General features: G+C 32.1%; 1 protein-coding gene and 2 long non-coding RNA genes across 3 annotated transcripts; 1 reads left to right on the forward strand and 2 right to left on the reverse strand.

Moving 5' to 3' along the window:
- Window positions 1-6,635: 6,635 nt before the first annotated feature.
- On the reverse strand, window positions 6,636-11,495 carry LOC143053933 (uncharacterized). Its single transcript, XR_012971509.1, has 3 exons — window positions 11,293-11,495; window positions 9,254-9,424; window positions 6,636-6,826 (listed from the first exon to the last, which is right to left on the reverse strand). It is a non-coding gene; the product is annotated as an uncharacterized LOC143053933 (long non-coding RNA).
- A 15,801-nt stretch (window positions 11,496-27,296) lies between these two features.
- On the reverse strand, window positions 27,297-35,329 carry LOC143053953 (uncharacterized). Its single transcript, XM_076226773.1, has 3 exons — window positions 35,115-35,329; window positions 33,822-34,008; window positions 27,297-32,517 (listed from the first exon to the last, which is right to left on the reverse strand). The coding sequence occupies exons 1-3, from the start codon at window positions 35,313-35,315 to the stop codon at window positions 27,866-27,868; spliced, it is 5,040 nt and encodes a 1,679-aa protein (XP_076082888.1). The 5' UTR covers window positions 35,316-35,329; the 3' UTR covers window positions 27,297-27,865.
- A 14,482-nt stretch (window positions 35,330-49,811) lies between these two features.
- On the forward strand, window positions 49,812-54,753 carry LOC143054660 (uncharacterized). The gene is made up of 3 exons (XR_012971771.1): window positions 49,812-49,869; window positions 53,014-53,093; window positions 54,363-54,753. It is a non-coding gene; the product is annotated as an uncharacterized LOC143054660 (long non-coding RNA).
- Window positions 54,754-72,089: the final 17,336 nt, after the last annotated feature.

Raw genomic sequence — 72,089 nt, forward strand, 5'->3', positions numbered from 1 at the left:
TTAAAGCAGTTAGAATGAATCTGACACAGTAAAAATGACAAACTTGTCTTTCTAGTAAAGAAATATATGACACCACATTTTGACTGAAGGCATGCCTCTGAAATGTCAATGAAAATTAAAAATGAAAATATAAATAATTAAGTTTTGACTATATATATCTCAAAAAATCTAGTAGTAAAAAAATAAAATTTACCAGCAGGTTAAGGTCTATATATGTTTATATATAAGGGAGCTACCATTTGATTTGTATGGGGGGGGGGGGGGGGGTGTAGGATGAAATTTGAAAAAATAGGCAGGACAGGAGTTTTGAGTAAAAAAAAAGGCAGGACAACAATTTAGGTAAAAAAAAGTCAGGATAAGCTAAAAAAAAAAAAAGGCAGGACCGATTAAAGTGAAAAATAAAAAGGCAGGACAGAGATTACAGCTAAAAAAAAATGCAGGACAAAATTTTTCATCCTAGCCCCCCCCATAAAAATCAAATGGTAGCTCCCTAACTCCTACAGAATATTCAGAAAATCGGACACTCATTTTTTAATTTCATTGTTTTTTTCAGTTTTTCGGCTCTCATTTGAAAACTATAACATATTTAAGAGAAAATTCTTAGACAAAAATAATGACTAGAAATATAAAATCAGTAAAGGTGTCAACAGGCAGAAATCTCCAAATCACCCATCAAGTTATAGGAGTAATTACTTTGAAATGAATATTGTTTACCCTGTTTTTATATAAATAAAAAGGATATGTGAAATGATTGCCAATGGGAATGCTCTCCACAACAGACAAAATAACACAGAAATTTTCAACTATAGATCACCGTAAGTCTACCAACAATGAATACAACTCATACCGTATAGTCATCTACAGAAGTCCCCAAAATGACAAACGTGAAACGATGCAAACAAGAAAACTAACGGTGTGAATCATGTACAAAAAATGAACGATAAACATATATGTTATACAGCAACAAACGACAAACCACTAGTTACAGGCTCCTGACATGGATCAGGCTCATACAAAAGATGGCGGGATCAAACATGTGACTGGGTGCCTAATACTACCCTAACATTGGACAATGTTTAATAGCACAACCTATTAAAAATGTCATTTGAAAGGGCTAAACTCATTAGATCGATACCTTTTTGCGTTTGATTTAGAAACTATATTTGATAGAGAGAATTTTTAACAAATATTAATGAAAAAAAATATACGTCAATTTGGACAAATCGTCAATTCAAACCTTTATGTGAGATTGTTCTTTAAAGACAAATTATACAATATGATTTATTTTATGCAAAAATTATAATAGATCTAGAGAACACGTCAAAGTAAAAGTGTTGAACAAAATAAGATGTAGAAATAAGTCAATTTGACCTAAATAGTCAGTTTAACGATAATTAAGGGTTTTTTACCTTTGAAAAATAGTTGTTGGTCATTCTAAAACTGTTCTGCAGAAATGTTTATATTACAATGTTTTCATTAGTTTTGTCAAATTTGATTATTATGAAAACATGAAAATGAAGAAGATGTGGTATTAGTGCCAATGAGATAACTCTCCATTACAGTCACAATTTGTTAAAGAAAATCATTATAGGCCATCATATGGTCTTCAACACTGAGCCTTGGCTCACACTGTCTTTCCGATATATCTGTACTCGGTTTGGTTCAAAATGAACATTGAAATGTTGACAAACCTTAAGAAGAAAGTAAATATGAAAATAACATATTATAACAACATAAGCTGGGGTTAATGCGGTCTTACCGTACGTGTAATAGTGTTCTTTTATTTATCTATGTAAATTATAAACATTACTATTTAGTTTGGTGGGTTTTTATTTGGTAATATCCATCATACATCCCATCACTGTGTGTTAATTCTGGTGCAATAAGTTTTTATATTCTCGTCTTTTGCTTGCTCATATGCTTTGTCTATTTGCTTTTGTTTTTCCTTGTTGACATTTTCATTGATTTTTATAATGACTAAGATTATAACACGATGTTGACTGCTTACAAATATTTTTGACATTTTTACCTATCACATCTGTTTAATGTGTTCACACATTGTTTCAATATAATGCAACTGTATGCGACTGTCATACAAGTGAACGGTTTATCTAACTATTACAAAATGTTTAGTCCACTATTTTCTACATACGAAATACATATTGGGCACAACTTTTTGGGACTTTTGGTCCTCGGCGCTCTTCAACTTTTTAAGTGTTTTGGCTTTCGAACTTTTTTCATCTGAGCGTCACTAGTTTTTCACTAGTCTTGTGTGGGCGAAACGCACGTCTGACGTAATATATTTTAAGCCTGGTACCTTTTGTAAGATATTATTTGTGTGTTTCTCTGTCCCATATGTTCTCCTATTTATTTGTATTGTTGTCCTATCATGTAATGTTGTCATTGTAACATTTCCATAAAAGCGGGAGGTTTGGCATGCCCACTAAATCAGGTTCAACCCACAATTGTTTTTTCTTAAAATGTCCTGTTCCAAGTCAGGAAAATGGCCATTGTTACATTATAGTTCGTTTTTATGTGTGTTTCATTTTAATGTTGTGTTTCTATTGTGTTGTTGTTCTCCTCTTATATTTGATGTGTTTTCCTCAGTTTTAGTTTGTAACCCGGATTTGGTTTTTTTTCGCAATCGATTTATGAGTTTTGAACAGCGGTATACTACTAATGCCTTTTTTTCATTTTTCAACGTCAGGAATATGACAGTTGTTATCTATTAGTATGGTGTTAGCTTTTGTTGTGCCATTGAGGTGTCAGATCACCAATTAAAAAGCCCTATCTGTTCAATCAATTTTGCAATTTTCACAGCTTTCTTAATATTTTACCTTAAGTTCATCGAAACCAGGTATATCCTGAATTGTACATATATCACCTTTCTACGGAGGGAGTGATTGGTGGTCTGACAACTTGATTATGGATTTCCGTTTCGAATGTTCCTCGGGTGTCGGCATTTGTGTTATTTTAGTATTTACAAAGGACCATATCAAACTCTTAACTACCGTCTTTTGGTGTGCATAACGTGCACATTTACACCCTGGGTCATGTTTCTTGTAAGAGGGGTGCGCTTTATACATGACTACAATTATGGACCACAAAGAAGGTGCGCACTATACACAAATGCGCGCTATAATACCAAAAGACGGTATAATTATTGCAAAGGACAGAGACAATGTGATAAATTTTATTCATTTGACAATATAAAACATGAATTGTAAACACTAATAGAACATCTATAATTTTATAGTTCTTTTAATACAAGTGACTTAAACTAAGTTCATCAATATCATATATATAAAGTATGTAATAATAAGGAAATGAATTGTTCAACAAAATCTACGAAATAAACGTGTCTTGGATGGCAGTAAAAGTTCTTTGTGGACAATCAGCCGTTATCCACTATGAATAAGAAGCAACATTAGTGTCAAGTCTCATCCAAAGATTTAGAAGATTCAAATGAAGGTTAAAATGTAAAAAGAAATCGCATTGGCACCAAGGCAGCGAGGTCGTTCGATTCGACATTGGCATGATTAAAGCTTTAACAAAATCTACAATATTGTTTTTATTTGAATAAAGTTTTATTTTAGTTTTTGATAAATCAAACATAACTAAATATAAATTGATATATATGGACACAAATGCATACTCATAATCTTACATTCTGACAATTTTGATTTTAACATTTTGGCAATGCAACAGTTTGTGCGTATCCCGTTTTTCTTTGTACTAAATCTGTTGGGTGTGCACTAGTTAATACTTAAGTCTAGGAGCATAATTCATTTATTAGTAAGAATTGATTTTGATAATCTTTCAAAAACTAGTAATTCTTTTTATTTTCTTATCATAATTTTGATTTATCAAAATCATAATCATAATTCATAAACCATTAAAACTTATACGGCAACTCTTTAAATTGTCCCAAGCGACATACTATTGGGTTCAACTTTATGATTATGAGTTGAAAGCAAACGACGTAAAATTTCACGATAGTGTATGATTTCAGTTGACTATAGGTAAACACTCTACGGAAATACGTATTAATCCTCGTCAAAAACAAAATGCTTTCTGAATGTGTAAAAATATCGTCGTTGACGTACAAAAACGTATGTTTATAATGTTTTAATATAGCTTAAGTGATTTAGCTTATTGAAAGTTGAGGAGCATAAATCTCCATGACTTCTTGAAAACTACATTTGAGTCCTGATCTTATAAAGAAATGATTAAAGTTCATTGATCGATTTTCTGCAGATTTCCATCCACTTTAACTCTGTTAAAACCTAAGCAACATCAAAATAACGAGAAACAATTTTTAAAATGCAATGTTAGACATCAATTTACATATTCCTATCAAATATTAATTTAACATACAGATACGCCTTTTTTCCCGATTCAGATTTGTTTAAAAAGATACCCGAATGTTAATTCTTTCATTTTATAATGTTGTAAACTAAATTATGTTGTGTTTTTATGTACGGCAAATTTACGATCTTACATGTTATCTTTTGAATAACCGCCATTTCCTTGCAAAATATGGGTCTAATAACAAGTACTCGTTTGCCAGTTTTCATTAATATAAAAAAAAGATGTGGTATGGATGCCAATGAGACAACTGTCCACAAGAAACCAAATTAAAAAAAAAATAACAACTATAGGTCATCGTACGGCCTTCACCAGTGAGCAAAGCCAATACCGCATAGTCTGCTATAAAAGGCCCCGAAATGACAATGTAAAACAATTCAAACGAGAAAACTAATACAGGTTTTAGATAAATATATATGATATACATTGCAACACCGGCACATATGACAAACTTCGTAAAAAGCTAAAATATAATAAAAATCATTACAAATGAACCTTAGAACCTATAGTTTTAACGATACACGTGACTAAATATATCTACACTAACGATAATATATTGTCAATATTTAACACACACAAAAAACAACACAACAGTTGTATTTCACAAGCGCTTCAAAATGTAACTTTAGTATATGCCTTTGGATAAATATTGAAACAATTTTCACACACTAGATAAACCTGACAACGCTTAGGCAAAAACGAGAAATGACACACAAAAAACAGCCTACAAAACACGAAATAGAAAACCTTAACGGAAATCTGATGTGATGTGCAGCGGAAGAGTAAGCAGACCTTGCTTCACATGTGACACCTGTCATATTGCTCATATCAGTACCTCAGTGCATTTGTATATAATAGTACTGTGGGGACGACAATTGGAACAAATCCATTTTTATCTAAGAAACGGTCAACATACTCCATTACATTTCGATAAATTCAGGCATCGAGAAACATATTACGTAGAAGTATAGACAACACAATGACATAAGGACACATGAAATGTATTATATCAACAATACATCATGCTGGGGAACAATTAAACCAGGATTCTCAAAATTACCGAGATGAATTTAACCGTAAGGACAACAGCTGTTTTTTCACTGATGAATAAAGGCAATTGTAGTATACCGCTGTTCAAAACTCAAAAGTCGATGGAGAGAAAACATATCTTGGATACAAACTAAAACTGAAGGAACATCAACTATAAGAGGAAACAAACAGAACAACAGAAACACTGAAGTGCATCCAAAACAAACGCCAATGCAACATACATAAAAACAAACTTTTGATAACAACTGACATATTCCTGACTTGCTATATAACATTTTAAGAAAAGGAATGGTGGGTTGAACCTTGTTTTCTGGATAGCCAAACCTCCAAACTATATGACAATGGTATTAAATATTGCTAAATACTTATCAATATCAATCGACAATCGTAGCATGAATCAGAGTGATCAATTATGAAAATTAAAAAATTGAAAAAATTGAAAACGACACGTTTTAGGATTTCAATGCGTCCGAAGCGCTTTTCTGGATTTACCTTCATCAGAAACGCTGAAAGTCATACATTTAAAATCCGAGGATGTATAAGTACCGAAACCGTTGCAGAGCTTTATGACAAAAATACCTAAAATTGATAGCCAAATTCATCTAAAATCAACTTTGCCTGAGGGAGTTAAAACCTTAGTTTCCTAATAATTTCAAAATTTTTAAACGGACAATTTTAGAAAAGTTTGTTAAATCATGTCAGTACCGAAGTACTTACTACTGAGCTGACACTAACACTCCTGTATCAATCGATTGATATATCACAATGGTGAGGAGTTTATTGACGCCTGATAAAAGGTATGAGACATTAAATCAAAATTCATGAATACCTTTAATCTGTACTCCGTTATGTGTCCGAAGGAAAACCTTGGAGTTATTAGGGACGACATTAAAAGTTCAAGTAAGGATAACAAAAAAATCAAATAGTTTTTTCACTGACCCCTTACAACTAGGATAGAAGAAAGAAAATGCAAGACAATTACCGATTGATAAATAAAAAAATTGACAGATGCTTGGTATATGATTATCATTTGAAAACATCAGGTTGACCGAGGGGTGTCAGGATTGATCAAATGAAAGACCGACCGGAGGGAGGTCTTTCTTTGAACAATCCTGACACCCTGAGGTGTGTTCTACGACAAGAAAAACCTTAAAATATGCATTATTTAATTACATTTCACAAATAAATGTTCTCTTCCCGTAACAGTACACATCGTATAAGTCTAATTCCCCTTTAGACATAACAGCCCCACAATTTGCTACTTTATTAGGATGATTGGAATCAATGTTGTTAGGTTGGCCTGGCTGGAAATTAAAATAACCAGATATTTTTGTTTTGGTGACCCATTTCCATTCTCCTTCCTTTGTCTCGTCGGATGCTCCAACGTAAAGTGAGCGTAAATCGTGATCTAAAATAAAAGAAATGTTTTTATCCCATTCAACATAAATTCTTAGTATATACTGTTAAGCTATGAATGGTCTCTTTTAACAAGGAGTCAATAAAACAACTGCTTTTGCTTAATTTCAGCAAAAGCACAATACTATAGTTTTGAACTGAAATCCAATCGCATGCGACCGAAATTCTTAATCGCGTTCACACATTCCTTAGAAATGCGTTTTCGTAAATGTGAATTAGTTGATTCAAATCAAATGGTATTAAATTGCGGTATGGAAACTTTTAAATTAAAATTCAAATTAGAGTATAATTAATCGACAATATATATAATTAATAATGCGAATTAAAAGTAAACATCGTTCGGACCGTAAAGCGAAATTGACACGCATGGCAATTCGTATTAAAATGTACAATGAGGCGTATAACGTTTCAAATGCGAATTAAACTAATTCAAATTTGTTAATGCGAATCGAATTCGAATTATGTATAAACGCAGAATGAAGCTTGCGATATTTTATATCATGGAAGAATATATTTGACTTATAATTCAACATAAAAAAGATAACAGGAATAAGCATGAATCAGAAAACAACGGAGTTAAACACGTTTACCGAAATAGACAATGTGTTGTCCTTTAATTTGGTCTATCATTGCTGGATCACATTACTAGATTTTGAGACTTATTTGGTAAATTACCTAAGATGAAAGTTCCGTCAACATTTAAAATCACTATGGTGTTATTCAGGGCTCAATTTAGAACAGAAAGGATATTAGGTGAATTTGCATAAATCAGCAATTCCATAAAAAGAAGGAAGATAACAATGGCTAAATCAAAATTTGTATGTATAAAAGGACAGACAGCATTAAAACTGTGCGATGTGGTAACATAGTCGGATACTGTGGCTTCATTATTATCCTTCGGGTGCCATTTTTCGTGGATTTTTTGTGAACAGGTAAACCACAAAAATTGGTACCCACGAAAATAAATGAATCCACAGTAAAAGCTATATGTACAACGTAGTGAACGTACCTCTGGAACCCATTGACAATCTTTGCATAAATAATAGTCTCAAATCATTAATATAAAATATAAAGATTTTAAACGGACCATTATGTGTAAAAACATATTCATACAAGTTTGGTGTTCAGAATTTATAATTTATGAAATTCAATGTAGATAACAAAAGAATGTTTCAATGCCACAGAACTTAAACTTTGCACCATTTAACTCTCGAGAAAAAAACACTGGTATCCCTGACGAAAACACATACAGACATAAAATTATAATTACATGTCAGTGCTATTAAACATTTCCTCACTAAATGACTTTATGGGAAAATTATATGGTGAAAATTACAACTAGAGGCTCCAAAGAACCTGTGTCGCTCACCTGTATTTACTGTGGTTTTGTTAATCATTTGTAAAAGGGTCAAAATCATAATCAATAGTTATAGATATCTTGATAAAGACCAAGGCCAAGTTTGGTTTAATTTGGCCCAGGAGTTAAGTTAGAGGCACAAGATTTTTGAACAAAAAATCTCAAAAAATGCAGAAAATGCCTTTTATGGACAATAACTCTTATAAGATGTCAATTGACGATTTTGGTCATGGTGACATTTTTTGTAAATCTTACTTTGCTGAATTTTATTGCTATTAACAGTTTATCTAAAAGTATTTTCAAAATAACAAAAAACAGCAAAATTTTCTTCAAATTACCAAAATCAGAACAGCAGCCCCAAAACGGGTTATCTGATTTATAAGATTATTTAATGGGTAGGTAGTTTGAGACCTGATGAACATTTTTATGTAAAATCAGATTTGCTCTTAATTCTTTAGTTGCGGACGCCACCACGAGTTGGTTGACCGTTATGGAATAACCGTTTCAAAAATGATATCGGATATGTACCTTACATCGTAATTACAATCCCCTTCCCTTTCATGAATGTGACCTACCGAATTAGACCATTTACCGGATTTGTAATAACATGAGCAACACGACGGATGCCAAATGTTGATCAGGATCTGCTTACCCTTCCAGAGCACCTGCGATCACCCCTAGTTTTTGGTGGGGTTCGTGTTGCTTATTCTTTACTTTTTTATGTTGTGTCATGTCTATTTTTTGTCTGTTTGTCTTTTTCATTTTTAGCCATGGCGTTGTCAGTTAAAAATTTTGGTCGTGTTGACCTATTATTAGATCCTACTTTGCTGAACATTATTGCTGATTACAGTTTATCCATAATAGTATTCAAGATAATAACCCAAAAGAAGAACATTTCATTTTATCCCATACCAGTTTTCTCTGAATGCTTTTGTTTCAGAGATAAACCCAACATTTGCATTTCACACTTATGTTCTATTTTCAACCATTTTAGCCATGTTGGTTGATAGGCGCGGTATCGGACACATTAAATCAATGATATAAGCAATTATCCGAACTTACAGTAGGTATTTAAGAACTCTTTGGTTTCGTTGACCTTTAGTTCAGAATCTAGGACGAGCAAGTGGCTATTCTTGTTTTCACAATATGTTCTTGCTTCAAACCAATCCAAATCAATAGCACTAAACAGCATGCATAGTCCGTTATAATAAACAAAGTCCCAACCATTACATTCTGTTAAACAAAATATTACATACTCATCAGTACATTACATCCATTGTCATTCCTTTGTATTAAAGGCTTGCCAATAAGTCTATGTAAACAAAGGCAACAGTAGTATACCGCTATTCGAAACTCATAAATTGACTGAGAAAATAAATCCGTGTTACAAATTAAAACTGAGAAAAACGCATCAAATATAAGAGGAGAACAACGAAACAACAGAAACACAACATTAAAATGTAAAGTTTTGTAAATAAATTAAAACTGTCATGACATGTTTTTGCTATGATGTTATGTGTATAATAGAGATAGATAAAGTTTATGTTTATCATGTTACTATTCCAAACTCATCAAAGAGACCAGGCTTATAGTTTTGTACGCAACACGCGCGTTTATTCTCAATACAAATTTACATTGGCACACAAATCAATTAGGAGGTCAAATCAATAAGGAAATTGAATAATATTGAAAACAAAATTGCAATAGATTTATGCCAAATCCGGATAAGTTCATATATGTCTGGTAGTAGAAACCCTTACAAATTCGACAACCTCAAGGATTCATAAACAGTAGAATTGTAAACAACAGTTGCATTCGTCCAAATCACTTGTTTTAGGTTTATATTTAGCAAGAACGACCAAAGCTGAAATATTAGAAGTTGACGAATATATAAGACTCAAAACAATTGAAGAGCAATATTTAACTAATAACTAGATTCTGATGGTATCTCTGAGGTCATCAAGGTTGTTAAAAGAAATCATGTTAGAACAATTAACAAATGAAAAATTTATTATATTACATGCCAAAGGCAACCCCATTTTATGAAGAAGAAAAAATAAACAAACTATCGGTTGTAACATGTGTAACATGTCTGTGGATAAAAATAAAGCCAGTGTCATTTTGATCAGGTGAATAAAGAAATAAATTGATGCAAATGGATCAATTTGTATGGATGTCGTTCCCTTTAGTCTATATCTAAGTTCGGTGGATAAATGTAAACTGGCATTCAACATGTTCATTTTTTCTGCTTAATTTTACGTATATAAAAGACAAAGACAAAGCCTTTGTTCATCTTGTTATAAAAAAACTCATCAAAGATATCTGGCTTATAATTTTATACGCGTCATGCGCGTTTCCTCTCAATAAGAGTTCTCATTGGCGCACGAATCAATTAGAAGGTCAATTTAATTAGGAAAGCCAGTGTTATTATGATATAAATTGATGCAAATGGATAAAATAGAAGGAGAGATCTTGTTTTTTTTTCACTACATTATAGGCAAAAGAATAAAATGATAAAAGATAGTAACCAGCACACGTGATTCTGTCACTGATTTCAAATGTAAACTGAGTTATGGACACATTTTCGATTATCTAATTTTATCCATTTTGCAAAAAAGTGACAATGAGGATGTACACTTACAGGGATTTTGTTTAGAAATTGACAAAGACGTTGAAGCAGACATGTTCTTCACTTGACGTATAAGGTTCACCAAATAGAGGATTGTTAATATGTATCATATATTTCCTAAGAATATCGGATGGAGGTCCTAAGACAGTACATAAAGAGGTTTTGAGAACAAATTAAAATTCTTAACATCTAATGTAGAAGAAAGAGGATTCCAATGTTAACGAAATAAGCTTTCTTCGTTCAAAATAGCAGGGTGTTTTTTTTTCATACTCATTGAAATGAAAGAAAAGAATAGAAATCATTATTAATTTGAAGCGTCCGAGTGGAAATTTCACTGTAAACATGTTTGGGATTTTTTCTTTACCAATTTTAAAATACCTATGACATGAAGATAGTTGTAATCATTGGTCGGTTCAAAATCCATGAAAAAAAACTGAAACGATTTGCCGGTTTTTATTCAAAAGATACATACCGTCTTGTGGTTGTTTGATAAATGTCCGTACAGTTGAAATCAGTTTTGAGTTTGGTGTTAACGTGGATAATCCGAAACATGTGTTTTCGTAAATGAAAACAGCTCTACATTTAGGGTTTCCTGTACATATTATCGAACATTCCATCAATGAGGATAATGGCTGTATGAAAAGATAGAATTGTGTGCTCGATGGGTTCCATTGTTTTGAGGGAAACACAGTTCCTTAAATATCCACTGAGTATAACCTAAAAATAATATTAGCATTAATAATGTTCGATTTGCAATTGGAATTGATTAAAATAAGAAAAATAGGAAGATATGGACCACACAGAAAATCATGTGCTTCAGGTAACATCTCCATCTAAATCAGGGTGTGAAAGTAGAGTTGTTTTATGTTACCGACGCCATAAAAATTAGGGTCGACAGGGATAAACTATGGTCGGTCGGTTTACAGCAAATACGGATTTTGTGACCTCAATGTTATATCAACAAATACATGCAAAAAACATTGCTAGGTCAAAAGATCAGGACATTGTCTTCAGTAAAAAAAAATCATCATAGATACCAGGATTGAAATTTTATATTTGCTTTAGACACGCGTTTCGTCTACAAAAGACTCATCAATGACGCTCGATTCAAAAAATGTATAAAAGTCAAATGAAGTACGAAGTTCAAGAGCATTGAGGACCAAAAATTCAAAAAGTTTTGCAAAATACGGCTAAGGTAATCTATTCCTGAGGTAGAAAAGCCTGAGTATTTCAAAAACTTAAAGTTTTGTTTACAGTTAATTATAATTATGAACATTAAGAGACAAGTGTTGACACAATGCGTCAATCATCATATCCTTTTAATTCTAAAAGTATAATGATAACAAGAATGTGTCCTCAGTACACGAATGCCCAACTCGCACTATCATTTTCCATGTTCAGTGGACCGTGAAATTGGGGTAAAAACTCTAATTTGGCATTAAAATTAGAAAGATCATATCATAGGGGACATGTGTACTAAGTTTGAAGTCGATTGGACTTAAACTTCATCAAAAACTACCTTGACCAAAAACTTTAACCTAAAGCGGGACAGACGGACGGACGGACGGACGCACAGACCAGAAAACATAATGCCCCTCCACTATCGTAGGTGGGGCATAAAAATATGCCAACTCCATGAATTAAACGATATGACATAAGACACTGAACTTCTCCTTTTCTTTTAATTAGTTTACGAACGATACAAAAGAGAACATATAATCAAAACATTTCATAAACTAGTAACCAGTAACAAATAACTAACAACATCAAACCGTACGAAAGAAGGCATTTAAAAAAATAATTCGGTCAGACTATCGTTACACATTAACAACATGAATAATTTGATATTTTCTTAAAATATTCAATTGACAAAATATTTTATATTTTTTTTTCTTACGGCTAAGACAATATATTTTATTCATAACCGAAAACGAATCCCTCAGCACAGAAAACGACACAGTAGGTCCCTATCGAAGTCATGATCACTTTGCGGTCAATTCTTTTTAAACGAACATGAATATAAAAAAAACATAATAGCTCAATTTTTTATTTTATTTGCTTGATTTATAGAACAAGCATGGTGTGTTTTATAAGTTCTTCAAGAGAAAGTTAAATGTAACGACTATAATTCGTCGTTTCATAACCCAAAGGACTATGGGTAATTTCATAGTTCGTACTCCAAAGCGAAATCTTAACTGTTTATAGAAAGTTTTTATCAAAACAGTAAAAACACAAAAGCACTGAACTCTGAGGAAAATTCAAAAAGGAAAGTCCAAAATCAAAAGGCAAAATCAAAAGTCCAAACACATCAAACAAATGGATAACAACTGTCATATTCCTGACTTGGTACAGGAATTTTCTAATGTAGAAAATGGTGGATTGAACCTGGTTTTATAGCTAGCTTAACCTACTCACTTGTATGACAGTCGCATCAAATTCCATTACAACGATGCGTGAACAAAACAAACATACTCAAAGAGTAAAATGTCAAAAATAGGGGCACAGCAGTCAACATTGTGTTATCATCTTAATCACTATAAAAACAACAAATGTAACGAAGAAGCACAAAAAGGCATACATCAAATTTAACATCCTGATTTTGCTTATCTTATACGATTTTATTTATCTATGTAAAGTCTACCCGTAAGGGATGGAAGGTTTTCATTGCGCGTTTGAAATTCGCACAGGTAGACATAAAATAATTTTGTCGTTCAAAGTATGACGGCATGCATAAATGAGAGTCAGTAAAGTAGATATAACAAAAAACAGACTTAACCAGTCAGGGGCGTTACTTAAACAAGTTATTTTTTTTAATTACTTATGTAAGTAATTTTTTATTTTAAATACAATAAAATTACTTAATAGAGTTATTTTAATTTTCAATAGAAACATAGACTAAATGTAGTTTTCATGATTTTAAACTACATTTTATATCATAAAATAAAGAATTTATCAAATTTGAGAGGAGTATAGAGATGAAGGGTTACTTTGAAAATAATAACAAAAATATTACTTGAATAAGTTATTTTAAACATTTTTGAAAAAAATAGCAATTACACTTATCTAAGGCACATATGTAATTGATTTAGGTTACAAATTATAAATAACTTCAGGTCGTAATTAATTCACAAGTATCTATCTATTTATATCAGTCTACCTTCAAGATTTTAGAGGAAAATGATAATTTAATAGTCCCAAGAGACCAATCTTTGACCCAGAAGCGTCGATATGAAAGATAAGTGCGTCGGAAAGTTAATTAGTGTTTCTGAAGAATTAGTTTTTATATATCAAGGGAAAAATAACCAGATAACTGTGAAAATTATTTAAAGCTAGTAAAATCTGTATTCTTGGACACCTATAAAAATAATATTCAGAAAAATAACTTATATAAGTTATATTTAAATAAGCCTCGTTTTCAACATTACTTGTATAGGTAATTTTAATTGTTACTTGTTTAAGTAATGCCCCTGACTGTTAACAGTAAAAGTAATAATAATAAATAAAATAATTGTGTGGTTCAAAGTATGACGGGATACATAAGTACAGAGTCACGTCAAATGTATATCATAAAAAACAGACTTAACAGAAAAAGTAATATTAATGAATAAAATAGTTTTGTCATTCAAAGTATGACAAGATCCATAAGTAAAAGTAATATTAATAAATGAAATAATTTTGTCGTTCAAAGTATGATGTTATACATAAGCACATAGTCACGTCAAATGAATATCTAAAAAAACTGACTTAACAGTAAAAGTACTATTAATAAAGACAAATAAAAGAATACTATAACACGTTATTAAGATGATAACCGACGTCAGTACGCAAAATCTATACTTCAAGACCATCTTATATTATTTGTGAAGTTGATACGGAATATTTATCAACAAGTTCTTGGTACCTTCCGATGAACTTTTTTAGAAAAAGGACGAGACGTTCTTTGACATACCACTGGTTCATCAACTTTCTGCGCAGACACTGGTGACGTTTTACAAAGTCTGAATAGGAGCTGCAAGCTTTTGAATACCGAATAAGTTGGAAAATGTATATTCCATATGCAGGTGAAATTGGTATATTACTACTAAGGTGGGGGAAATCGATAATTTCAAAATTAAAATCGTCTCGTTTGTCATAGATTCTGGTACTGAGATGACTGTGTATGTCAAATTCGAGGTATAAGTCTAAAAATGAGGCGGCAGAAGCCGTGTCTGTTGTCTCTTTAACTTCTAGTTCTGATGGGTATATTAATGGAACCCAATCATAAAAGTTCGGATTGTTAATGGAAAGAACATCATCAATATATCTGAAAGTGAAATTAAATAACCTGGCTTTTTTTATCTTCTTGTTTTTGACAAGTGTCTGAAGGAACTCCGATTCATATGAAAATAAGAAGAGGTCGGCAAGGAGAGGCGCACAGTTCGTTCCCATAGGAATGCCGACAATTTGTTGAAAAAGTCTACCTCCAAATTCAACAAATATGTTGTCAATAAGAAACTCCAGCATACTGATCACTTGTTCCTCTGTGTAGTATGTTTTACCCTTTTGTTCCTTATTAACAAAATATGCCTTATGGTATCCCGAAGTGATAAATGTATAGCGTATGCTACCATTTTTATGATGAAAAGCATTGTGGATTATTTCTGTTAGACGGTTTTTCAATTTCACATGGGGAATGGTTGTTTACAAGGTTGAAAAATCAAAAGTTTTGATAGAACAAATCTCAGAAAACTTCTTCTCGTTTAGCCCATGCTCTGGCGTACTCCTCAATGGAACCCATAATTATTTTGAAGTTATGGTTCCAATTGATGTGTTGCGGTTCTCTAAACTTAGGACCACGAGAAATCACCTTTCGAAGATTTTCATGTTGAATAATGTTTAGATCCCCAGTAATAACATGGCCAGAGGGGCTGTAATTGTAAGGCGAGTGGTAACAGTCACATGTCAGAGTATTGTTTAGGTATTGTTCTAAATCAAGGTCCTGTAATGCTTGTTTATAGTTAAATATTTTGGGTGCAATGGTTTTGGTGTAACTGTAGGATACAATAGGAACAGACTGATTTTGAAAATAAATAGGAATTTTAGATGTTACCTCCTTGTGATGTAGAACGTTGCTGTTGTTGATTGCATCAATTCCTCTATTGGTAAAGTAAACAGGAAGGAATTTCCTCTTTTCCTCATGTAAAGGTTCCGATCTTACTGGTTTAAAGAGACGGAAAAGAGCTACATCACAAATTATACTGACAAGTCTGTATATTGGAGAAAATGTATTGGTGCCTCGTTTGTCAAGTGCATAATCTCTCATTTTAGAAAATTAACAGGCAGTGACAAAAGAATAGTTCTAATGTAATGTAACCCTAACGGATGATGTAGATGAGAAAGAAGGTCATTAAAGCTTCCAGAGGCCGATCTAGATTTTTTTACATTGGGCAGATGGTAACGTTTTTGTCCATGACTACGTTGGTTTCGTAAGGTAGTATTAAATAAACTCATTACATTAACATCACTGCAGGCTGGACTTGACAAATTTCCTACTCCTTTGACATTTACATTGCAACCATATGGCATTGCAGTACCTAGTTCCCTTATCCAGAAATTTTCTCTATCTTTTCGGAAAGGAGTACTAAGTACAGGGCTTATTTCTCGATGATGCGTACTTTCGTAGATAACGAAGGATCATGGTCCGGTTGATTAAAATGGTTATAAAGAACCCTGAATTGCGGATCAAATTACACCGTTTTGGTGCACCCTTTTGAAAATCTAATTAGTTATCAAAGATACCAGGATTATAATCTAGTACGCCAGATGCACTTTTCGTCTACATAAGACTCATCAGTCACGCTCATATCACAATATTTACAAAGCCAAACAAGTACAAAGTTGAATAGCATATAGGATCCAAAATTTCCAAAAGGTGTGCCAAATACGGCTAAGGTAATCCATGCTGGGGATAAGAAAATCCTAAGTTTTTCGAATAATTCAAAGTTTTGTAAAACAAGAGGCTCTCAAGAGCCTGAATCGCTCACCTGAATTTTTTTGGTTTAATCTCATATCAATGATTATTTTGGCTTTTCAATTTATTTAAATGTTCTTTGAATCGTCCTATTTTCTTCAAAAGCAAAAAAAAAATCATTTTCTCCTATGTTCTATTTTAGCCATAGGAGCTATGTTTCTTGACATACAAGGAAATGAAATATAAAATTTATACTAGATACTCTGAAACTCTAAAACTCATTCAGCCTCAGTTTGGCTGAAATTGATACAGCAGTTTCAAAGGAGAAGATTTTTTAAAGTAAGTCAACATGATGAACAAATTGTGAAAAAAGTCTTTAAAGGGCAATAACTCCTTAAGAGGTCAATTTACAATTTTGGTCAAATTGACTTATTTGTAGATCTTACTTTGCTTAACATTTTTGCTATTAACAGTTTATCTGTATCTATAATAATATTCAAGATAATGACCAAAAACTGCAAAATTTCCTTAAAATTACCAATTAAGTGGCAGCAACCCAACAATGGTTTGTTTGATTCATCTGAAAATTTCAGGGCTGATAGATCTTGACCTAATGAACATTTTTACTCCATGCCAGATTTGCTCTAAATGCTTTCGTTTTTGAAATATAAGCCAAAAACTGCATTTGACCCCTATGTTCTATTTTAAGTAACGGCGGCCATGTTTTTTGACGGATCAAAAATCGAAGCACACACTTTATGCAGGATAATCTAAGGAACAATCATGCTAAGTTTCATCCAAATCCATTCAGCAGTTTCAGAGGAGAAGATTTTTTAAAGTTAGCAAATATGATGAACAAATTGTGAAAAATTGTCATTAAAGGACAATAACCCCTTAAGGGGTCAATTGACAATTTTGGTCATATTAACTTATTTGTAGATCTTACTTTGCTGATCATTTTTGCTGTGTACAGTTTATCTTTATCTATAATAATATTCAAGATAATGACCAAAAACTGCAAAATTTCCTTAAAATTACCAATTAAGTGGCAGCAACCCAACAATGGTTTGTTTGATTCATCTGAAAATTTCAGGGCTGATAGATCTTGACCTAATGAACATTTTTACCCCATGTCAGATTTGCTCTAAATGCTTTCGTTTTTGAGATATAAGCCAAAAACTGCATTTGACCCCTATGTTCTATTTTAAGTAATGGCGGCCATGTTTTTTGACCGATCAAAAATCGAAGCACACACTTTGTGCAGGATACTCTAAGGAACAATCATGCTAAGTTTCATTCAAATCCATTCAGTAGTTTCAGAGGAGAAGATGTTTGAAAAATTGTTAACGACGACGACGACGACGTCGACGACGACGACGGACGCCAAGTGATGAGAAAAGCTCACATGGCCTTTTAGGCCAGGTGAGCTAAAAATTTATAAAAATGACCACATTATTGATATTCATGTCAACATCGAAATGTTGACTACTAGGCTGTTGATACCCTCGGGGACGAAACGTCCACCAGAAGTGGTATCGACCCAGTGGTGTGAATAGTTATCAAAGGTACTAAGATTATAATTTAGGACGCCAGACGCGCGTTTCGTCTACAATCAGTGACGCTCATATCAAAATATTTATAAAGCCAAACAAGTACAAAATTGAAGAGCATTGAGGATCCTTTTTTTACAACGATGCGTGAACGAAACAGACATAATCGGTAAAATAGTCAAAATATGGTTACAGCATACACGACTGTGTTACAATCTCAAGACAAACAAACATATACAATAAACACAAAAAGCATCTATTAAATTAAAAAACAGATTCCTTGTTTTGCGTGTTGGGCGTCAGAAGTACAAACGTCACAAAAAGAAATTTTGTCGTTCAATGTCTATAGAAAACAATTATAATTTCACATGGAGATTGTGGTATCCAGGGTTATAAAATCAAAAGTTATGTTAGAATTATTTACAGAAACAGACCGAGATTAAAAATTATCCAGCAGTTCTTTAGAATTTTTAAGAATCCATATATGGTTAATACTACTACTCGAATGAAATAATTTTGTCGTTTGTCTTTCAAAGTATTATCAAATTTATGATAAACAATAACATATTGACATATTTTAGAACAATAACATAATGCCGGGATCTTTAAAAGTACAGAGTCACGTTATAAGAAACAATTAAGGAAACACAAAAAGTCGCATATACAAAACACACATTTATGAATTATCATGTTTACTAGTACTTGTTTTCATATGCGAGACAATTGTGGAAAATGAATCATTACATATCGAACCACTTGTAACACTTTTAAAATATTGACAATATAACCTGTACCTGAATCAAAACCTTTCCGGCGCACAAGTAATTAATGAGATTGAAAATATTCTCACTGTTCCGACGTAATTGTTATACTCTGATTTTCATGTTGAAAGTTCATCTTAACTTTTCTGATGCAATTGCTAACTATGTGTTTTAAGTTTTGAAATGAATTATCACCTTTCTGGGGCAATTGTCATCACTGTGATTTAATATTGTTATATATGCTCACCTTACTGTAGCCCTTGATAAGTGTATCACTAATTTGCAATTTGTACCATGTGTATGTGTATGCATTTAATCATTGAACATATTTTGTCCAAAATAAGTACACCTTTGAAAACATTCGTTATAAATAAAACTTTATAACTTCATCATTTCAATAACCACTGGACGTGAAGCAACCAACAATCAGTCAATAAATTCTGATGAAATGTGAATCAACATCAAGAATTGGTCGATCGTTATCAGGTCCTTATCCCACAACTGCCTTTAGATATAAATCTCTCGGTGTTTAACTGTCTTATACCAATTGGTCGTATAACTAAGTTTGACTAGAGTGCAATACTAAGGAGTAGTTGCGTGCTAAAATGTAAGTACTGTGTGTCAATACATATATTAATACATTAATAAATGTATTTACATTTTAAATATTTATGTAATTAATATTTCCTAAGCGACGAATAATGGATGTCAATAGAGACAAACACGCTTATAATCTATATTCTTTCCTCGATTTTATCAAGGATTTACAATAAAAGTATATGCAGTGGTACATGCAGACAACAAACAGGTCGGCAATTATTAACATATACAAAACAAAATTCAACAACAACCAGCCCAGTATCTTTAACAACCAGCCGAGAATTTTAAACAACCAGCTCAGTGTCTCCAATAACAACAAGCCCATTGTCTTCAATAACTAAACAACCTGCCCAATGTCTTTAACAACAATCAGCAGTGTCTTCAATAACAACATACACAGAAGCTTCATCAACAAACCTGCCAAGTGCCTTCAATAACAACATACACAGAAGCTTCATCAACAAACCTGCCAAGTGTCTTCAATAACAACCTATCCAAAGTTTTCAACATCAAAATGCCCAGTGTCTTGAATAACTACCAGCCAAGTGTTTTTTATAACAACCTACCCACTGTTTTCAAGATCAACATGCCCAGTGTATTGAATAACTACCAGCCAAGTGCTGTGATAACAACTTGACCAGTGGCTTCAACAACAAGCAACCAAGTCACTGCAAGTGTCTTCAACATTTACCAACCCAATGTCCTCAACACCAAGCCTATTGTCTTCAACATCTATCAACCCAATGTCCATAACACCAAGCTCAGTGTCTTTAACATCTACCAACCCAATGTCCTCGACATCAAGCCAAGTGTCTTCAACATCTACCAACCCAATGTCCTCAACACCAAGCCCAGTGTCTTCAACAACAACTACGCAATAGTCTGTAACAACTAAAAGTCCAGTATCTTCAATAACAACCTGGCTAATGGCATCAATAACAACATGCCGAGTGGCTTAAATAACTGTAACTATAAGCCTTGTAGCTTCAATTACTAAATGTCGAGTGGTTTCAACAACAACAAGTCAAATGTCTTCAACAACATGCTGACCACTGATGTCAATAAGAACCTGCCCTGTGTCTTCATAAACAACCGGCTCATTGGCTTTACAAACAATGTTAACCTTCCCAGTGGCTTCAATACCTGCCCGGTAACAACACGCCCAGTGGTGTCAATAACAACACGTCCAGTGGCGTCAATAACAACATGTCCAGTGGTGTCAATAACAACACGCCCAGTGGCGTCAATAACAACATGCCCAGACGCTTTATTATTCATCAGCCCAGTGGTTTTAATTACAATTTGCACAATGTCTTTAATAACAACAAGAATAGTGGTTTCACTAACAACTAGTCCAGCGGCTTCAATAACAACCTGTCCAGTGGATTAATTGATTAATAGCCCAGTGTCTTAATATAACTATCACTATATTTAACAAGCAACCAGCCCAGCGATTAAGACAAATAGTTACTCAGAAAGTACTAAACCTAAAAGAATTCGACTAGTATCATTCCAAATGCGTAAATTAGACAACAATATTCAAAATGAAACTCTTGGTTATTGTAATAATAGTTATCAAAGGTACCAGGGCTATAATTTAATACGCCAGACGCGCATTTCGTCTACATAAGACTCATCAGTGACGCTCAAATCAAAAATATTTATAAACCCAAACAAGTACAAAGTTGAAGAGCATTGAGGATCCAGAATTCCAAAAAGTTGTGCCAAATACGGCTTAGGTAATCTATGCTGGGATAAGAAAATCCTTAGTTTTTCAAAAAGTTCAAAGTTTTGTATACAGGAAATTTATAAAAATGACCACATTCTTGATATTCATGTCAGCACCGAAGTGTTGACTACTGGGCTGGTGATACCCTCGGGGACGAAACGTCCACCAGCAGTGGCATCGACCCAGTGGTGTAAATAGTTATCAAAGGTACCAGGGTTATAATTCAGTACGCCAGACGCGCGTTTCGTCTACATAAGACTCATCAGTGACGCTCAAATCAAAAATGTTTATAAACCCAAACAAGTACAATGTTGAAGAGCATTGAGGATCCAAAATTCCAAAAAGTTGTGCCAAATACGGCTAAGGTAATCTATGCCTGGGATAAGAAAATCCTTAGTTTTTCAAAAAGTTCAAAGTTTTGTATACAGGAAATTTATAAAAATGACCACATTCTTGATATTCATGTCAGCACCGAAGTGTTGACTACTGGGCTGGTGATACCCTCGGGGACGAAACGTCCACCAGCAGTGGCATCGACCCAGTGGTGTAAATAGTTATCAAAGGTACCAGGGTTATAATCTAGTACGCCAGACGCGAGTTTCGTCTACATAAGACTCATCAGTGACGCTTAAATCAAAAATATTTATAAACCCAAACAAGTACAAAGTTGAAGAGCATTGAGGATCCAAAATTCCAAAAAAGTTGTGCCAAATACGGCTAAGGTAATCTATGCCTGGGATAAGAAAATCCTAAAATTTAGATAAAGCTCTTAAAAACTATATATTTTATCTACTGCACATGTCAGATATCTTTTTATCCTTTCTAACTTTTTTAATAGTTAGTACTCATTAAAAATCTGATATATACTGAACTGGATGCCATGAAAAAAAGAACTGAATTATTCATTCCCAAACGTGTTGTTTAACTACATGTAGGACAAAAATAATCCCTTTACAAATCCTTTCTCTGGATTAACTTCTTAAACCAATTCAGCATTTTTATTTAGTTCTTGTTAAATATAACAGTATAGCTTGTTGAATCGTGATCAACTGGATAGAATAACCATTATCAATCATGTATAAAACGAATAAATTTGTATCATTATCTTTCAAATATATAATATGTTCTTCTCATTTCCCTAAACAGATCACCAAGAGGGATTCTTTTTCATATTAAAATGACATGTACTAAATAATATCTAAGTGTTCATTTTATATAATTAATTTTTATATTCAAATCAATATGATGAAAAACCATACATTATGCAAACAATAGTTATCACCTTGATCTTTAAAACGCTCTTGTTATTTTTGCTACTGGTGCGTCAAGGTCCGTGTTACAGCGGACCTAATTTTTTTCTCATCATCAGAAACCTAAGCAAGCTCGTCTGAGAGGTATTCTTTTACTATATCCCATCCTGCTGGTGACTTATCAGCAATCGTTATAACTTAAGAATTGTTTAAGGTTATGTCTGCAATTTTGGTTAACATGTCTCTATCTGTTATGTCAGCATCATAATGTCATAAAGGTGACTTTCTTCACGTTCAGAACTTGCCATATTACGAAAAGTACAAGTCGAAGACAAACTAATAAAATGCTACTGTACACTTTGACTGCAATGGCTCGAATGACTATAAACCACCTGAGTTCACTCATTTGCATGAACTCAATATCACAATCGAACCGACCTTACAATAATTAACCAAACACGTGTTAACTATAAACAAACAACATTTTACATGTTCGATTTGTACAACTTTGATAAATACATTAATGTTGACTTGACATTCAAGGCTAAAGTATCCAAAAGCGGGAGATTCTATATTCCCGCGCGGGAGAGTACCGACAAGCGGCAGATTTCACGAATTTCGGCAGTTAAGCGGGAGTCTCCTGCTCAAAACGGGAGGGTTTGCTCGTATGTTTAAGCTGACCTATAACCGACTTTTACATGTAAAAAATGGAAACAGAGAAAGACGATAAACCACATTACCATCCAAAATCCATGATCCTTGAACCATGAAATAATTTCAAGTTCTGACTGAAACTATATTTACCAAATTTCTATGACCTTGTTTTTCCATTTTCAGTGACTGAACCATGAAAATTAGATAAAATTACCAATAAAATAACAAAAGAAACGCTTGGAATATCTGTAAAATATTTCAACCTATAAAACTCTTTAACTCTCTTAAATATATAGGTTCATACGTGCTATCTGCTCTTTTATCGGGTTGGTGTCTCTTTGACATGTTCCACATTTCTATTCTCAATTTTATTATCTTTACTATTTCCCTATACATGCTATATCTATCAAAGAACAAGCGAAATATACCACAGGTAAAACAAACAATGCCGTGGCAACAAAAACCAACAATAGTACATAAAACACAATATAGAGATCATAAAAAACTAAAGACTATACAACACGAACCTCACTAAAACGTAGGGTGCTCCGGAAGGGTAAGCAGATCATACAATCTGCGGCATTATTTCGCTGGCGAAAGAAAATCAATGTATTTAGTGTCTGTTTAATAAATGTCAATTTTAGGACTTCACAGAAAGTAACAAAACATTGCATTTCTTTTATGTTAAAAAGAGATAAACTTACATTAAGATATTAACACTATTGAATATGTAGCATGTTTTTTACTTAGTTGTTTTCAGTAACTACCGAATCATTTTTTACGTTTCTCCTCCAAATGTTTGTTAATTATATGGTTCAAAGTTTAATTCATCCGGCATATTGTTCGACCAGATGTATTTCACTCAAAATTGCTAAATCCCACACATGAAATTCTTCAAAGAGTATAAAAAGTACTGAAAGGGATGGTATAACTCATTAGTTTTAAACAAACTACTAATGGCATGACAAACACTATGGGGAGACTTTTATTTCCCAGTAGAGCAAGCAGATCCTTCTCTATTTGTGGCACCCGTTAGGTTGTGAATGTAAGTACAAACTCCGTCAAATTCGGCACGATATGTTATTTAAATAGGCTAGATTTAGATCTATTTAACGTTTAATCCCGCTGCAAATGTTTGCACCTGTCCTAAGTCAAAAATCTGATGTACAGTAGTTGTCGTCTGCTTATTAATTCATACGTGTTTCTCGTTTCTCGTTTTGACAGTTGGTTTTCCCGTTTGAATGGGTTTACACTAGTAATTTTGGGGCCCTTTATAGCTTGTTGTTCGGTGTGAGCCAAGGCTTCGTGTTGAAGGCCGTACATTGACCTATAATGGTTTACTTTTTTAAAATTGTTATTTGGATGTAGAGTTGTCTCATTGGCTCTTCATCTTCTATTTTCATTTATAAAAAAGAAATTCTATTATTGTCAACCAACTTGTGATGGAGTGCTTTATATTTTGGATAAAATTATCACAAATTCAAACAGTACTTATATCAGGCTGAAGATATTGTATATTCTCTGAAGAATACAATAAGGAAGATACCTGCTTCACCCTCTGTTTGTTTTAATGCTGGTATAATGCAAGCAACAAAAGAAAACATGCCAGTGGATTTCCAGTCGTTCTGTTGGTTTATATAGTCGAGCGTTTAGTTTTGTTAGGATTTGTTGATTCACCTGTTTTCGAACTGTCAGGAAAAAGAATTGAAAAAACCAATGACCTGATTTATAACCTAGACATAAACACGAAAAATCAAATATGAAAAACAGCAATTTATCACATTAACTGAATTACAATCTTCTGACTTCAGATAGACACAGATGTGCGACTCATTAGTTTTGTCGGACTTGATTATCAAAACTACTTAGTAAACTCACTTCCGACATTCTTATACCATATTTGTGATTGCAGTAATAGGTATCTGATTACATAGACTAGTCATATTTTCCTAATCAACAGTGTTCATTACAGTAAGAAAATCCATATTTATATGCATCCATTATGTATTTCAAAGCCAGAGAATCTACTCCTCGAGATTGCATATTGTCGCTTTTGTTGTAATTCAAGACGATATAGTTTCTGGACTTCATTCCAGTTTCCCGTAACTGACAATTTATTGCTCTGATTGGGTTTTAGTTCTCGTAACTACACAAGTCTGTGTCTGACATAAGAATAAATGTATCTTTTTAGGGAAACACTTTTTAACGCGATTTATCGGAGTAATGAAATAACGTGCCAATTAATTAGTGGCGCTAGATGGAAATAATGGTGAAATACACAAGATCATGACTTATCCTGAGCCTGAATGTTAGTGTCAGTTAACGTTTAAGTAAGTTGTCAACTGTTCCAGAAAAGATATTAAAACTTTTTACTATATCAAGTAAGTTACACAGTTTCAGTAAACTTGTGTCTTCATGTCTGTTGATGTATGACGCTGTCGTATGATATCATCTTTGACAGACAAACACTAGTATCCGAATTAGGTCTAAAAGCGATCATTTGAATCTAAACACAATCTGAGAAGTCGGACCAAAAAATTATTCAGTTGTATTCAGTCTCTTGGTCAATTTTCAGACTTATTGCGGTGCACTCAAAGACTATTCAGACGTCTTACCTGCAGTTAATTCAGCACTGTTCAGAACCTTTTCTGACAATTCAGTACGTTGTTGATGTTAAAAGATAGTTTAAATAAAAACTACCGAACAATCTGAACACATCTCAACTTATTGCTAGCGATTCATCTGTACAGTTCATATTTTATCACAGTGGATACAGTCTGAAAACTGACTGAAAGAATGAAATTGATGGAAAAATCTATTATTCAGACTTTAAAAGATGTTCCGATCAAAGTTATCATTTCACTTCAAAATTACGTACTAGTAACAATGACGAGAAGGATTGCATGATGTCCTATCAAGTTAGAATATGTAAGCAGGCTTATAGCTTTGGCATGCATTTTTCTAGACGATATAAAGTGTTTTGTGTATGTTATTCGGTCTGTTTTTGTTGTTTTGTTATACACTTAAAAGTTTATTTTACCTTTATTTTTATTCTATGTTCTTTTATATTCTTATTAAGACTTTGATTGAAAAGATATGTAAAAAAAGGTGTTTTGATCTAAGTACAATCCCTCATTAGTTCATATTTCTTTTCAAATTTTGCCCAACTTCATGGATACCTTGTCATATATCAACATGTGTTTTAAATATAGGGACATTGGTATTCTTGGTATAGATTGTAGTCTCTGTTTCTTCATCAATTTATTGAGTTACAAAGAGATATGAGTTTCATCGAGCGTTGGATAATAACCCATTTTCTATTTAAAAAAAAACCAATATAATTATGTAACACTCTTAATGTCATGTTATGTAAGGTTAATTTTTTCTTACACTAAATATGGTTGACCTAGTGCCTGAAGTACTTTAAAAAAAATACCAATACACAAAAAGATATTATTTGCAAACGACCATGAAAATGAAGTAAAAGCCAGACGAACCTGTCAGACGACATGTAACACTAACAATCATTTTATACACCACATAGTTGATATTCAGCTTATAGTATTTGCAAAAGGAACATAACCACGTTACTTTAACCTTAATTACTTTTTCTATGAAATGAGTTCGAATTTAGGTAAAACTTGTTTGAGGAACATGAATGCGTTGCAAGGAACCCATATCCCATATATAATTATCCTATAACACACAGCAAATAACTATCATTGCTTTCATGCATTCGCCGAGCAACTAAAAAGATATCAAGAACAATGAGCATATGACAAAAGACACTCCATTTCACAAAGTATCTGCATACAAGGATTGCATGATCCTATTCCTTCTCTCATAAAGCTTTAAACAAACAGTTTTTACGAGGCAGCCGCCACCGCCTACATACGCCACCAGAGGATAATCCCTATGTTGCGCATACAGCGAATTTTGTAGCTTTAAGACAACAAATTTACATGTATAAAACAATAACAAATTACAAATTATATTTTCTATTTATTATGTTTTGAATACTTTGAATAAGGATAAACTTGAAATGCAATTTAACGGTACCTTTTATTCACTTGTACAAATTGTCAAATATTGACTTACTTTACTAATGATATATGTTTATTGAACGTATTCAGAAATCTTGATCATTTAAAGTAAGACGTCACAAGATCTAATTAAAAACAAATAGTCAGTAAAAGTCTCAATAAATTGATATTCCTATATAGTGCTTAATTGGTTGTGATTACAATGTTTAAACGCTCTTTATTATATTCTTCGTCATGTTGTTTAAACTATTCTTTCAAAGGTTTCATAATATCAGAATAACCATTTTCTTTAGCAAACATATACGGAGTACGTCTGTATCCTGTATTTATAATTTCTGCACAATTATCTTTTAATATCTTCACAATATCACCATGTCCATTGAATCAAGCTATGTGAACATCTGTTTTTCCAGAATGGTCTCTTTTCTTTATATTCATACCGAAATCAAGCAATAGCTTTAATATTTCTGAATGTTCATTAGAACAAGCTACATGTAAAAGCTAACCATCAATCTTTGTCTTTAATGGTAGTACAAACACGATTATTTAATTCTGGACTGTTTAAATCGCTATTTGTTGTGTCATCAATATTCATACCAACATCGATAAATAACTTCATTACCTCTTTATGTCCGTTTTGACACGCTAAATGAAAAGCTGACCATCCTTTGTCGTCTTTTAGCGTTGTATTTACACAACTATTGAGTGCTTGACCGTTTAAATCAAGTAAGTATTTTACTGTTTCATAATGACCTTTCTGACAAGCCTTGTGTAGTGGTGTAGAACCGCTATTTGTTGTGTCATTAAGATTCATACCAACATCGATTAATAACTCAATTACCTCTTTATGTCCGTTTTGACACGCAACATGTAAAGCTGACCATCCTTCTTTATTCTTTATTGTTGTATCTACACAACTATTAAATTCTTGGCCGTTTAAATCAAGTAAGAATTTCACTGTTTCATAATGACCTTCCTGACAAGCCTTGTGTAGTGGTGTAGAACCACTATGCGTTGTGTCATTAAGATTCATACCAACATCGATTAATAACTTAATTACCTCTTTATGTCCGTTTTGACACGCTAAATGTAAAGCTGACCATCCTTCTTTATCCTTTATTGTTGTATCTACACGACTATTAAATTCTTGGCCGTTTAAATCAAATAAGAATTTCACTGTTTCATAATGACCTTCCTGACAAGCCTGGTGTAGTGGTGTAGAACCTCTATTTGTTGTGTCATTAAGATTCATACCAACATCAATTAATAACTTAATTACCTCTTTATATCCGTTTTGACAAGCCAAATGTAAAGCTGACAATCCTTTGTCGTCTTTTACCGTTGTATGTACACGACTATTTAGTGTTTGACCGTTTAAATCAAGTAAGAATTTCACTGTTTCATAATGACCTTCCTGACAAGCCTTGTGTAGTGGTGTAGAACCACTATGCGTTGTGTCATTAGGATTCATACCAACATCGATTAATAACTTAACTACCTCTTTATGTCCGTTTTGACACGCTAAATGTAAAGCTGACCATCCTTCTTTATCCTTTATTGTTGTATCTACACGACTATTAAATTCTTGGCCGTTTAAATCAAGTAAGAATTTCACTGTTTCATAATGACCTTCCTGACAAGCCTTGTGTAGTGGTGTAGAACCTCTATTTGTTGTGTCATTAAGATTCATACCAACATCGATTAAAAACTTAATTACCTCTTTATTTCCGTCTTTTTGACACGCTAAATGTAAAGCTGACAATCCTTTGTCGTCTTTTACCGTTGTATGTACACGACTATTTAGTGATTGACCGTTTAAATCAAGTAAGAATTTCACTGTTTCATAATGACCTTCCTGACAAGCCTTGTGTAGTGGTGTAGAACCACTATGCGTTGTGTCATTAGAATTCATACCAACATCGATTAATAACTTAATTACCTCTTTATGTCCGTTTTGACACGCTAAATGTAAAGCTGACCATTCGTCTTTATCCTTTATTGTTGTATCTACACGACTATTAAATTCTTGGCCGTTTAAATCAAGTAAGAATTTCACTGTTTCATAATGACCTTCCTGACAAGCCTGGTGTAGTGGTGTAGAACCTCTATTTGTTGTGTCATTAAGATTCATACCAACATCAATTAATAACTTAATTACCTCTTTATATCCGTTTTGACAAGCCAAATGTAAAGCTGACAATCCTTTGTCGTCTTTTACCGTTGTATGTACACGACTATTTAGTGTTTGACCGTTTAAATCAAGTAAGAATTTCACTGTTTCATAATGACCTTCCTGACAAGCCTTGTGTAGTGGTGTAGAACCACTATGCGTTGTGTCATTAGGATTCATACCAACATCGATTAATAACTTAATTACCTCTTTATGTCCGTTTTGACACGCTAAATGTAAAGCTGACCATCCTTCTTTATCCTTTATTGTTGTATCTACACGACTATTAAATTCTTGGCCGTTTAAATCAAGTAAGAATTTCACTGTTTCATAATGACCTTCCTGACAAGCCTTGTGTAGTGGTGTAGAACCTCTATTTGTTGTGTCATTAAGATTCATACCAACATCGATTAAAAACTTAATTACCTCTTTATTTCCGTTTTTTTGACACGCTAAATGTAAAGCTGACAATCCTTTGTCGTCTTTTACCGTTGTTTGTACACGACTATTTAGTGATTGACCGTTTAAATCAAGTAAGAATTTCACTGTTTCATAATGACCTTCCTGACAAGCCTTGTGTAGTGGTGTAGAACCACTATGCGTTGTGTCATTAAGATTCATACCAACATCGATTAATAACTTAATTACCTCTTTATGTCCGTTTTGACACGCAACATGTAAAGCTGACCATCCTTCTTTATTCTTTATTGTTGTATCTACACAACTATTAAATTCTTGGCCGTTTAAATCAAGTAAGAATTTCACTGTTTCATAATGACCTTCCTGACAAGCCTTGTGTAGTGGTGTAGAACCACTATGCGTTGTGTCATTAGGATTCATACCAACATCGATTAATAACTTAATTACCTCTTTATGTCCGTTTTGACACGCTAAATGTAAAGCTGACCATCCTTCTTTATCCTTTATTGTTGTATCTACACGACTATTAAATTCTTGGCCGTTTAAATCAAGTAAGAATTTCACTGTTTCATAATGACCTTCCTGACAAGCCTTGTGTAGTGGTGTAGAACCTCTATTTGTTGTGTCATTAAGATTCATACCAACATCAATTAATAACTTAACTACCTCTATATGTCCTTTGAAACATGCTGCATATAGAGCTGACCATCCTTTATCGTTTTTTACTGTTGTATCTACACGACTATTTAATGCTTGACCGTTTAAATCAAGTAAGTATTTTACTGTATCATGACAACCATGTCTACATCCAACATAAAGTGGTGTCCTACCATTTTTATCTTTTTTATTGACATCCATACCAAATTCAATCAATGTGTTCACGGTTTCTGTGTGTCCATTTTGACAGGCTGCATGTAAACTAGTTTGTCCAAAAGCATCTCTACTTTTGACATCCACATTATAATCACCGGTTAATAAAAGTTTTACCAATTTCACATTCCCACTCAAGCAAGCAAAATACAGTGTGTTCTGATTATTTATATTAGATATGTTGATATCTGCATTGTTGTCTAATAACAGTTGAGCCACCTCAGTGTGACCATTTTGGCAGGTTGCCGATAATGCTGTTGTTTCATCTGCGTTTCCTGCATTAATGTCCTCATTATATTTCATTAAATATCTAACAACTGCGATGTGACCCTTTTCACATGCGACATAAAATGGAGATCTTCCTTCCTTGTCTTTAACCTCTATGTAATACGGATAATTTACTACAAAATATTCTACAAAATCTATGTATCCCAAGTGAGACGATACATACAAAGGCGTATTTCCATCTTCATCGAAATCATACGAAATTTGCTGACATGCGTCTTGTTCTTTCAGAAACAATAGAAGTAGTTTTCTATATGCCTCTTTTTCTGTTTGAATGCTTCCAAATACTTCCCAGTATTTCCCTTTCATTGCTTCTTTTATTTGTCGTTGTAGAAATTGGTTTTCGAACTGTTGTGGTATTTGAATAACAAAAGGAACACTATTTTGAGTAAATGGTGAAATATACGTACGGTTTGACAGGAATGCAATATCAACGTGTTCTATTAAACATTTCATTATAGATGGTGCAATAGCTGCTGATATGATGTCAAACATTTTGTCGTGGATTGCTGTGTAGAAGTCATCTGATTCTGTAATATAGACACCTTTAAGACACTCAAAACTGTTAAGTATCGATACAATGGATACAGGTTCGATTTTACAGTCCCAGCATATAGCCTTAACTAGCTGTTGCACATCCTCGGATCTTAATTCGTCTATACAAAATTTATTATTTCTAAGAACAAGAAGAGAAATACAGAGAAAAGATGATGTACATCGTTTTTTCATTTCTTTGATTTCATTTCCAATTATTTCAACAGGATCGATAAAGAATCTATGATCTTGATTAAGGTTTGTACAGTACAAAGAACATAAAAGAGGGAAAAAATCGTACAGACAGATATTTTCTATGTCGTTCACTGTTTTCTCAGGCACATACGACAATGCAATAGTCCTTCTTTCTTCTGGAGTAATTTTATATTCGGTACTAAAGCTGCATTGGACAAGTGAAAAACAAGTTAGTTTTGGGAATGCTTCGTGAACATATATATTCTCCCTGCACGTAATGATGAACTTATGCACTGATTTGCTATCATTTTCGTCATTCTGATCGTTCTGATTACAAGATTCAATTAGCATACTTAATTTGCAATCGTTTTGCTCCCATGATTCTGCTTTTTGTTGATTAAGAGCGAATTTACCACAAACATCATCAATTACAAACACTTGGAAATTATCTTTTGTAAAATGCTTAAAGATTTCTGAAGGATCATCACAAGGAATTATTTCGTATTTCTCCTTTTCTAATTCCAATGCTACATGATGAGTGACTGCAGATTTTCCACAGCCTGCAGAACCAGTAATGATAACACCTGTCGTTTGGTTTAATGATTGTTGTATAAAGGTTGTTGCTGAGGTAGGAATGTATTTTTTGTCCGTATTTCTCCATTCTTTCAAAGTTCTTAGTTGTATTTCTGTAAACAAAATTAGTTTAAGATAGATAGATATGGATTTAATCATGTTTAGTAAATGATAATATATTAATCGTAGTAAGGTATAAGAGACAATTGAAGATGGAAAATAACTTAATTGCCAGAACACAGCAACCTCAAATCAGAGTAAGCGGTAAGTTTCTCTTATTTAAACAGTGCAACATACTCACTAATTTAGAACACACTAAATTAAATGTATTGTGTTCAAGAACAAAAAATCAATAAAGCACTTGACACACAGAGCATATGCTTTATGAATAAGTTAAAATTGTCACTAGTTATTGGAAACTGAGATACTACCATAATAGATATGATGTTAATCGTTAATCTTGTAAATAGTTAACAAAGGTACAAGGATTATAATTTAGTTTACCAGACGCGCGTTTCGTCTACCTAAGACTCATCAGTCTCAACAAGAAATTTGTAAAAATGACCACATTATTGATATTCATGTCAACACCGAAATGTTTACGACTGGGCTGATGATACCCTCGGGTACGAAACGTCCACTAGCAGTGGAATCGACCCAGTGGTGTTAATAGTTATCAAAGGTACCAGGATTATAATTCAGTAAGCCAGACGCGCGTTTCGTCTACATAAAACTCATCAGTGACGCTCATATCAAAATATTGATAAAGCCAAACAAGTTCACAGTTGAAGAGCATTGTAAAGAAATACTTCCAGTTCTTTCATTGTTATATCCTCGCTTAATCTAATAATGCTCTTTAAAAAAATCGCTTCATTAACAGCTTAACTCTGGATACGACCTCTGAGATCTAAGCCTGAACAGTTGGGGCAAAAATGGACAATCTTTTCAAGCTTGGTACAAGCCTGAATTAAGATTGTATATAAATATTTGACACATTATTTGCTTCTGACACAAACTAAATGTTGTCAATGAACATGAAATTGATTACATAATCTAAATTTATTTGCAATGGAATAATTCTTTTTTTTATTTTTTAAATCTTGATGAAATGCTTTTTTAACCTCCCCCATTTTTTTATACTTCAAACGAAAAATATATCAATGAGGAACGCCTATATGGCACACATATGATGCCCCCACTTGCCTTTATATAAAGTTATGCAATTTGTTTAATTGCGATGTCAAAAAAAACCCAACGATTATGTTAGAAATAATAATAACTTTGTGTTTAATTTTACTTATTTAAGTTCTTTAGGAATAGAAATATGTATTAAGATGGTTGATAACCATAGAAACTTGATTTTCAAGAGACAATTTAGTGATCACAAAGTGATATTTTCAACATAGATCACAAATACCTGTTATATTATTTTTTTCTATTTCTAGCGTCTCTACTTTCTTGTTGATTGTAACCATATGCTGATTTGTGTTTTCCAACTGTTTCTCTAGCCGTATAAAATCTATGATATCAGTGACGTTAGTTAACGATGCACTTATCAACGCATCAATCTCTGACTTTATTTCTGGTGCCAGCCTAATAACTGCCTGTAACACAATATAGTACTTAACGTAAACAATGAAACATAAAACGTTACGCATTCAAGATTCTAAAGAAGAAAATTATAATATTCTGTTTGGTACATTATCCCCCAACACTAAAAAAAATGTCTTTCCAAAGACGACAAAAGCAAAACACACCATATCCAAGTTCTACTGAAAAGTTACAGAACCGGGAAAAAAAATTTACCACAGCAAAAAAAAACAAAAAAAACACACCGACGGATAATCCTGAGACTTACTTTAAACAACTCCCATTATATATTTTCATAACCTGTGCATTTGTTATATTAGATAATTATGTTTGATAATCTTAATGATAAACTTCATTTTTGATATTACTGACATGGTATATAATTTGTTCAAGTATGGAAAATTGTATGTATAATACTAAGAAAAATTAACAGCTGTATGAATATGTTATTTACTAATGTAAACGACGCCAGAATAAGGTATAGGTATTTGGATGTTTTTCAACTAACAAATGCACAGCTTTCAATGAAATATGATAAATCCCAAAAACAAAAACAAAAAAAATACACCGAATCAATAAACGATAGCTAGAATGAAAAACCAGTACGGTATCTACGAATTGTTGGATATTTTAGAAATGCTTATTATTAACAATCAATTGAATAATGAAACATTATTTGCACCAAATAATACTGCATCGATATCAAACAAATCATATAATTTTCAAAAGCAAGGGGTTATCAATTGTTGTTCACTAGGATTCAATTAACCTTCATAGAATGAATGAATCCCAACACACACATGTCTTTGACATCACCTTGATTATATATATCACATTAAAGAAGAATAGTTGTACAGTTTTCAATGTAGAACAACATAACTTTTCATACTTGTTGAAGTAACTCTACGAAATTGACAGGTATAAATGAAGATTATTTTCTTTTTAACCACTATACAACCCACAGGTTTATTATGTTCATAAAATTTTTACTTTTTCGGTTGCATAAATACATATATTTTATAAAAACATGTATTTGGTAAAGATGACGTCATCAACAATCGAGATAGAAAAATGTTCGATATCTTTTTTACTATTTGCAATTAATGATTAGAAAAAATACCTCAGCTACACAGCTCCATATTTCCAAAAACGTGTTTTCGTCAACTTTACCGTTGTCCGAATGAACAATGGAGTTTCTGTAAAATTTTATCCTTGACATATCTGCAGCAACAGTATGAATAGTTTTCAATGGAAGACTATCTTGGATTGGTAGATCTGTGAAATGTCTGAGTAAGCATACCATCAATGATACATCAAACATATCTGATGATACTCCTGAAGAACCTAAACAAAAGATGAAATGAAGAAAAATTGTTTTTCTGTTTGCTGTTTTCCCTAGTGACCAAACACGCGACAAGTAGACCAAAGTTTACTTTAAAAAACCAAACAAACGCAGTACAAATTCTCCAATGTGGTCATTAGGGTTGAATGGGGGAAACTGTGATAATATATTATAAAAAGCCGTAATAAATCGTATGTTGGATGGAAAATAAAACCTGGCATCAGGCCATCTACTGACCCTTCAACTATTTGGAACAATGACTTTTTCGTGTTAAATGCATATTATCTGTCCCTTCACGAGGTATAGACATTTATTCCATATTTCGATAAGACATTTTCGGTATTAAAACGACCGAAACAGGCAGGCCCTAGCATAGAGTTTATGCTAAGGTATTATGCCCGTCAGGAAAATTCTTAAAAAAACATATTTCTACAATTAAATGACAGTTAAAATGTTAAATGAAAACTGATGCAAGCAAAGAGAGAAATCTTGTTTCAAAGGATAACATTGAATTTGTATACTCAAAGTAGCGTAATTATGAACAATGATTAAAAATATGTTTCTCAAATGCTCAGTTGAAATAGATCGAAATGGATCAACCTAAAATAGTTTTGTACCTCTAGGATATAATAAATCATACTGTGCCACTGTGATGATTCTCTGTTTATATCTAAGGTCATCTATCTTGCCTCGATTTGTGCGTAGAAATTGTTGTAGCTTTTCTGGATGGAATTCATAGTCAAACCTTCGTCTTACAGCACGTGGTGCCACTCTTATTAATAAACCAGCTAACTTTAGAAAATTTATATCTTCCTGCGACAGAGATTTCGGTATATCGTCCAGTGACAGGGATGTTGCCATCCTTAAATAAAACAGCAATATCAAATTTTGTTGAAAAGGAAATACATTTTTATTGCAGATCTGGTACTTAAAAAAAATATGTAGGTATAATTGAAAAGTGAATAAAAGAAAGGATATGACTGATGTTAACGATTTTAACACAAAGTACCTGCATTCAGTTTACAAAATTCAAAACATAGGAACAAGACATAGATAACAGTAGAATATACCTATTTGCATAACAGAACCGAAGAATCAAATAGTGAATAATAGACAATAATATTTATCAAAGAAGAAACAATCTACAAATAGGCAAAAATATTTTATCCTTGTATACTATATTGACCTTCAATATTACCCTTTCGATAAATAGTTATTATCTGGCAAAAAACTGTTTAAGAAGAAGAAAAATATCTAAGATAAAAGTTTAATACACAAATACTCAGGCCTTTCCTTTTAGGAATTTTGGGTCCTCAATGCTCTTCAACTTTGTATTTGTTTGGCTTTTTAACTATTTTGATCTGAGCGTCACTGATGAGTCGTATGTAGACAAAACGCGCGTCTGGCGTATAAAATTATAATCCTGGTACTTTTGATAACTACTTTCCTCATTTTTCTTAAAAAGGCGATTGTTTTACAGTTTTTGAATGTTCTACATCTTTACAGAGTTAGAGATAAAATTCTAGTACCAAAAATGATCAACAAGAGAAGATATGTACATAAGGTAAACCCGACCGATAACTGAGTAACATTTTGTCTTGGAAGTTTCACTTTCTATACATTCTATATTTGGATATGGAAAGTGTATTCTATATTTAGGTTCGCGCGCACGATGGTGTTTTGAAGTCACGTAATGCTCAAATATATATCTCTTAAGTTTTAAGGGAGACCGCAGAACAAAGCACATGTGTATCTATCGCACGAACACGATCACTTTTGTTTTTATTATTTACAGGTCATTGAAGTCGGATTATAAAATTGAGAATGGACTAGGACAACTTATTATTTTTTACCAACAGAGCCGGTTATCTCTGGTATCTTTCGTCACTCTTTTACCAACATGTTAATTTTTTCAACGGAAAATGAAGGCATGGTACACATATTAACATCATAACAATTGTAAGTAATATAAGAGAGAAACTGTATGGGTACAAATAACATCTGAATCAGTCCAACAAAAAAATGAAATTCATTCTATGATTAACACATTGAAAATTACCCATTTGTTCCTTCATTGCAATAACTTCAAAGAATGTAGAAATATTGACATGGAACTCTCCTAAAAAAAAACATGACAAAAAGTCCTGTAAAGTTATACTGAATTCTAATGTTTAATAGCTAAAATGCCTAAATTGGCATAGCTTATTTCTTATAAAAAAATGTTTTGGTAATAGAAAAAAAATCAAGAACTAGAATATTGAAATATGAGAAGATAGATTTATAATTTGCTTAAAAAAGTAAAAACGTAAAAAAAATGTTTTCTTGCTACAAGTAAAACGGGGAAATGTCTTTTACATTCCTTAACAACATATTTAATGTTCCCTTAAAGGGGCGGTAGCTACGAGATATATAAAAAAAAATCTTAAATATTATTTATTTGTGGAAGTAAAAATTATAGTGAAATAATAATCGCTTTGAGCAGCCAGAGTGGTTCAATTTTGTCCAAAAAAAAGATAAGAAACATGGTTGAAGAATTATTCTCTTGCAAGTGAATAATTCGACCTCATTGAATCCGTATTGAAATGAACTTCAATTTAACCCCTTAGCTAAAAAATGAATAACGCATGTATCGTAAGTAAAATCAAGGTAAATCATTTGATTGACTGATTCGATCAACAAAAAAATCCTCTGTATACAGATAAAACGACGATAAACATATGTTTTTAATCTATATATTTATGAAATAAAAGAGACCTAAAACCAAAAAACAAATCAACTTAATCTATTTATATCTATATTCATGTTTATGTGAAGTGTTCCCAGGCATTCTATAGAAAGCTCAGACAAAGAAAAGTTTATTCTGAAATATCAAAGTGAAATGGTGTGATGACAGTTACTCTCAAATAAAACAGTTTTGACTAATTTCCAATCAACATGAGATTGTAATTTGTCTTTTCATTCAAATCTACATTTTTAAATTGGCAGAAAAAACAACACACTGCACTTACCTTGTTAACGGATCCAATTGGAATTTTAAGATAGATTTCGATCGAATATGAGGAATTTGTGACAAATTCTTGCCTATTTATAACTTTCGTTTCTTTCAATTGTTTCTGAGTTGATGAGGTAACATGTTTAGGTACAGTCTCATATCAAGTGACGGATCTGAAGTAAAGCAACGTAATTGTCATAACATTGGCAGCCTAGAAAAATAAAACCAAAATATTACATGTGAAATAAATTTTGTTTTCTCTACTCTTTATACCAGACAACAAAGGTGTGGTCAAGGAAGTTGTTTTTAAAAGGTAGATAACTGGGGTTGTATTATGTTTTAAATTAGAAATTTGTTCTGTTTGCAAATGGCCTTTTAAAGTGATTTTACATTATGTTTGATTTTTGGCAGACGATCTAACATCTGAATGGTTTTATTCAGAGTGTTATAGAACACACATCAGTTAACATTACAAATTGTGTTTTTTTTATACTATTTGAAACATAACACTCTTCAATCAGTCGCCATAGATATAAAATTAGTTGATATTTTCTGTTCCGCAATACACAATAGCGGATCAATGACTCCTTGTCAAACATTTTGTGTCACGGGCCGAGTCACGTGACCGTAGGCACATTTTAAACTAAGAGACAAATTGAAAGAGTTGGTATTGCTTTGCTTAATAAAAAAGAATGGCCAACGTAGATACAAGTATCTTGTCTTAGGGAGGGATTAATCCTACTTTGTAAAGGATTACTCTGATTCAAACAAAAAATTATCTGAAACTGATATTATGAAGATGCTTGATTTCTTGATTGACAACATATATCTACTTGCCGACTTGTTTCTTTATTATTACGAGGCTGACTTCATGCAGGAACTTCTTAGGAAGAAAGATAAGAAGTTAGCAATATCCTTTAACTCTACTTTCCGCTATATAGATGATGTTCTTTCACTAAATAATTCAAAATTTGGTGACTATGTGGAACGCATCTATCCCATCGAGCTAGAGATAAAGGATACTACAGATACAGTTAAGTCGGCCTCATATCTTGACTTACATCTAGAAATTGACAATGAGGGTCGGTTGAAAACAAAAAATTACGACAAAAGAGATGATTTCAGCTTTCCAATTGTGAACGTTCCATTTCTAAGTAGCAACATTCCAGCAGCACCTGCATACAGGGTATATATCTCCCAGTTGATACAATATTCCCGTGTTTGCATTTCCTATCATGATTTTCTTGATAGAGGGTTGCTGCTCACTAGGAAGCTATTAAACCAAGAGTTCCAAAAGATGAAGTTGAAATATTTCCTTCGTAAATTTTACGGACGCCATCACGAGTTGGTTGACCGTTATGGCATAACCGTTTCACAAATGATATCGGATATGTTCCTTACGTCGTAATTACAATTTTCTTCCCTTGAATGTGACTTAAAGAATTAAACTTTTTGCCGAATTTGTTATCACATAAGCAACACGACGGGTGCCACATGTGGAACAGGATCTGCTTACCCTTCCGGAGCACCTGATATCATCCCTAGTTTTTTGGTGGGGTTCGTGTTGTTTATTCTTTAGTTTTCTATGTTGTGTCATGTGTGCTGTTGTATGTTTGTCTTTTTCATTTTTAGCCATGGCGTTGTCAGTTTGTTTTAGATTTATGAGTTTGACTGTCCCTTTGGTATCTTTTGTCCCTCTGTTAATGCTCAATTTGGCTTGGCAGTACGGGAAGTGACTAATCTCTCTGTTCGATAGTAGTTTCAACATGTGTGAGTTCTTACCAATGAAAAACATTTTTTACTCATCTTATAAAAATAACATGAATAAAGAAAATAGAAAAAGGATGACCAAGGGACTCTACCAACACTGCTACTAAGACCCTCTTTAACTTTCCCCATAACTCAAAATACCTCAACATATATATTCTCAAACAAGTATGTAGACATATTTTAGAATATGTTAAGTGGGTTACTCAATGCTAGGACAAAATTAGATTGAGTTATCTTTCTTTGTTCGTGTGTGCTCCGTCTTTGGGGGATTATAAACTGTACGTAGAAGATGTAAATATGATCAACAATATTTTGTCATTTTTGTACTCTTTTCGTATCAAAAATTGGGGTAGTCAATGACAAATACGTCTGAATTTATAAAAAAAATAATCCGAGTGCAAACTATAATCTAAAAATAAGTAAACATGGTTTAAATCGTTAGTTCTTCTTCTTCCGATAATTTGTATACTTTCTGTGATGTATAATCGCTAAATGTTGAGAGAAGTTGTAGCGACTTAAAGATTACTTTTTAAATTTTGCATCAATTTCATGGATAAAAAGTAGACAGTAAAAAACAAAAATTTTAGCACTGTAAGATTTACAAATCAGTTATTTCTTTTCATTTCAAGTTACTTTTTTGTAAGGAATAAATAATAAACTGTACAATGTCTAATTACAAGTTTCTGCGAGATATTTGCAACAGTTAGATAGGTTTTGATACATGTAGGTAATGCAGGAGCTGGTGTATCCCGAATAATTCATTCACTCCCCATAATCGATATCTCCTTCTTGCAAGGTGATGTAATCGTAGTTCAGGGGAATATAACGACTGAATTATTCAGGTTAGAGCTGATGGCGTATTTCTTGTTAATTTCTATTTTTTGTTTATATCATAAAGGTTGATAACTGGGTTTGTATTAAACACGTTAAATGCATGCTTAAAATTAGAAAAGTCATCTGTATTCAATTGACTTCAAAGTTTTTTCTTAGCATTGAGTCGTAAACGAAATCCTAATCAATGTACGTCGTCGTCGTGTAACCATCCGTTCGTCATCGTAATTTCTTTTAAATCTTCTTCTTTGTCGTTGGTACTTGTCAAATATCAACAAACTTTCCAGGATTTTTTCCATAGGGTATCTTGTTAAAAACATCTTTAACAAATATGACCACTATGATCAAGAAAAATGCACATTGGTGTGTATTTTTTGGCTTATATCTTAAAGTAAAGCAGTAAAAGCAAAGCGGTCACTGAAGTAAATTATCAGCAGGCAAAGGTCTACCTTTTTCAGAAATTAAACAACCCATTTTATAGATGTAACGTTCCTCCTGAAATGTCAGTGTACTAAAATTGTAAAATTTTGTCTCTTGTCGAAAGAACTCAAGTAGTCAGAGTACTGACAGACGATTGAAAGTCTACATAAGTACAAAATATTCAGAAAATTGGACAAGCCAATTTGGAGTTAGGTAACGGTCATTACCTATCAGCTTAGGGTCCCTGTTTATTGTTTAGACATTAAAACATATAATGATCCCCTAAAAACATAGTTTCAAAATTTGGCCCATCTCAAAACAAAATCCAATCGATTCAGGGGGTTCGCTTCTCAGATCAAAATAATAAGCTTTCAAAAATGTATAGGTCAATATGCTGGTTGTCGATATATCAGCCATTGACAATCGGGAGAATGTTCTTTCGTGATCTTTTATAGCTTCATCATTGACAAGTGTTAATTATCAAAAACTATTAAAAATTATTTAATTTTATAAGACTATTACAGATTGGTTAACGTTATACATGTTAAAGATTTATAACAGAAAAATAAGGGTCAATCGGCATTTCTTTTAGGCATTGAAATGGATAAAACCAGAGGATTCCGAAAAGCTGCCAACAGTACGAAGTAAACAATGTATCTATTTTATTCATATATGAATGGCTTACTCATGCATGTAGAAGAATGAAAAACATCTGTTGTAATTATTTAACTTGAACCTTCGTGTACTGAAGTTAGTCATACATATATACATATTGTCCCTTATTTTTTTAACTAATTATCCTGAACAAGTGAAGCGATTAAATGCGATATAAAATTTGTTTATTTACATTAGCATGTGCTTTAAAAATTAATAGAACAAGATAAAAAAAAAAAAATAGAGAAAATTCTATTTTCAAATTTATTTGATTACAATCCATAATTCTACAATTCCATATGTTTAACCTTTAAATAGAAAGTAACGTTCACTATTACGGAATTATTTTAGATTGAATAAACATAAGAAAGTGGGAACATGTCTCATTTGTTTTGTAATATTTTTGATATTTCGGGGATTTTAATTTTCTCTTTGCAACTGAAAATAACACATTTCAAATATCACGGATGTTATTTTATGTTCAGTGCTCAATTTGAGATAAAGACACATATATTCGACCCCGAGAGTATCACCAGCACAGTATGCAGCACTTTGGTGTTGACATGAATATCAATTATATTGTGACCGTCATTTTTATGAATTTCCTTACAAAACTATAAATTTTTCGAAAAACTAAGGATTTTTTTATCACAAGCATAGATTACCGTAGCCATATTTGGTACAACTTTTGGGAATTTTGGATCCTCTATGCTCTTCAACTTTTAACCTGTTTGGCATTATAACTATTTTATTATGAGCGTCACTGATGAGTCTTATGTAGACGAAACTCGCGTCTGGTGTATAAAATTATAATCCTGGTACATATAACAAGATTTTATCCTGCCAATACAATGTTACAAGCTTTGATAATATAAAAAAGAGGTATTAGAAATTTTAATTAATTTGTATTCTATACATATAATTTACCGTAGTTTTAAACAAGTCTCATTTTGTGTATAAATGTCGCTCATTATGTACCAAAGGAAAAGTAGTTTTATTCCTAAACATAATACTCTTACAAAAGTTAAAATACTGACACCTTTTATTGACGCGACCACACATTTTGTAATATTAAAATTTAATTTCTTCACTTATATGTCTAACAACCAATTTGTGTTAAACTATTCATAATTTTGACCAACAGAACAAAGTTTTAATGCTAATGAATAATATTCTAACAAAATTGAAGATATTGGCCATCTTTTATGGGATTATATTTTTTGTCATTTTAAACTTACAGATCTTCTTTTTAATGTTTTACAATCCATTTTGGGATATAAAGTAAGAATCAATTATCAGGCCAGCACAAGAATAATAAAAAAAAGAAATATTGTCACTTTTTATTGTTATCAACATACATTTAAGTAACAGCAGACTTAAAGAGCTCTTAATTTATATAAAACTATTAATCCTTAGAGATAAAAGAATAGCATTTTAATGGCATTGTATAATATTTTATATTTTTATTAATGAGACAACAATTTTCGCAATTTTATACTAGAATTTCAACACTTTTATGTCTAACATTCCACACTGAGTGATAAAAAGGGTTGTACCATTGGCAATTATACTCCATCTTCTTTCTTATACGTTAATTATCAGGCAAGTAGAAGAATACCAATAAAAGAAAAGTATTGTCACTTTAATTTTTAATGTTATCGACATGAATATAAGTAACCAAAGACTTATAGGTTTCACTTTGTAAATACAGCTGTTTTTCAAACCACGCCTCGTTTGGGGAAATTTAGAATATTCAAGAAAAATTAATGTTGTTTACATACTAGTTTCCAGTTCTAATCTGTAGTTTTCATCTCATAGAGACATAACTTGAGAAAGTTACCAGAAAATATACATGTGAACATTGTTTATATTTCTGAAATATCAAAGTGAAATGTTGTGATGACAGTTACTCTCAAATAAAACAGTTTTGACTCATTTCCAATCAACATGAGATTGTAATTTGTCTTTTCATTCAAAGCTACATTTTTAAATTGGCAGACAAAACAACACACTGCACTTACCTTGTTAACGGATCCAATTGGAATTTTAAAATAGATTTCGATCGAATATGAGGAATTTGTGACAAATTCTTGCCTATTTATAACTTTCGTTTCTTTCAATTGTTTCTGAGTTGATGAGGTAACACGTTTAGGTACAGTCCCATATCAAGTGACGGATCTGAAGTAAAGCAACGTAATTGTCATAACATTGGCAGCCTAGAAAAATAAAACCAAAATATTACATGTGAAATAAATTTTGTTTTCTCTACTCTTTATACCAAACAACAAAGGTGTGGTCTAGGAAGTTGTTTTTAAAAGGTAGATAACTGGGGTTGTATTATGTTTTAAATTAGAAATTTGTTCTGTTTGCAAATGGCCTTTTAAAGTGATTTTACATTATGTTTGATTTTTGGCAGACGATCTAACATCTGTATGGTTTTATTCAGAGTGTTAAAGAACACACATCAGTTAACATTACAAATTGTGTTTTTTTTATACTATTTGAAACATAACACTCTTCAATCAGTCGCCATAGATATAAAATAAATTGATATTTTCTGTTCCGCAATACACAATAGCGGATCAATGACTCCTTGTCAAACATTTTGCGTCACGTGCCGAGTCACGTGACCGTAGGCACATTTTAAACTAAGAGACAAATTGAAAGAGTTGGTATTGCTTTGTTTAATAAAAAAGAATGGCCAACGTAGATACAAGTATCTTGTCTTAGGGAGGGATTAATTCTACTTTGTAAAGGATTACTCTGATTCAAACAAAAAAATATCTGAAACTGATATTATGAAGATGCTTGATTTCTTGATTGACAACATATTTGTTACGTTCGGAGGACGTGTTTTTCATCAGACTGTCGACATTCCAATGGGAACAAACTGTGCCCCTCTACTTGCCGACTTGTTTCTTTATTATTACGAGGCTGACTTCATGCAGGAACTTCTTAGGAAGAAAGATAAGAAGTTAGCAATATCCTTTAACTCTACTTTCCGCTATATAGATGATGTTCTTTCACTAAATAATTCAAAATTTGGTGACTATGTGGAACGCATCTATCCCATCGAGCTAGAGATAAAGGATACTACAGATACAGTTAAGTCGGCCTCATATCTTGACTTACATCTAGAAATTGACAATGAGGGTCGGTTGAAAACAAAAAATTACGACAAAAGAGATGATTTCAGCTTTCCAATTGTGAACGTTCCATTTCTAAGTAGCAACATTCCAGCAGCACCTGCATACGGGGTATATATCTCCCAATTGATACAATATTCCCGTGTTTGCATTTCCTATCATGATTTTCTTGGTAGAGGGTTGCTGCTCACTAGGAACCTATTAAACCAAGAGTTCCAAAAGGTGAAGTTGAAATATTCCCTTCGTAAATTTTACGGACGCCATCACGAGTTGGTTGACCGTTATGGAATAACCGTTTCACAAATGATATCGGATATGTTCCTTACGTCGTAATTACAATTCCCTTCCCTTGAATGTGACTTACCGAATTAAACTTTTTGCCGGATTTGTTATCACATAAGCAACACGACGGGTGCCACATATGGAACAGGATCTGCTTACCCTTCCGGAGCACCTGATATCACCCCTAGTTTTTTGTGGGGTTCGTGTTGTTTACTTTAATTTTCTATAATGTGTCATGTGTGCTGTTGTATGTTTGTCTTTTTCATTTTTAGCCATGGCGTTGTCAGTTTGTTTTAGATTTATGAGTTTGACTGTCCCTTTGGTATCTTTTGTCCCTCTGTTAAAGCTCAATTTGGCTGGGCAGTACGGGAAGTGACTAATCTCTCTGTTCGATAGTAGTTTCAGCATGTGTGAGTTCTTACCAATGAAAAACATTTTTTACTCATCTTATATAGAGATATATCAGCTAAATAAATATACACAGTGTTCCAGCTAGGATTTCAAAAGAGCAGGGTGCCAATCCTGAAAAAGGGCATTTAACGCGTGATATGATAATATGAAAAGGGCATGTTTTAATAAAGATATTAATCAAACATTGTGTTTATCCGTTGAAATCACTGGTTATACAAGAACTACATCAGGAGCCCATATAGAACTCTATTTTTTTTACTTTTTAGGCTGACAAACTTGTCAAGCAGCTTGTCACTCAAGTTTTTAAATCATTTCTTTGCACAGTTAAGCTTTATATACAGCTAATTGTGAAAGGTGTGACTGTCCTGGTTCCTTCTGTTTCTATGGTCTGACACACTTCACCAGTTTCACCTTTCTACCTCTGCTGTGCTAAATGGCAGTACAGCATAAAAACAGCTGTGCTAAGTTAATGCACAATGTTAGGATATAGCAACTGTGAAAATTTGTTTTAAAAATAACATGAATAAAGAAAACAGAAAAAGGATGACCAAGGGACTCTACCAACACTGCTACTAAGACCCTCTTTAACTTTCCCCATAACTCAAAATACCTCAACATATATATTCTCAAACAAGTATGTAGACATATTTTAGAATATGTTAAGTGGGTCACTCAGTGCTATGACAAAATTAGATTGAGTTATCTTTTTTTGTTCGTGTGTGCTCCTTTTTTGGGGGATTATAAACTGTACGTAGAAGATGTAAATATGATCAACAATATTTTGTCATTTTTGTACTCTTTTCGTATCAAAACTTGGGGTAGTCAATGACAAATACGTCTGAATTTATAAAAAAAAATAATCCGAGTGCAAACTATAATCTAAAAATAAGTAAACATGGTTTAAATCGTTAGTTCTTCTTCTTCCGATAATTTGTATACTTTCTGTGATGTATAATCGCTAAATGTTGAGAGAAGTTGTAGCGACTTAAAGATTACTTTTTAAATTTTGCATCAATTTCATGGATAAAAAGTAGACAGTAAAAAACAAAAATTTCAGCACTGTAAGATTTACAAATCAGTTATTTCTTTTGATTTCAAGTTACTTTTTTGTAAGGAATAAATAATAAACTGTACAATGTCTAATTACAAGTTTCTGCGAGATATTTGCAACAGTTAGATAGGTTTTGATACGTGTAGGTAATGCAGGAGCTGGTGTATCCCGAATAATTCATTCACTCCCCATAATCGATATCTCCTTCTTGCAAGGTGATGTAATCGTAGTTCAGGGGAATATAACGACTGAATTATTCAGGTTAGAGCTGATGGCGTATTTCTTGTTAATTTCTACTTTTTGTTTATATCATAAAGGTTGATAACTGGGTTTTTATTAAACACGTTAAATGCATGCTTAAACTTAGAAAAGTCATCTCTATTCAATTGACTTCAAAGTTTTTTCTTAGCATTGAGTCGTAAACGAAATCCTAATCAATGTACGTCGTCGTCGTGTAACCATCCGTTCGTCATCGTAATTTCTTTTAAATCTTCTTCTTTGTCGTTGGTACTTGTCAAATATCAACACACTTTCCAGGATTTTTTCCATAGAGTATCTTGTTAAAAACATCTTTAACAAATATGACCACTATGATCAAGAAAAATGCACATTGGTTGAGTGTATTTTTTGGCTTATAACTTAAAGTAAAACAGTAAAAGCAAAGCGGTCACTGAAGTAAATTATCAGCAGTCAAAGGTCTACCTTTTTCAGAAATTAAACAACCCATTTTATAGATGTAACGTTCCTCCTGAAATGTCAGTGTACTAAAATTGTAAAATTTTGTCTCTTGTCGAAAGAACTCAAGTAGTCAGAGTACTGACAGACGATTGAAAGTCTACATAAGTACAAAATATTCAGAAAATTGGACAAGCCAATTTGGAGTTAGGTAACGGTCATTACCTATCAGCTTAGGGCCCCTGTTCATTGTTTAGACATTAAAACATATAATGATCCCCTAAAAACATAGTTTCAAAATTTGGCCCATCTCAAAACAAAATCCAATCGATTCAGGGGGTTCGCTTCTCAGATCAAAATAATAAGCTTTCAAAAATGTATAGGTCAATATGCTGGTTGTCGATATATCAGCTATTGACAATCGGGAGAATGTTCTTTCGTGATCTTTTATAGCTTCATCATTGACAAGTGTTAATTATCAAAAACTATTAAAAAATAATTTAATTTTATAAGAATATTACAGATTGGTTAACGTTATACATGTTAAAGATTTATAACAGAAAAATAGGGGTCAATCGGCATTTCTTTAAAGGTATTGAAATGGATAAAACCAGAGGATTCCGAAAAGCTGCCAACAGTACGAAGTAAACAGTGTATCTATTTTATTCATATATGAATGGCTTACTCATGCATGTAGAAGAATGAAAAACATCTGTTGTAATTATTTAACTTGAACCTTCGTGTACTGAAGTTAGTCATACATATATACATATTGTCCCTTATTTTTTTTAACTAATTATCCTGAACAAGTGAAGCGATTAAATGCGATATAAAATTTGTTTATTTACATTAGCATGTGCTTTAAAAATTAATAGAACAAGATAAAAAAAAAAAAAAAAATAGAGAAAATTCTATTTTCAAATTTATTTGATTACAATCCATAATTCTACAATTCCATATGTTTAACCTTTAAATAGAAAGTAACGTTCACTATTACGGAATTATTTTAGATTGAATAAACATAAGAAAGTGGGAACATGTCTCATTTGTTTTGTAATATTTTTGATATTTCGGGGATTTTAATTTTCTCTTTGCAACTGAAAATAACACATTTCAAATATCACGGATGTTATTTTATGTTCAGTGCTCAATTTGAGATAAAGACACATATATTCGACCCCGAGAGTATCACCAGCACAGTATGCAGCACTTTGGTGTTGACATGAATATCAATTATATTGTGACCGTCATTTTTATGAATTTCTTACAAAACTATAAATTTTTCGAAAAACTAAGGATTTTTTTATCACAAGCATAGATTACCGTAGCCATATTTGGTACAACTTTTGGGAATTTTGGATCCTCTATGCTCTTCAACTTTTAACCTGTTTGGCATTATAACTATTTTGATATGAGCGTCACTGATGAGTCTTATGTAGACGAAACTCGCGTCTGGTGTATAAAATTATAATCCTGGTACATATAACAAGATTTTATCCTGCCAATACAATGTTACAAGCTTTGATAATATAAAAAAGAAGTATTAGAAATTTTAATTAATTTGTATTCTATACATATAATTTACCGTAGTTTTAAACAAGTCTCATTTTGTGTATAAATGTCGCTCATTATGTACCAAAGGAAAAGTAGTTTTATTCCTAAACATAATACTCTTACAAAAGTTAAAATACTGACACCTTTTATTGACGCGACCACACATTTTGTAATATTAAAATTTAATTTCTTCACTTATATGTCTAACAACCAATTTGTGTTAAACTATTCATAATTTTGACCAACAGAACAAAGTTTTAATGCTAATGAATAATATTCTAACAAAATTGAAGATATTGGCCATCTTTTATGGGATTATATTTTTTGTCATTTTTTTTTTTTTAAACGATAAATCTTTTATTGCACATTTCTTTGCTGTTTAACAAATTACTCGACTCACAGCATTCAGCCGGGTATCCCTGTGAATTAGTTACTGTTTAACCAGGGAGATTATACAGTAAATTTGTATTTATATGTATATATATATATATTAATTATGATTAGTTATCATAAATACAATACATTGATTTTAACAATTTGTCTAAGTTCTTAGTTATGTGGAGGTCATCATAATGTAACGTAAATACGGAAGTTGTACTATTCATTATTCGATGTTGGTTATAATTTAATCATTGACCCTTAACCTTGATCGGCATAATCTCGTGAAAATTGAGATGATCGAATGATTGAAGGATAACACGTGGAATGATTTCTTGAACAAAGGATCTAAATTGAGTATTTCTAAAGGTGAGTTTTGTTATATTCCCATTGACTTATGATAAATTGATCAAGAAGGATTTTTTTTTTTCCTAAAATATATGATATTTTCCAGTAATTAGACAGTAGACAGTACGGGGTCAAAAATCATGTCCTACAGGTAAACATTGACCATGCGTCACATTTAAACATCTTAAAATAATACATTTGTTTACATTTGAGTTTTTCTACATAATATATATAGTAATACAGAAGAATGATCATGCGCAATAATACATTATGGTTATTATATTTTTTTATAAACATCATTCAAAAATCTACTTGTTGTTTTATCAAGAAGTTTCATATTTTCATAATGTTGTTTAAATTCTGTTTTAAATATTCTATAGACATCAACATTGTTTTGTTTATACTCTGATGCATATGTAGATTTATGAATAGAGAATAATATTACAGTGAGAAATAGATTAATGTCATAATAATTTTTATCATATATTTTGTAGCCTAGTATTAGATTTTTGAAGGTGATTATGTGTGTTCCCATTTTTATTTTATCAAGGAGTATTTTGACCTTTTTCCAAAAGTTTTTAAAGTATTTGCATGAAATGAAAAAATGTTCATAGTTTTCTAATTGGTTGCAAATATGGCACTGGTCATCATTTTTCAGATGCCAGGTGTACAATAGTTGTTTACAAGGAAGTATATAATGAAGTAACTTCCATCTGAATATTTTTAGTTTGTTTACTTGTAAACTATTGAATATAAAGTTCAGCATTTTGTACAAATGGCTTGATGAATCTAATTTTAATTGTGTTTTCCATTTTAGAAAGCCAATTGGTGTTTTTTCCAGTATATAACATGAGCTAATACTTTTATAAATTTCTTTTGATGGAAGGTTTTCAATTCTGATCAATTTTGTATTATTTTGTGTTTTTAAGTATAGCCTTTTATCTGTTTTAACTTGAGTATTGCGCGAGTTATCTGATTTCATTATCATTTGCCATTTTTTTGGTATTGCAGCTCTTATTCTAGATAGTTCTGATATCCAGTTGGATTTGAGGGTCAATTTATCTAATACTGCCTTTTGTGATATATTTCCTGCTTCATCTATTATATCATTAATAAATAGTATTCCATTGGTTATCCAATGTGAGAATATTAAACATTTGTTTTGAAACTTTATATGTGTATTGCCCCATATGTATTGTTGTCTTATATTAATAAAATTTGTACTGTTGGTTTTTATTTCAGAGATATTTTTCATCTTAAACCAACTTTTGACTATTTCTAAATAGAAAAGAGGGATTGTTTTACTGAGTTTTGGGATTGCTTTTATGCTACCTGGATTCATGTTAAATAAAGAAAAGTTTTCTCCAAATTTATTGAAAAAGAAAAGGGGGATGACTTTCCAGTTTGCAAATTGTGTTGATGTTAAACGTTTGACCCAGGATAATTGTATAGCTGATAAAAAATCATCAATGTTGATCATTTTAAGGCCTCCTTCCAAGTAATCTTTACATAGGGTGATTCTTTTAACTTTTTCTTTTTTATTACCCCAGATGAAGTTGTAAATCATTTTTTTAAATTCATTTAAAAATTCTTTGGAAATGGTTGTTACTGATGCCAAGAAAGTTAAATTTGGTAAGATGAGAGATTTAATTACTGTTATTCTACCTATCATTGTGAGATTTCTTCTGTTCCAGCTATTGATTGTATCTTGAGACTTTCTTAGAATTTTTTCAGTATTTAATTTGTCACATTCATTTCTAAAGTATACACCTAGGCTTTTAATAGGTTCTTTATTCCAGTTAATGTTTTCATATTTATCTTTACAGCTTTTAAGTCTGCCTAGCCATATTCCTTCTGTTTTTGATCGGTTGAGTTTAAGACCTGAGAGCGTTCCAAATATTTCAATAATATTCAGAGCATAGCTAATTTCTTGCTTGCATTTTAAAAAAAGAGTTGTGTCATCGGCTAATTGTGAGATTTTCAGACTATGTGTTTTGGAATCTAATTTTATTTGAAATCCCTTAATACCAGTATCTTGTCTTATTTTGCATGCAAGAATTTCTACTGCTATTGTGAAAATTAGAGAGCTGCACGGACAGCCTTGACGTATCCCGCGAGATACATTGTAAGTTTCTGAAATCCACCCATTATTTAGCATGCAGCCTTTAATATTCTTATATAATGTTTTAACCCATTTAATAAAAGAGTTTGGTAGACCAAATTTTATAAGGGCTTCATACATAAAGTCCCATTCTAGCGAATCAAAAGCTTTTGAAAAATCAATAAAGAGTAATGCACCATCTATGTTAAAAGTTTCAGCATAGTCTATAATGTCTTGGATTTGGCGTATATTAAAACCAATATATCTATTTTTGATATACCCATTTTGATCTCCATGAATTATTTTCAGCAGTATTGGTTTTAAGCGCTGGGCTATTGTATATGCAATGAGTTTAGTGTCTACATTTAATAGCGTAATTGGTCTATAATTATCCAGTGACAAAGGGTCTTTTTTTTTGTAAATTAAAGAGATGATACCTATCTTTTGTATAGTTGTTAGTTCTCCCTCATCATAGCATTTATTAAAAACTTCAACTGTAAATTCTTTTAAATTACTCCAAAAAGTGCGATAAAATTCTACGCTTAACCCATCTATTCCTGGAGATTTATTTAATTTCATGTTGAATATTGCTTTAGTGCATTCTTCTATAGTTAAGGCCCCCCCCCCCCCCCCCCCCCCCCCCAAGGAATCACTTTCTTTTTCTGATAGTTTGTGATCAATGTTGGTTTCATTTATATAATTTTTTATATCATTTAAGTTTGGAGAAGTGCTTTTATATAAGTTTTCATAGTATGATCTTTCTATATTTAGGATTTCTGCAGAATCTGTTACTATTTTCCCTTGATTATTTTTTAGCGCTGTAATGCTCTTTTTTGTTTGTCTTGATTTTTCAAGGCCAAGGAAATATTTAGTATTTTTCTCTCCTTCTTCTAGCCATTGTACTCTAGATCTTATTTGTGCACCTTTAACTTTATTTAAATAGAGGTGTTCAAGTTCATTTTCAATGTTTTTAATTTCTTTTTTTATAATTTGGCTTGCATTTGTTTTCTCATTTAGTTTTCTTAATTTTATTTCTAAATTTTTTATATCATTTTTATTTTCAGATGATCTTTGTTTGCAGTAAGTAAGAGTTGCGGTTCTTACCTCTGATTTAAACATATCCCAGAGTGTTTTTAAATTTTTGGTGAGTATTTGTACTTTATAATTTTTGATTAAATCATTTATGAGGTCAATATATTTTTGCTCTTTAAGTATACTATTGTTAATTTTAAAGAAACCCCTGCCTCTTTCTTCTGAATTTTGTCTAACTTGTAAAGAAATGGCTTGGTGATCAGTGTATGAGATCATTGCAGGTCTAATATCTGCTTTTATAACATGCGGTCTTATATCAGGACTAATCAAGAAGAAGTCAATTCTGCTCGCTATGTTTGTTTCATTTTTCCTTCTCCATGTGAATTGACTAGTATTTGGATTAAGTTCTCTCCATATATCTGTTAAATTATTTTTCTTTATTAGTTTTTTTAAGCTATTTACTGGTTTGTAGTTTCTTGGGATGATATTAGTTTTTCTATCATTAATTGAGAGAGTTTCGTTCATATCACCTCCTAATATAAGGATACCCAAACGATTGTTTTCAATTATATTTTGAACCTTTTTGAAAAATTTGTTTCTATTTTTGTGTAGATTTGGAGCATAAACATTTATTAGAGTAAAAATATTGTCATTTATTTCTATGTTTATCAAAATTATTCTACCTTCATTATCTTTTATTTCGTTTATTGTTTTACATTTTAAATTGTTTTTGACAAAGATTGAAACACCTCTTGATTGTGTGTTACCATAACTATGAAACATTTTGCCATCAAACTCTTTATTTATTGTTTGTTCAATATTTTCTATAAAATGTGACTCTTGAATGAAAAGAATGTTACATTTTTGATTTTTTGTCCATAGTTGTAATCTTTCTCTTTTGTTTTTTTGGCCTAAACCTTGACAGTTTAGTGATATTATATGAAGATTTTCACCCATTGTTTAATTTAGAGTTTATATGTGTAGTTGATATCAAAACTACATTTACAAGGAGACATATTTGTTTCACATCATATTCACAAAGTACTTTCATTAAATGTTTGGTTTTAAAGTTACACAGTATACTATAAAAACATTGGTACATGTACATGCTTATTTGTGATTTAAATATATACAGTACTGGTAAACAAAATATGTGCACATACTTCACAATGTTCATGGAAGAAAATGAGACATAACAACACAAATATATATAAGCATTCATACACGTATTTAAACACATATTTTCATTTAATTGTCCCCATACATTAGATTTAAGTATTGCTTTTTTGCCATAATTTGAGACTATAAATATATAATAAAAAAAAACCAGATATATTCTTTTTGTATCATGTATAATAATTTCATTGTTATTTATTTGTAGGTTTGTTATTTTAACAGTATAATGAGATTGTAGGACTATGTACATGATGTAGGCGTTTACCATGTTTACAGTATTTACGGAAACAATTGGAGTAGTTATTGTTTGCAGAACATACAGAATTAGTACTTGCATTTTTTTACAGAGGAACATGTTAGATGGTGATACATGTATTTGACTTGCGATGGATTGACAAAAGATTTTTATATTGTGGATTAAATTGGGCATTTGAAATATTTCTAATGTGTGGATTACAAGTGATATCCAAATGTTGTTTACATGATGTAAAATAGGACTATGAATATGTTCTACTATTATAAGGATTAAAATGGACGGATAATTTGTTATAAAGCAAGGATGTATCATTGAGAAGTTGTTGCGGATAGTTAGCGAGTTAAACAGAAAAACTGAATTCAGATATATGTGGATTAATGAAATGATATCTATCAGGGATAGCTTCTTTATAAACTTTAAATTTGTTGGATCTATTTCATTTTTATTTCTGACAGCTATTCTATTTTCTATAAACAGTTCAAAAATATATTTATTTAATATGTTTATTGTATTTTGATTCTGTATTATTAGTGTCTTAATAAATTTGATTATTGATACAATTTTTCGTATGTATTTTTCATAAACAGGGAAGGCTGTTTTAGTGATTGTTTTATCACATCTTGACTTGTTCTCATCTCTTGTTTGTTGGATCGCATATTGAGAGCAGAAACATTTATTCATTGGTTTGAGGAATGGGGTTATTTGAAAATCTTTCTTTTCCATAATAAACAATATTATACACAGTTCATTACATATATATACATTTTCATTCACATGATTAATATTTATATTATTACTAAATTCAAGGTATATATAATCTAGAATTATATCACACTTTGACTTATTTTTTTTTGTATTTTTTTTTGCATAAAAAGAAAAATAGACAAACAAGTAAAAAATATAATACAATATTTACAATTATTCATGGTTGTGTTTTAATTTGTAATTGTTAGGAGTTTTCAGATGTCCTTGGTTTTGTTGAGCCAATATCTCGGTCATGCAAAGTGTCGGTTGGTGTTGTTGCAGATCGTTTTGCTGTTTTTTGCTGTGGGGTTGTTCCAAGATATTTGTCCAGCGGACCGTGAGTTGTTTCCTGGGATTTGGATACTTTTTTCTTTTTCTTTTTTTTTTTTTGATTTTGTTCAGGAGACTGTTCTATTGGTGCCTCCGACTCTGATTTAGATATGTTTTGTGTTGGTACATCTACTTTACTGGTATCTTTGGTAAGTTCGGTAATATTACTGGTTTCTTTATTCTGTGGAGTATCATCAGTATGTGAGAGATTTAACAATCTCCTCATCTTTCTCCAATTCATTTTCACTTCCTTCATCTGACTCTTCTGTTGAATCCTCTGAGGCAATTTGACTGTTTTTATCAAATTCAGAAATGCAGTTCTTTGAGATATGTCCGTTTTCACCACATGTCTTGCATTTCCAATCATTGCTACAGTTTGTTTTTTTGTGACCTTTTTGCAAGCATTTGGAGCATTCAATGTCTGTGTTGTTCTCATTTATTTGTCCTTTATAAAATATGAGGCCACGGTACTTGCCAATTTTTACGTTTCTTGGAATTGTGTGTGGAAAGGGTTCGCAATGAAAAATTCTGTCACCTGTTTGACAGTTTGTCATAAACCCATCGATCCTTAATCTTTCTCTGTGATAATTGAGTATGTTGAGGTGCCAATTTTGCAGGTATCTTAACAATTGGCCATCATCGGCGGACAGTGGTATATTTTTCATCCTTATTCTCACAGTAGTTGGACTCTCTTTTTCTACATATCTTGGGTTTCTAGGGTATACGTCAATGCGTTTTTTCCTTACTGTAATTGAATTAACCACAAGTGTATTCCTGTCTTCCTCATTGTCTGGGTAGATGCGCCAGATGCCTCCAATTACCCTCTGAAGCCCGTTTAGATGGCTAGCTGGTATTGTGAGGTCAATACATCTAAACAGTTCTGTGTGTGTTAGGTAGTTGTTTTTATCGGGTTTTGAGCTACCGAAAATGTCTGATTCAAGAATAAATACAGGCTTGATGTTGAAATATTCAGCGTCAGGTTCTGCATTATCTTTGGGAAAGTTGTTGTATTGTTTCAGTGCCGAGACATAGGAGCCGGCCATCTTGTCATTGTCCGGATTTTCACTGTTTTGATTACTCATATTGCAAAGTATAAAACTTCTGTATTTTGTTCTCTAAAGATTATCTGACAGTTTCTAGATGTTAATTAACGTTTTGATTATTATTTAAATGGTTGGAGTGACTTTCACACTTGTACATAACTATAAATTTTTTGTCATTTTAAACTTACAGATCTTCTTTTTAATGTTTTACAATCCATTTTGGGATATCAAGTAAGAATCAATTATCAGGCCAGCACAAGAATAATAAAAAAAAAGAAATATTGTCACTTTTTATTGTTATCAACATACATTTAAGTAACAGCAGACTTAAAGAGCTCTTAATTTATATAAAACTATTGATCCTTAGAGATAAAAGAATAGCATTTTAATGGCATTGTATAATATTTTATATTTTTATTAATGAGACAACAATTTTCGCAATTTTATACTAGAATTTCAACACTTTTATGTCTAACATTCCACACTGAGTGATAAAAAGGGTTGTACCATTGGCAATTATACTCCATCTTCTTTCTTATACGTTAATTATCAGGCAAGTAGAAGAATACCAATAAAAGAAAAGTATTGTCACTTTAATTTTTAATGTTATCGACATGAATATAAGTAACCAAAGACTTATAGGTTTCACTTTGTAAATACAGCTGTTTTTCAAACCACGCCTCGTTTGGGGAAATTTAGAATATTCAAGAAAAATTAATGTTGTTTACATACTAGTTTCCAGTTCTAATCTGTAGTTTTCATCTCATAGAGACATAACTTGAGAAAGTTACCAGAAAATATACATGTAAACTTTGTTTATATCAAAATATATGGTAACCCTACAGTCTAGGTAGGGATAGTAAAGAAATTTAGTGTTAGTTTAAACTCTTAGAAGTTGGGGGCATAAAAACGTTGAAGATATGCCACACAGCCCTATATTTTGACCTTTGAAAACAGTAGTAGTGCATATGAACTTTCCATTCCCGGATATGATTTTTTTCAAAACTTCATAGTAAAAGTTGTACAGTTTTAGCCGTGAAGGGAGTTCCTATGAGAAAATGCATTGCCCATATTTGAAATGCAGCATATAGAGCTCTCAATTTGCGTAAAACTATTCATCCTTTTGGACAAAAAAGAATAGGATTTTAATGCTGTTGACTAATATTTTAGCAAAATCGTTAATATTTGATATAACAACAAATTTGTCATTTCAAACCTTTAATTACTTTATTTCTATATCTTACAATTCATCTTGAGGTATACACATTGCTCAATTATCCGACTTAATGTATTTCCTATTTAAGATAAATTCTATGTTAAAAATGTTCTTGCTATTTTCATTGTGGTTATTCATTGCCCTGTCTTTTGTCCAGGCAGTATTTTACCCACAATGCTATAGTGACACTTTAAAAAAGAATAGAAGACGCACTTTTTTCACGTGAACGCGTAAGTGTACGCGCATATTGTACGAACAAAATTAGAAGACGCACTTATCTCTGATAAGCACGCGGCATTAAGTAGAAAGGACAAATACTTGTCGGCTATGAGTCCGAATAATGTGTCCGGGTAAGATAGTATGTCTTCCTTTAGTGTAAACTATCAACTTGAGAAATAGCACGTGATAAATCCGGCTTAGCGTGTCGGTCTAGTACTAAGCAGGATCAATGTTCATATAATTACATTAGATGACTGTATGTTTCTTTATAATATGTTATTCTGATTGGCTAACTGCACATCACGTGTTATTCCTTAAGCAATTGCATTACACAATAAAACTTATCATTCATGATTACACGAGGTCCCATAATAAAGTGCACATGTGAATTAAATAATGATAAAATTCTTGTTTTCATGATCAAAGCTAAAAATGTAATTATAAGTATTGAATGTTTCTTTTCGTAACTTCATAGGGTTGTAAAAGCGTTGATCGTGCGCCCATTTTTAAAATGAAGCGCTTCCGATTTTACACCCCAATGATTTCTTAATAACATTTACATGTCATCGTCCTGAATGGGCATAAATATTAACCTCTGAACTTTAAGCAGCCATTCAGCATCTTCATATGTATAAAAAATATGTAAAATCAAATATGTAAATAAATCAAGGCAACAATAAAATTGAGAATGGAAATGGGGAATGTGTCAAAGAGACAACAACCCGACCAAATAAAAAACAACAGCAGAGAGTATACCTCTGTTCGAAATTCATAAATAAATAAAGAAAATAACACTACAAATTGCTCAGAGTCTGAATCGACCAGTTTTTGTGCTCGACCAGTAAAATCGAGTACACATTTTGCTCGATTAGTCTCGACATTGTCTCGACTGTACTTAACTGTACTTACGTGTACTCGACTAGGTCTCGACTTTACTCAATTGGTCTGATTCAGTACTTGATGATCTTGTTGTAGTCTGAAATGGTATTGACCAAGACTTGACCTGTCTCGGCTAGTCTAGAATCAGTATCAACCAGTCTCGACGTGTCTCGATTCGTCTTGACCTTCAAAACTAGTTTTGACTGGTGTTAATCAGCCGATCTAACTAAATTAAATATTGATCTTACAAAATTCAAGTTTATTTGGTAGTTTGATTTATTGCTGTAAAATAAAAGAATTTAATTTTACAATAGGTAAAAATAAAAATTATTATATAAATTCAGATAGGCATCTTTGATTTTTTTTATAACTTTTTCAAATCAACTTGGATTTTTATCAAACTATGCAGCTATCTTAGATATATATTAAGCTTAGTGAATCCTATGTCATTTTGTTTTTTGTTGTATTGCTGTCAAATTAAAGAATTAAAAAAAAGTTAGAATTTGCAGTTCGAACAAAATAGAGATAGTACACTTTAGCTTTTTTAATAACTTTTTTCAAATCAACTTGGATTTTCTTCAATCTATACAGCTACCTTGGTAATATATTAATCTTACTAAATCCCAGGTTATTATGAAGGTTGGTGTATTGCTGTCAAATTTAAGAATTATTTTAATCTAAGTAAAAAAAACTAGGATTTGCAGTTTGGACTAAATAGATATAGTACACTTCAATTTTTTTTTTAATTACTTTTTCAAATCAACTTAGATTTTCATCAAACTCTACAGCTATCTTTGTAATATATTGATCTTAGGATCTTGAATCCTAGGTTGTTATTGGTTTTGGTGTATACGATCAAATTTAAGAATTTAATTAATCTAGGTCAAAAAGCGACAATATTAGAAATATATCTTTCCTTATAATTTGGGAAAAAGTATGTACTAAATAGTTATATAATTCTTTCAATGTATTATTTCTTTTTGAAATATATTATATAAATATTTCAAAAAGAGATGAAACATTGACGAAATTATTAAAATAGTTCTTCTGATTTGTGGTGATTTATAAAGCAATACCTCCTGCTTGGGGCAAACTGAGTGAAAAGATCACATCTACCAGAGAGTTTTAATTTCTAAATAACATTCATTCAAAGTTGCAACATCCTGTTAAATCTAAATCGCAAGGCTTTTTGAATTCACTAGATAAGTAATACACGTGTTTAAGAAAAGTAGGGCTTTCTTTTTACCTGTAAAAGTCACGTGTACTGATTTAATTAAACCAACTTTTTCAAATCAGCTTGGATCGTAATGAAATTTTTCAGCTATCTTTATTATATATTTTGACAAAATTCAGATAGATACCTATTATTTAAATATTTAAATTTGACAGCAATAAACTAAATTACCAAATAATCTGCTTTTTGTAAGAATAATGATAATAAAGATATAGCTGTAGATTGAAATGAAATTCCAAGTTGCTTTGAAATAATCTAAAGTGTTCTATCTGAATTTTGTCTGAACTGCAAATTCTAGCTTTATTTTACCAACATCAATCTAATACTTATATTTGTCAGCAATACTACAAAGTACATAACAACTTGTGATTCAGTAAGATCAATATATTACTAAAATAGCTGTATAGTTTAAAGAAAATGTAAGTTGATTTGAAAAAGTTCTTTAAAAAATTAAAGTGTACTAACTCTATTTTTTCCAAACTGCAAGTTCTAACTTTTTTTTATCTGGATTAATTAAATTCTTAAATTTGACAGCAATACAACAAAAAACAAAAGGAACTGGGATTCAGTAAACTTAACATATATCTAAGATAGCTGCATAGTTTAATGAAAATCCAAGTTGATTTGAAAAAAAATAAAGATGTCTATCTGAATTTATGTATTAATTTTCATTTTTAACTATTGTAAAATTAAATTCTTTTATTTCACAGCAATAAATCAAACAACCAAATTAGCTTGAATTTTGTAAGATCAATATTTAATATAGTTAGATGGGCTGATTTACACTAGTCAACACTAGTTTTGAAGGTCAAAACTAGTTTAGACAGGTCGAGACTGTTTGAGATTGAATCGAGACTAGTCGAGACAGGTCGAGCCTTGGTCAAGACCATTTCAGATTACACCAAGATCATCAAGTACTGAAACACACTAATTAAGTAACGTTGAGAACTAGTCGAGTTCAGTTAAGTATAATCGAGACAATGTCGAGACTAGTCGAGTAAAATGTGTGCTAGCATTTACTAGTCGAGCACAAAAACTGGTCAATTCAGACTCTGAGCAGTTTGTAGTGAAAACAAATCCGGTTTACAAACTAGAACTTAGGGAAACCCATCAAATATAAGAGGAGAGCTACAACACAATAGAAACACAACACCGAAACTAACTATAATGTAACAATGGGCATTTTCCTGACCTAGTAAAGGACATTTGAGGGGGGAAAAGTGGGTTGAACCTGGTTTTGTGGCTAGCCAAATCTCCCGCTTACATGGTAATGTTAAATATAATTTGAAAATTTGAAAACAACCTTGCATGACAGTACTACAATACAAATAAAAGGGAGAACATAAAGGACAGAGAAACTGTTTTGAAGATAAATCCATTTTAGCATCAAACTCTTTTGACTAACTAATAATGAACTTGTGATATCACAAATTATGTTAATATTGATTGCATTTCGTATATAAAAAATAAATGTCTCCTTTTTCGTGCCAAATAAGGAGCAGGATCTACGTACCCTTCCGGACCACCTGAGATCACCACCAGTTTTTGGTGGGGTTCGTGTTGCTTAGTCTTTAGTTTTCTATGTTGTGTCTTGTGTAATATGATTTGTCTGTTTGTCTTTCTTTTTTCGCCAGGGTGTTGTCAGTTTATTTTCGATCTATGAGTTGGACTGTCCCTTTGTTATCTTTCGCCCCTCCTTTATCGAATATGTTCATGCTTTTACATAGACGGTTTGTTTACAGAAATTGATATGATTGTATTTCAGTACCATAGGTGTGAACACTACCAACATATGCATCATATGATGATAAATAAAGAATAACATTTCGAGTACATCGGATGTTTGCGTCAATCGCCGATAAAAAAAATAACAGACAATAATCGGTCTAAATCTTAAATGATATATTCAAATCGTTAGCTAGTTAGGAATGTAATTAATTTTAATTTTAAAAGAAGAGTATGTTGCTAAGTCTTATGTAGACGAATCACGCGAAAGGCGTATCAAATTATACGCCTGGTATATTTGATAACTATTTGCACTGAATATATCCGTCGTCACCTGAGCATTAAATATTCTATATCGGTCACCAAATCATGATAGTCATCATATAATTTTTAAGTGATGACTTTAACTTGACCACTTGAAACTTTTGGTTTTCAGCAACCCTGAAGTATTTAATCTCTAAATTGAATAGACTATAAACAAGACAAACACAGATATAGGATTATTTGCTCGCAGTAACATCTTATTTTCTCTTGCGATACAATATTTCATTTTACTTTATTGTACCTATTTCTTTGATTGAAACAATATATCAATACATGACATATAACATTGTTGATCTTTCGCATCGTTTCTTTTTCCTCGACTTATACCTCCAACGCCTGTACGTACAATAAACATAGCAGCAACTGCAAATATGCCTATGTGACCAACTTAAATTCGACGTAACTGCGAACACCTTCCATACTAATAAATTTAAATGTCAAACTTTATATAGTACCATTAAACCCCACCCATAAAAACCGCAAAAACTTTCCTCGTGCCTTATGCACCTAACATCAATTTTATAAATAGTACATACTGTTACAAAACCAGTATCCGAACTAGTTATACTAGTTCCCGTCTATAAACAATTACTACAAATAGCAAAACGGGAAAACCCCTATTTCAAACGAAATAAAATACATTGTTTATAAGAGAAGTTGTTTATCAGAGATTTAAAAAAAATAACTTCTGTTGTTCAACGATTTAAAAAAGATAAATGCATAATATATAATGGATTGATTTCGGAAAATATGATAAGCAGTGTTTGATTTATAGTGTTTCAACATAATACTAGTACTTTAAAACAATACACGACATAGGTCGTCAGTCAGCTTTTATCAATGTAGGGTCTTTACACATGCAAACTACCTCAAGTATATGAAGGTTGTAATTAAACCTAATTTAGACAATCAAATATCTATCATTATTACACTATTCTCCGGATTAAATATCATATTAAGACAAAAACTGACGAGGTAAGGACTGGCACAGGAACATGTTGAAGGTCAAAACGACCTTTTTTTAATCTCAATTTCATCATAAATAAACGAATAACTATTTTAATATAATGAGAAAATTGAGAATGGAAATTTGGGAATATTTCAAAGAGACAACTCGACCAGAGAACAGTCGAAGGCCACCAATGGGTCTTTAACGCAGCGAGAACATCCCGCAGCCGGAGGTGGTCCTCTTCTGGCCCTTAATACAATGGTGTACTAGTTAAGTGAAAATGGACGTCACACTAAATTCCAAAACATATAAATGAAGTAAAATTAAAAATATACAAGACTAACAAAGACCAGAGGCTCCAAAATCCCAAGCGGTTCCAGTGCCGATCAGCATACTACTCTACACTAATGTAGACAAGTTTGTGATATCGAAGTAATTACTTTTTAGTAATACAGAGATTTCGTTCGTTGAAATCAAATACGTAACACAAGCGAATCGAACAAACACCATAAGATGGTGACAAAGGAATGTCAACATCTAACAATGGATACTTAACAATAGGAAATGAAAAATCATCTCTTTTATCATAAATTTTGGTATTAAGCTTCCCGTTTAAGATAAAGATATCATGATCCAGGAAAAGGTAGTGTTTATTGTTAGTATTATCTTTATTTAAAGTCAGTACGGTAGGACAAATCTCTTTAGTGGTTACTGAAGTTGTCATTATTGAGAGCCGATATATCATCTGTGCTGGTGGTCTGTACCACATGATTGTGTATGCGTCTAGTGTGGTTAGGGCCATATGCTCTCTATCACCTCTGGCAAGCCTGCTTTGTGGGTGAAAAGAAAGCCTAATGCGTAAGTCTTTTTGCCAGTGCATAGCCTCTACACTATTCAAGACTTCTTCAATGCCTCCCCGCGACAGCACATGGTAACTAGGATCTAGCATTCTAGGCATTATTGTAGAGTATCTCGGAGCAGCCAGGGCCATAGAGATGCAGTGCGTAGGTCCACCAGCGCGTGGACACGCCCTTGCACTCATCAACCTTGTCCTAACTATGGGTAAATAGATAAGTATAATCACTGTATATGCACCGACCAACGATGCTACAGATGAAACAAAAGAAAGCTTCATAGAACAGCTAGACAGAGTCATAGCAGGAACACCTAAACAAGACATTTCGGAATAGGGAGAAGAAACGAAAATTGAGAAAACCTCCTTGATAATTGTCAAAGGAACAACTTAGTCATTACTGGCACAATCTTTTCACACAAAACAAACACAAAGTAACACGGATATCACCAAACAAGAAAACATAAAATCAAATAGACCATATCCTGGTTACAAGACAACACAGAACATCAATACTGGACACAAGAGCTATGAGAAGAGCAGACATTGGCAGCGATCACTAACTCCTCAAATGCAAATTAAGAATCACACTTAAGAAATACAAAATAGTAACAGATACTTCAAGAAAGAAATTCGATACCACCAAACTACAACGTCCAGAAATAAGAAAAGAATTTTCAATCGAACTGAAGAACAGGTTCCAACTCTTAGACGAGCTAAAGGATATAGAAACATTCTGGGAAGGTAAAACAAAATGCTATAAAGGAACAGCAACTACCATGTTACTTTGTGTATGTTTTGTGTGAAAAGATTGTGCCAGTAATGACTAAGTTGTTCCTAGACTAAGACTGCATCCTAGATTTCAAAGAGCGTGGACAAAAGCCCTGGATCACCAATGAGTCGTGGAAACTTGTAGATGAGAGAAGACAACTAAAGGAAAGAACTAACAGTAGATCAGAACGAGTTAAGAACAACTTAAATGCCAAGTATAGTGATAAAGACAAAGAGGTGAACAAGTATGAGAAATGACAAAAAGCAATGGACAGAAAACTTAATAGAAGAAGCAGACAAAGCAGCAAGCAATGGTATGATGAAAACAGTATACGAAGTAACAAGAACAATTTTGCAATGAAAAACAGTAACCACTGCAAGTCATCAAAGATAAGTCTGGAAATCAATTATCTATATAGCTAGCCATGATGAAAATTAAAAAAGATGGAAAGGACACATTCAAGAAGTCTTGAACAGACCTGAACCTGAAATACCATTTAACATTAATTTAAACAATGAAATCGAGGAAAGAGAAATAGATACAGGTCCAAACAGGAAAAAGGAAATTTCAAAAGCATTAAAAGATTAATAAAATAGGTAGTCAGGAGGCATATATGGCATAACAGCTGAGATACTAAAAGCAGATACAATAACAACCACCAAGTATTTATATACACTTTACAACATAATATGAATTGGGGATGAAATACCAAAAGACTGGAATAAAGGTTTGATAATTAAAATAGTAAAGAAAGGAGATCGAACATGCTGCGATAACTACAAAGGCATACCACTACTTTCTGTGCCAAGTAAGGTATTCACAAAAATCATTATCTAAATACAAGAAGGAATAGATGAAGGAATAGATGAAGAGCTGAGACATGAACAAGCTGGCTTCAGAAGGGGTAAACGCACTACAGAACAACTTTTCACGTTAAGAAACATCATGGAACAATGGTCGGAATGGAATGCTCCTTTATACATCAACTTTGTAGACTTTGAAAAGGCGTTTGATTCCATCCACAGGGAAAGCTTATGGTCCATCTTAAAAGCTTACCACATCCCAGACAAACTCATCACAGTTATAAAACTTTACAGACTCATTTGAGTGTACAGTCATAGACGAAGGAATACAATCGGAATGGTTTAAAGTAAAACCGGGATTAAAACAAGGATGTGTGATGTCTGGTATCTTATTTCTATTAGCCATTGACTATGTCAAGAAACAAATTATTAAAGATCATGAAACAGGAATCAGATGGAAATTTACCACCAAACTAGAGGACCTTGATTTTGCTGACGACCTAGCACTACTGTCTTCCAAATTCCAACACATACAACTGAAAACAGATAAACTTCAAGAGAATGCCAGCAAATAGGACTTAAGATTAACACCTCTAAAGCAAATGTAATGCGGATGAACACCACAAATTACAACTCAGTGAGGTTAAATGAGAAAGACCTAGAGGATATCGATAGCTTCACTTACCTAGGAGGAATAGTAACAGCAAAAGGTGGCTGTGACAATGACATGGACAACAGGTTGAAGAAAGCTAAAGGGCAATTTAGCAGGCTCAGAAAAATATGGAGATCGTCGGTACTGTCATTTAAAACGAAGGTCAGGTTGTTTAACAGCTTAGTCACACCAGTCCTACTATATGGATGTGAAACCTGGAAAACAACCGAACAAGACAAAAAGAAATTAAACACCTTCCAAAACAGATATTTATGACAAATACTGAAAATAAGATGGCCTGGTACAATATCCAACGAAAACCTGCACATAAAAGCTGGAACAAAGAAGCTAAGTGATGATATAATAGAACGAAGATGGATATGGATTGACCATGTACGAAGGATGGATACCAACAGAATATGCTCAGTTGCACTGACATGGAAACCTGAGGGAAAGAGGAAAGTTGGACGTCCTAAAACCACCTGGAGACGGACTGTAGAGACTGAAAGAACATCAATTGGATGGAACAGCTGGGCTTCAGCAAGAACAGCAGCTAAAGATCGTGTAAAATGGAAAGAATGTATCAGGACCTTAAATGCCTTAAATGAAAAAAATAGGAGAGGTGATATCATCTAAACATCTAAAAGTGTTTTTTTTAATCAGAAGTTGTTTCGATGGGTCTTTCCTTATTTAAGTCATAAATTGTAACTCATAACAATACAGAAGCAGGTCCCCAATAAGTGGGGCGAACTTAGTCCCGTCCATGGGAATTCCGATATTTGACGATATACGGAATATTACGTGTGCGAGAAAATTTGTTTTCCACCCACAACTTACATTTGTTCTCAAAATAATTAAACATTAATCGTAGAAAATTAGATAGAAAATATACCATTAACTTTGCTCTAAAATGGGTTGATGTAATATTTGAAGAAAATATATATAGAAAAGGGAGAAACAATAGTCATATCACATTCCATATAATATTAAGGGACGTTTATTATTTAATACGTGTATCGCCTGTTGCAATCAATTGCAAAATGTTTAATTTAACTTAAATAGCTACCTTCCGACAAAAACCCATTGATAATAGAAACTCAGTCTATAACAAAGACCAAGTACATTTTTGAAAATAATTCGGAAGAAATAAATATTAGTCAAAATGATTACAAATGATAGCTGAAAGTAGCTTTATTCTTTTATAGTAGCGGTATTTGTTAAAGGGACTGATCGATAAGACGCGTGATACGGTGCTTTTTGTCCGCTTTTGCTTTTTGTCCGATAATTTTGCTTTTTGTCCGACACTTTTGCTTTTTGTCCGTTGCTCTTTGTCCGTTTTGCTTTTTGACCGATAATTTTGCTTTTTGTCCGATATAAAATGCAAAAAATGAGTATATTTTTGCAGGTTTCATTTTGAACTTCGTAATACCATGCCCTTTTTGGAATTAAAATCACACCATACTCACTTTGTAAATGATTTGTACATGAACTATTCGTTTCTTTCTCTATATATAAGAAGATGTGGTATGAATGTCAATGAAAAACTCTCCATCTAGTTTGATAAATATGTTCTGAATTTATCGCTCTCTAACGTTCATTGGAAAAGTTTTAGAAGAGCATTTATAATTTTGACCTATATTAACTTTCGACCGAAAAGAGCGCAACATAATGCAAAATATAGGTATGTAAATCCAACGTCTTTATCTTTTGGTATATATTTCGTTTAATTTATTTTAGATGGGAAAAAGATCCGAATGCTAAAAAAAATGCATACTAAAGCTTTATGCTCCAATGACACACTTTTCAATTGATTGTCCTTGATTTAATTTGCGTTGTTTCGTTTGTGTAAAGGCTGATTTAAGGGTGTACTTTTCCTACCAGTAGGATTCAACTATCCTTTTGTCAATGTTTAAATGTTATGGATTTGTTTTCCTTATGTATTTTTTTTATCAATGGGTCAATTACAATAAGCGTATACAGGGCTTGTAATTTTTACTAGAATATCAAACGCGGTTCATCTAATATTGACCTTACTTTCATGTGCTATCGGTCGATGTTTATTTTTTATTAGATGTGTTTTTTGTAATAATCTTATAGTAGACCAAGTATATTTTCTGAAATGATTGTAATAGGAACATACTATTCGCCAATAGTATGTCTGAAATTAAATTAAATTTTATGTTTTATATGTTGTCTTAATAAGTGTGTTACGTACGGCATTTAGTAATGAGCAAAGTACATACAATATAGTCAATTATAAAATGCCGCGAAATCACAAATGAAAACAATTCGAACTAAAGACTAGCGGCCTAATTATTGTACATAAAAATTAACGAAAAACAACAGAAAAACACCAACCACTGAATTAAGGCTCCAGAAAAAAACATACAGAATGTGGAGTGTTATACATGTAAACCTCCTTATCACCTTAGACCACCCTAAGTTTTGCTCAGTATGTTATGTTTTGTGTTCTTTGATTGTTTGTGTGCGTTTGTCCTTTTCTTTTTTAGCCATTGCGTTGTCAGATCATTTTCGACTTTTGAGTTTTAATACCTCCTTGGTATCCCTCGCCCCTCTTTAGATGGAACATTTCTAATTGAAACCACCTTAGATTTTCCATTTTTCTTTATCTACCTGTAAGCTTGAAACACTCGTATAGTTTTATCCTGAGAGAATGCATAGCATCCTTCAATTTCGTTTAGATTAAGAAAATGTTTAAGGACTTGAAATAAATAGTTTCAGACTAGTGATTTTTTGCCTGAGTTATGACTCTTGAAACTTGAAACTGTGGTTTACTCACTGTTGAAAGCCGAGCGAAAACTGTTTGATCACACTTTTGGTTATTGGCTTTACTGGGTACACATATACCAAACAGGTTGTACAAGAAACCATGTGATGAAATTTCTTTAATGTCTTCTGATTTTTTATTCAATAAGTTGTCAAACTTTCCGCTATACGGTATTTGCATGAATAGATTGAAATACAAGACATAAGAAATAAAATATTCTGAAAAACAAGTTTTAATGAAAAAATAATACATCTTCCTGATTTGTACATGTTGTATGAACACGGTAAATACACTTAGAAAGTGTTTTTGAACAACCTTCAAAGGTATCTATTCTTAAAAGTCAACACGTATAGTTAAATTGGTAAGAAAAGAACTGTTACAATTATATGACATTTATACGAGTTCTTAAACATACATATCCCTCTGATTGATTTGAATGAACTGTTAAAGTAATCCATACTTTCACTACTACCCTCTGCCATTAGTTGCATACAATACAAATGCAGGGGAGGTGATGGCGTTGCTAACGTAAAATGTAATTTTCGAGAGGTCAAACGCTCACATATCGGGAAATGACTGCTTTTTTTGTGTGATTTGAACTGATTTCACTTGAAAACGAGTACATGGACTCCTCTTATTTAAAACTGTATTGTTTATGATAACGTATGAAGGTTATTTGTACCAATTTTAATGAAAAAGTCAAAATTGATTTTTTATTGACCAATTTTATCTCTTAGACTTAAAGTAGCACATGAAGGTATATTTTCATTACACAATTGAATTGCTTACTTTTTATGCAAATTTTCGTAAAAAAATTATGGGATCGAAACAGTATTGTATACCATGAATGAGAAACTATTAAATTTTTATATGACCAGATTAAGGTTAATTAAGTATACTTGAAAATTCATTGACGTTAGCTTAAGTATTATACCAAGTATATGCAAGTCCTTTTTTTGGATACCAGTATGTGTAATCTACAAGATCCTACAAGGTAATACATTTTAAAAAATCGTCTTATCTTCTTATGATAAGGGGTTCAAAAAATAAATCTGTTAACCTCTACATAAATCTCTATGAAAAGTAAAATTCGTAAAAGTTAATATTTGTATACATCATTCAAAAATTAATTGGAAAGTCAAAAATTTTAACACATTCAACTTCAAATAAAAAATGTGTAAATTAATATGAAAAGCACCTCTGGCAAGGGAAAACAAACTACTAGGCTGTACCAACTGGTTTGTTGCCTAAACTAAGATATACTAATTGACGACTGAATGGCATTGTTTCTTACAATTTAAGATATCAATCAAAGAAAGTTTCGCTTCTAGCGCTATTTACAAACATACGTACATATATGTGGAACTAATTGCTTCAAAACAAACAATCCAGGAAAACTGTAATAACTTGGTCTATAGTAATAGTTAAAAAATAACATATACTCTATCCAAATGGGTTAAATGCAGACAACATTTTGAAACATTGTTTTTATCATTATCGTGAAACGGTATTTTTTCTAAATGTATTTAACATTTTGTTGAATTACATTAAGTTTTACAGCACCTTGTTGTAGTAAAAAGTACCCAAAAATTAACATACATGTATATGGCCCAAGAACACAGTTTATTTCGTAGTGCATTTCTTTATGACAATAAATTCAAATAAAAAAAATCGCACCTGGTCTTTTTCAAATTTTGTTTTACAGTGTAGTGTACTACTAATATGACAAATAATATCAAAATCATAGAAAGTTATACCAGCTCTAACTCAAAATATTAACAATTCTGTGATAAGGAGGTCTAGAATTAAGTTTGACAGCTTCCAACGTACTAAAATGTTACCTTTTTGAACTGGACCAAATCACTACTTATTCATCCAAATGTTTTTAACATGTAATGTCATCCCCCTACTTAATATTTCATGCATTAGATATTAAAAAATTTATTGGGAAAGTGTATCAATAAAAAATATGGCAAGTTATACACTGTTTACACTAGGGACTATATTCGTTTTAGACAACAAAAACCAACTAACGATAATTGTGTCCTTGAACTATATCAACCTACGTGGAAAATAAATAAATAATAAGATTAGTCGAAAGAATGATTTCGAAATTATAATAAGCATTTTATGATGGCATATATACCCACGCTTGCAGTATTTAAAAAAAATGAAGGTACAGAACTGTTGAACGGTAAAGGCCAGAAACTGCGAAGCTGACCAATGTTATATAACCCCAAAATTTGTCTTTCAGTTTAACATTTAGTAAAAAGATATACACATGTACATGTCATCATTAAACCTAATACATACATTTTGAAAGATAGCCAAGGGCATAACTCTTGCATGTCATGAATAGTAAAAAATCAAAACAGAACTGGACCGGTATGTTTATTCCAACACATTGTCTAGGTCTTTAAATTTGAAAAAAAATCATGAATTAATACTTAACATAACATCCGGAAACAAAAGAAAATATGTTTTCAAATATTATTTTAAGGCATTTCTCTTATTAGAAACCGTAAATTTGACCTGTTTTATGATACAACTTTAACATTCAAAAAGATTTGGTAACGCGATCTGTTCTATTCATCTGATTTTCTTTCTACTACACATGTATCCCTGTATTTTAGCCGGACATAATTAAGCCTTGGATTGATTAAAAATGTCAGGACTTTTAATTTGGTATCTACATACAATATACCTCTTGATTTTAGTTTCAAGAGTTAAGCTTCACAATAGGTATACATATATGATATAAAAAATAAAGATGAATTAGTACAAACAAAAAAACTTGAGGCTTGGATTATAAACTTGATGGCAGTACTTTTGTTTTACCAAGAATCCCACGAAGAAATCAATTCCAGTATCCGTAAACTATACTTTTCACGACAGTTTTTTGAAATGCAGTCTGTTTACAATTATGTAGAAATTGTTTCCCTCTTTGGCTACATTTTCATATATCATATCATCAGCCAAATCATCTAACAAAGCTTTAGAATCTTGTCGAATATAAAGGTAACAGCAATGTCTAGACTATACAAATAAGAAATTTCAAAGAAAATGAACATTGCATGGCACATATATGGTGGAGAGTTTCGCTTTCATAGTCAATAAGAGTTGGTTATGAAAGGGAAGTACAGTT

Source organism: Mytilus galloprovincialis, chromosome 12 (assembly GCF_965363235.1).
Source record: "Mytilus galloprovincialis chromosome 12, xbMytGall1.hap1.1, whole genome shotgun sequence".
NCBI lineage: Eukaryota > Metazoa > Mollusca > Bivalvia > Mytilida > Mytilidae > Mytilus > Mytilus galloprovincialis.

Excerpts from the sequence above, each read along its gene's own strand:
- LOC143053953 (XM_076226773.1), bottom strand. The coding sequence starts at position 35,315 with ATGTTTGATGTATCATTGATGGTATGCTTACTCAGACATTTCACAGAT. Across the intron at positions 34,009-35,114 it reads TATGGAGCTGTGTAGCTGAG|GCAGTTATTAGGCTGGCACC; the intron begins GTATTTTTTCTA and ends ATTGTGTTACAG. Across the intron at positions 32,518-33,821 it reads AGAAAAAAATAATATAACAG|AAATACAACTAAGAACTTTG; the intron begins GTATTTGTGATC and ends TTTTGTTTACAG.